This window comes from Phascolarctos cinereus, unplaced genomic scaffold, assembly GCF_003287225.1.
Source record: "Phascolarctos cinereus isolate Bilbo 61053 unplaced genomic scaffold, phaCin_HiC Scaffold_1;HRSCAF=81, whole genome shotgun sequence".
Taxonomy (NCBI): Eukaryota; Metazoa; Chordata; class Mammalia; order Diprotodontia; family Phascolarctidae; genus Phascolarctos; species Phascolarctos cinereus.
Window position 1 is genome coordinate 130,001,427 of NW_027555514.1, and position 72,089 is coordinate 130,073,515.

General features: G+C 37.9%; 1 protein-coding gene across 2 annotated transcripts; it reads right to left on the minus strand.

Annotated features, from left to right (window-relative positions):
- Nucleotides 1-6,607: 6,607 nt before the first annotated feature.
- Nucleotides 6,608-53,842, minus strand: CAV1 (caveolin 1). Of its 2 annotated transcripts, none has more exons than XM_020979314.2 (3): nucleotides 53,709-53,842; nucleotides 51,807-51,971; nucleotides 6,608-8,922 (listed from the first exon to the last, which is right to left on the minus strand). In XM_020979314.2, the coding sequence occupies exons 1-3, from the start codon at nucleotides 53,736-53,738 to the stop codon at nucleotides 8,581-8,583; spliced, it is 537 nt and encodes a 178-aa protein (XP_020834973.1). In that variant the 5' UTR covers nucleotides 53,739-53,842; the 3' UTR covers nucleotides 6,608-8,580. The 2 variants fall into 2 exon arrangements, with proteins under 2 accessions (XP_020834973.1, XP_020834974.1); XM_020979315.2 differs by lacking the exon at nucleotides 53,709-53,842 and adding an exon at nucleotides 53,477-53,560.
- Between the last annotated feature and the right edge of the window lie 18,247 nt (nucleotides 53,843-72,089).

Genomic DNA, 72,089 nt, shown 5'->3' on the forward strand with positions numbered 1-72,089 from the left:
GAGCCCTTTCTAGACAGTTTTATATGCTGAACCAAGGATTTGTCTGCATTTTGTCAAAGAAACATACTGAAGATTTTTTTAGTAGGAAAGTTCTGTGATTGAATCTGCGTTTTAGAAGTTTCAACTTGACTCCTTTTTGGAAGATAGATTTTGGGGAGGAGGTGGAATTTAGAAAGAGGCTATTATAATAATTCAAGTGAGAAGCTCTGAGTTCCTTAACTAAGGTAGGGACCATATGGGTCTGTGAGTGGAAAGAATGGGACAAAGTTGTGGAGGTAGAATTGAACAGTCTTGGCAGTTATTTGAAGAGTCGGAGTTGATCCTGAAGTTTTGAAGCTCTCTAACTGGATAGATCGTGGTACTCTTGACAGAAGAGGGGAAGAAGAGTGGAAGGATCAGTTTTTTTGTGGGAGGGAGTAATATAATGTTTTATTTTGGACATGTTGAATTTGAGATGCCTATGGGATATTTAGGTGGGGATATACTGCAGTATTGGCAATATAGGAGATCTATTAGAGTCACACAGATAGATTTGGAAGGCATATACACAGAAACATAATAAAACCCATGGGAGCTGACAATATCATGTAGGGAGAGTGCAGAAAAGGGCCCAGGTTGGAATCTTGGGGGACACCCACAGTTAGCATGATTTGCAAAGATAAAAATCCAACAAAAGAGTCTGAGGAGTGGTCAGATAGGTAGGAGGAGATCTAGAAGAGAATTATTGTCATGAAAACCTAGAGAAGAGAGATTATACAAGAGGAATAGATAATCAATGGTGCCAAATATTTCAGAGAGTTCAAGAAGGATGTAGAATGATAAAAAGTCATTGGATTTGTCAGGTAAATTATAAACACTAGAGAAATCTATTCTTTTATTTTAGAGAGATTGAGTTGGAAGCCAGGTTACAAGGAATATAGAAGAGATTAAAGGAATGGAGGGTAGATGACTGTTTTTAGGAGTTCTGCTAAAAAAGTGAAAAGAGAATTATATATTTGCACTGTTACTGCCTAACACAGTGCGGTAGAAGCTAAACAAAAGGTTGTCAAATTAAGTTGACCGAAAGTGAATTAAAAAATACATTGCAGGGGGCAGTTAAGTGGTGCAGTGGATAGAGCACCGGCCCTGGATTCAGGAGGACCTGAGTTCAAATCTAGCCATAGACACATAACACTAGCTGTGTGACCCTGGGCAAGTCACTTAACCCCATTGCCTAGCCAAAAAGAAAAAAAAAACACATTGCAAAGTAAAATATAAATCATTTTGGCTTATCTGTGGCAGTACTCCACTCTGTGGTTATAGATGAATAAGAATCAACTGAACCTTTTTTAAGATTCTACTATGTTTCATAATAGTGACTCTAGAACCCATTAAGATTTTGAGATCCCAGGATCATAGTGATGAATTGGGAGGTTCTAAATTAGTAGGAAAAAGTATTTAAACTTTAGATTCCAATAGCCATTTCTTGCACAATCCAGAAAGAGACATATTTGTATAATATAAGGTGAGCAAAGTTGTTGGTGACAGTAATTTCATAACTAAAATAGATCTTCATGTTAAAATGAAGGTTAATTGTTGATAATATAATTTTTAATATGATTGACATAGTATTTATTTAAGAATTAAATTATTAATTAATAATCAAATATCCAAAGACTTTAATTTCTTTCCCTATGATTTAAGATTTGCACTGTTAACAGAGGGCCAGTTCTAGGGGTAAGTGTGGTAAGCCTAAAGGATATTCATGAGGGAAAATTTTCAATATTACTTTTGATATTACTTTTAATATAGTTTACATATCTTTAATGCTAGAAAATTCTATTCCCTATGATGCCTAGGTATTATCTTACTAAGTCAAGTTGCAAGTGTAGCAAAGAAGTTTTAAAGCTTCTGCTAGATTGTCATATAGCTTTATGAGGATTTGATGAAAGAAAAACAAGTCTAGGTTAATCAGTTAACAAATATTTATAAAGCGCTTAGCATGAACCAGACACTTGCTATGTGCTGATGGTATAAAACAGGTTAAAAAAAATAACAGTCCCTGTCCTCACAGAGCATACATTCTAACGGAGAATTTATTGAGAATTCTATCTGTTACCTAATATAAATGAGGACATACAAGCTGATTTGTAAATTATATACCCATTGCAAGAAAAGGGGAAAATGAACAGGATAGAGTAAACAAGGGAAGTCTAGGGGGAAAAGAAGTGGTCAGAATGGGAAGAGAGACCCTGGAATATGACAAGCTGGGATCAAATATTTGTGTGCTCTAGGCAAGCTTTGAAAACTGTGTCTCATCACAATGTGGAGATGCATTTTGACATGGAAAGAAAAAAGAATTATAGAGGTAAGGGGAATATAATGAGTACAAACAGTATAATCATTGAATGTGATGCTGCAAAGTATGCTGATTTTTATGATGTAATTTATGTTTTTTTAGTCATTAAAAGAAGAATGGTTGTACTGTAATCATAATTAAATTTGCAATAGTAATTATATGGAAGCAGCTATGATCTTCTTGTTTTGTGGTTGTCATTTCCCTACTTGGAAGTAAATTGTTCTTTTAAGAAACAAAATTCCCTTTATACTTTCCCTGGATAGGGAAATGAGTACAATTTTCAAATCTTACCTAGAGAAAATGAAAGACGTGGCTTGAATCTCTTGTCCTGGTGTATCTCTTCCCTATATGGCTACTTCCCTATACCTCTCTTTCTTACTCTGTTCTAATCATTTTCTCCTTTTCTTGAGTACTGGGGACCAGTGCATTCAGCTGATGCAATTCCCTCATGAACTTTGGAGCATGTGCAGACATTCTGTAACTGGTTCTGGTGAGCTACCCACATGGCAAAGAGGAGACTGAGAGATACAGTAATGCTTAAGTGAGAAGCACAAGAATGTAAAGAGGCAAGGGGCAAGTGAATATGAGCCCCTGTTTTCTTTTCTTTTCTTTTCTTTTCTTTTCTTTTTTTTTTTTTTGCTTCTCTGCATTTGTTCTTTCCAGTTTTAGGTGAAGGAGTTTTGGAGACAAGTATTATCTTGTATACTGCAATAGGTCAGAATGATGAGCCACCAGGGGTTCAGGAGCTGTGTGTGGTCCATGATGGGTTTTGTGGCTAGCCACGCCTCATCCTGTAGGAATAACCTTCAGGACTTTGTCAAAAAGCAAAGCCCTGAGGAGTGACTTTAAGATGTAGCCCAAAAGTAGTTGAGAGAACTTCATGCTGAATTTGGAGTAAACTAGATGGGATCAAAGCTATTTAAAACTACTGTGAGTGTGATCCCTCTTTTCCCAGGGACTGAAATGGCATAAAGGAGATGTGTCACCCACTGGTGTTGGGGAAAATGTTTATAACTCTGTCCTTGATGTGTGTGTGTGTGTGTGTATATATATATATATATATATATATATATATATATATATATATATATATACACAACACACACATACACATATATATACACATATACATATATATACATATATATCACACACACACATATATACATATATGTATGTGTATATATATCACACACACACATATATATATATATATATATGTATGTATATATCCCTTCATAAAAGTTCACTGATGTTATTTGGTTAAATGGAACTGGAATGCTAATCACTAGTAGCTAACACTGGGGGGAACACATCAGAATGGAGGCCATAGCTCTTAGTATTAGAAAAAGATACCCAAGCCCGTGAAGGGATCCCTAATTGGAAGATTCAGCCAACCTAGCTTTTTCAAGGGGTGTGAGTGGGTAAGAGTGCTAGACTTGTTGACCCCTGTGATTTCTCCCAGTTTTAAACATGTATGGTTCTATATAGTTTTTTTTAAACTAACAAGTTTTGCATATCTGGATTGCCATTTTGGTATAATTTTCACAACTTCTTTCAGATAAGGATATCTAGTAATTAGGTTCAATGATAACAATAAAAACAGTAATAATAACATCTTTTCATGGAGTCTTACGAAATCGTTCATACATCTAGTATTTTCAGTTAGGCAGTTTTCATGATATTTTATTTTAGGAAAATTTTTTTAAACCTGATTACAATTCCATGTCTAATATTGGAATGCAAACTATGGAAGATAACATCCTTTTCTGAGATCCCAGATTCAGATTATTTTAAAAAGTCTGTATAATAGATTTGTGGATAGAAAAGTCATAACCTTATTCATATTTATCATGGAATCTAGGCCAGAGTTCAAGTAATAAACCCCAAGGAGAGAACATTACTGCTTAATACCATTTCATCTCTTCTAATAGAGTATGTGATGTCATTTCTATAAGATTCTCTCACACTCCGAACTCTTCTCAGTTGTATCCTAATGACATATGCTAATAATGACTTAAAAAATAACCTAAACATGACCCAATCATAGGACTACCTGCTGCCTAAGCAGCCTCATGAATTTTTATAGGGCCAATAAAGGAGAGAAATCCCTAGAGTCAACAGTAAAATTGTTTCTAGGAGAGATAGGCAGGAAGGAATTCCTCTTTGCAAAATAGTAGAAAGACTAAGATGTGACTTACATTCAACTATGAGTTATAATGGAAAGAACTGGCTTTGAATTCAGAGGATATACATTCAAATTCTTCCTCTCATGATTACTACCTTCATGACCTTGGGAGAGTCACTTAACCTCAAAGGACCTTGAGTTTTTAGATACCTTCTAAGGTCCCTCCCAGCTCTAAAACTCATAATCCTGTCAATGTGAAAAGCTTCTTCACTGAACTCCTATTTCAATACTTCTTATGTATAGATGACCTGGGTCTTTGAAGGTAGTGTCAGAAGTCTGACACATTCAACCAAGTTGTAAAGGGTTGAGTATGGGTCAAGAATTGGACCCAGAGCTGTAACTAGTCATCTCTATAGCTGGCAAACATTATAGACTGCACCTGAAGCAAGCCACAAATACAGAACCCTTATTTCATATATAGGGGAAGAGAGAAGGGGAGGGCTGGACATTGCCTGCAAAGAGGGACAGAGACCCCAGAACACCAGGAGGCAACCTGTAGGGAAAGCTCTCCACCCTACCCCAAGTGGGCCATATTGGTAGCTTCCTACTTTAATTAATCATTCTTGATAACTAGCTGTTAAGGCCAAAAGGGAAGAAACAACTGATATCAAAACCTGATTGGAGGTGGGATGGGGTGGGAATAAGAGTTTGATCTTCACTGTAACTTCCACTCCCTCTACCCTTCAGGTATTTTCCCCCCAGGCTATCACCATAGAAATGACTGCACTTTTCTCCCCTACTTATCTTGAGTTCTAGGTGAATCCAAGTAGATTTTACACTCTCCTTTACCCTCCTATTTCCAGTCTCTTCAACTTTTTACTGCTCACACTTTGCCAAATCCTGACCCCAGATTATGACTGCTTTATAGCCTTTACTCTTATTCATATGCTGCTGAATGGAGATAGAGGAAATCATGAAAATGAAGCCCTGGAGTCTCCTTGGATTATTTTATCTAGTCTCAGTTGGCCTGTAGCAAGGCAATCTTTCTGTTCTTTTCTGATCAATTCACAGTTACACTCTACAGTGGAAGTTGTAGGCCATCTCATCTCTGTTGAAACCTCCCCTGGTACACTACTCTGCTAAGGCCCATACTTCATAATTTATTGAAAAACTGAGACTATGCAGTGGAAGGCTGTTTCCCCTCTTTCTCTTCCTCATTTCATATTACTCAGACGTGTTCCCCCATTATCTCCTCTTTTTTTTGGCCTTCATGAAGAAACGATGCTTCTGTTTGTCAAGGCAAAGGCAGCTAGGTGGTGCAGTGGATTGAGGACTGGGCCTAGATTCAGAAAAAACCTATACAATAACAAATATAAGGGATTCTATCATCATCAAAAAATCTTTAAAGGAATTAATAATATTGATAATATTAATGCTAATTATATATCTACTGTCTTGAGTCCAAAATTCTCCAAAAATTTAATATATTTGATATATAATAGTTGATATGTGTATATGTGTGTCTATACATATGTGTGTGTGTGTGTGTGTGTGTGTGTAAATATATACAAAATTTTATTTTTCAACAACTATGGATTGTACTAGTGGGTACATACTCTTCTCTAGCCTATTCCACCCCTGCCTTCTCTGCTTGGAGTACCACTTCTCCAGTAGTAATCTGGACTCTGAACCCTGGTATCTTGGCTCTAATAGAGCTTTGGTCTTATCTTTCCAGGAGAAGGTTGCCATGACCAGCTCCAGCTGATGGTAACCAGTGCATATCTCCACCCCATTCTGGCTCTCCTTCTTCTTTTCCCATTACATCATCTCCCTGATATAAGGTCAGACACAACAACCTTTTCCATTAGGATGGCAAGTTCCTTGAAGGCAGGGCAGGGACAATCTTGCTTGTATTTGCTTCCCCAGAACTTAGCGCAGTGCCTGTCCTAAAGTAAACACTTTACAAATGCTCTCTCGTGAATTACTTTTTGCACACAGTAAACTAATAAACTATCATAGTATAATCATAAAACTTTAGAGCTAGGAGACTTAAGGCATACTTAAAGAATATGACTTCTTTCTTCATGAAATGGGAAGGTTTTAGGGGGAAGGAGAAAATAATGCAGAATATTGTCCTGTAATCACTGTTAAACATTTTTATTGTGCAGAATTGTAGCCTTTTACAGTACATGCAGGATAAAAAAGTGTAAAATATATCAGTAAGCATATAGTATTGTAAATGTCTTGGATCAGCAGTCCATTTTTTATTCGGGACTACAGATCTATGTGAAACAGACATCTCTTAGGATAAACAGTTTATACATTGAATCAACAAGGCTATTTCCAAAGTGATTTTCATCATACGAAGATAAAATATTTTATGTTTACATTCTTGACATGATGTGTTCTTATACTGCAAAATATCTAAAATAGTACACTTTCAGTTATGTACATAGTAAAAAAGTAAAACTCTATCCATGCCAGTGTCTGTTTTAAATGTTAAAAAAAAAAGTTAATAGGTTGGTAATTTATGTGCCAGAAAAAAAAAATGGAAGCTGCATTTGGTCAAGCAGATTTCCAATGTATATATGGGGGAAAAACTCAACCAGTATAAGTACAAATAACTCAAAAGGCAAAAGCATGCTATTAGCACTAGGAACAAAGCTTTCCACGGTACCAGGCAGCTTTCCGTACAATTCAGATTAATGGTGAGATTCCTCAGTTTGAGTTCAGAAGGAGCTGAACTTATTCCAGCAAAATTACCTTGATGTCTTGTTCCCCCTTTCCCCCTCCCCACCCTCTGCCAAAGCTTTTTGTCAGCCTTTAAGAGGCTTGTCTCTAAACACAGTAATGTTTGGATATGGGCAAAAGCTCCTGGGGTGGGGGTGAGTTGGGGTATCACAGCATAACAACGTGTTGCACATGCTTTATTTTGAAGGGGTCACATTTTGCAACACTTGACAGTCTCACATAATAGATTCCATTAAGACATCACTTCCTGATGCCTATGGATCAGCTAAAAGAGCAGAGGACAATGTCGACCTGCTAAACCACCCTTGTGATGAATTAGTTTGGACTCAGCAAAGCGTGAATATTCCTGAAAATAAACTGTGAGCTAAACAGCATGCTGACCTTGCTTGGCTGGTAAGAGACTCTAAAAGCTGGCTTCAGCCACTGACAGCTCAGAGTGGACCTGGTCTCAGTCGTCCACTTTGATTCTCTTCCTAGGACTGACCCTGACTTGACTTGATAGGAACAACTGGAGAGAAACTGCAGGATAACAGCACAGACATTACCTTAGGCAGACACTGTAGCTCAGAGTCAGAAACAGGCTAGGAGAACAACGTAATGTGATTTTCTCACTTTGATCTTCACTGAAGCTGCTGACCTTCTAATAAAAGCTGACAAATAGGCAGCATTCAAGAGGGAGATTATGAAGAAAAAAAAAAACAGGAAGGCACTTCATATGTCTCTTTCATGAGGATAATAAAATTAAGGCACAGGAAATACATAGGTCAAAATTTCAAAATCAGTATGGCAACAGTTGGGTAGCATGAATGTAGGAGATTAGCCAATTCTTGTCAACTCCATCTCTGTCTGTTGGTAGACAAAATCAGACCATTTAAGTGAACAGCTGCAGTCCACTGACAGACAGTGGACAATGGAAAAAAAGAACATTTATTAAAGACCTGCCAACATACCCTGTATATTCTGCAGTAGTAGCTTAAAACTGCCCACAATATAATGATCAACATTCTAGAGTGGGAAAGCACTTTATTTTTTATTTTGAAGTTCTTCATTATATTAATGTCAATTTCTCTTACAAGAATGAACACTCCTATCTATTTGTTTCTTAGTGGAATGATAATGCATGCATAAGGAATGAGAAAGGTTTAGGAGTTAGGGTTGGTTTAAGAAATGCAGATTGCTAAGAAGTACAAAACAGTTTCCAAGAGGGATAAATGGTAAGAATGAAAACTGAGCAAGTGATTTTTTTGTTCTGGGTCAAGATACTGATAACTTGCCATTGTACAAGCAGCTGGAAACTTGAAATTGGCACCAAGAAAATAAGAACAAAAAAGAATCAGGTGGACTTTTCTCCTTGAAATGTTATTTATATTTCCTTCTGTACGGTGATCCGGATCTTGCTGAATAGCTTGCCCACAGCCTCAAAGAGCGGGTCACAGAAGGTGTGGATGCAGATTGAATAGATCCGGCCAATACACTGGATCTCAATCAGGTAGCTCTTGATGCATGGCACAACTGCCCAGATGTGCAAGAAGGAAAGAATGGCAAAGTAAATGCCCCAGATGAGTGCCATTGGTATGCCGAAGAGTGCAGTGAGCAAGCGGTAAAACCAGTATTTTGTCACAGTGAAGGTGGTAAAGCTTGCCTTCCAGATCCCATCAAAGCTGTGTGTCCCTTCTGGTTCTGCTATCACATCTTCAAAATCAATCTAAAAAGAAGGAAGAAGTTAGTAAGTTAGATGAAAAGCCAAAAAGGAAAAGACCCCTAACACTTATAATATGTTATTCCATCAACAAATATTCAGTGCTTAGTATGCATATGGCACCACAGCTTTGGGTACTAACTTTGAGTGATAAGAAGAGTGAAAATATCATCCTTGCTCCCAAGGGCAAGGATCTAGGTAGGGGAGATGTGTTAAATAGCAATTCAAAAATATAAAACATGGTTTAAAGCAGAACTTTCTTTTTTAAAAAATTAACTTATTTTGATTTATCAACAATCACTTCCATAAGCTTTTGAGTTTTAAATTTTTCTCCCCCTCCCTCCCTACCTCCCTCCCCAAGATGGCATGCAATCTGATATAGGCTATACATATACATTCCTATTAAACATATTTTCACATTAGTGATGTTGTAAGAATTAGAACTAATAGGAGGAGCCACCAGAAAGAGGAAACAAAACAGAAGAAAAAAATAACAAATAATATGCTTCGATCTGCATTCAAACTCCATAGTTCTTTCTTTGGATGTGGATAGCATTTTCCATTATGAGGCCTTTGGAGATGTCTTAGATCCTTGTATTGCTGAGAAGGGCTAAGTCTATCAATATTAGTCATCGCACAATGTGGCTGTTACTGTGTACAACGTTCTCCAGGTTCAAAGCAGAACTTTCTTAATTGCCAAATGCATAACGATTCACTATGTGCCATAAGGGCAAAGGAAGGAGAGATCACAGAGGATGGGAATGGTGGGGACATCTGTATTGAGGTGGTAGAACTCCAGCTAGGCCTTGATGATTGAGGAGAATTTGCATAGACAAAGCCAAAGGAAAGGTCAACATGAACAGAAGCACAGAGGCAGACCTAGGACACTTGGGTTTGGGTGTAGGGTGAAGAGCGTTAATAAATAAGCAACATGGCTGGAGAGTAAAGAGAGTAATAGGAAGTTAGTCTAGAATGGCAAGTTGAAGCCAGGTTTTGAATGACAGAGAGAGACACACGCAAGTTAAACAGTTTGAAGTAGTAGGAACTGTAAGTAGCACCATGACCATAGGAATGGACAAAAGAGACTGAGAATTACAAAGGAAGACCCAACAAGACTTATTGAAAGGAGTATTGAGAGTGAAGAGTCATAAGCAACTCAAGTTTTAAGCCAGGGTGATGGAAAGATATGAAGAAGAGTCCACTTAAAATTGATATTGGTGAGGTTATGACATGCATTTATTTGTTAAACAAATATTTACTAAACTCATTATATGAAGAGCATGTATGAGAGATATAGATAGGATGTTGGATAAATGCTTACTATATGACAGACAATGATAAATCTGAGTTTCTTCTTTGAAGAGTCTTACAACCAAATAATCTGAGACTCATAAAAAGGTCCACAAATTTATATAGAACAGTAAGTCAACATCTGAGGAATACTCTTGAAATATAAATTAGACTTTCAGTAGTCTCATATATATGGGTTGGCGCATTGTAAATGCTTAATAAATGTTATTAATTTGTCATATAGATGCTTAAAGTTTTTAACAAATTGAGCTGTATTTTTTTAAAAATCACACATTTTGACTTAGTTTAATCCCTGAGAAAAAGATAGGCCAGGGGAAGCCTAAGTAGTTGGCAAAGGAAGTTATATTTAGGGGGTCCAACACTCTGCCAAGACATGGAAGCATGCTTCTCTATCTTATTTTAGGAGTTCTTAACTTCAAGTCTGGGGATAGATTTCAAGGGTTCCATGGTCTTGAATGGGAAAATTACAGCTTTATTTCAATACGCTTGGTTTCCTTTATAATCGTACACATTTTGTTTTATTCATTTGAAAGCACTTAAGGTCAACTAAAATGATCTCTCTCAAATCTATTCCTCCATACTTCAAATATCCTTTATATCTTCCTCCATTTCTTTTCCTCTCTTTAATGTCTCAGAAGAAAATATGGACTTCCTCTTTTGGAGGCTAAATTCTGTCATCTCTTTCTATGGTTTCATCTTTTCCCAACTCCTTCAAGGCCTTTTCCCCAACAATCATCCCCCCCCTTTCTTCTGAATTTCAGTTTCTCCCTCTCCTTCTTAAAAGAGGTCCATAGACTCCACCAGACTGCCAAAGTAGGGCATGACACAAAAATTTTTAAGAATGCTTGGCCTCATAAGTTGCTGCCTCCTCAGTTTCTGATGCACCTCAGTCCAAGAATGGTGAGGTTGGAAGCCTACAATGACCCCTCCCTCTTTTTTTAATGAAAAAAAGTTTGTCAGTGAAAAACTAGGACCCAGTACCCTCTCCTAGGACCTCAGAGAGGACAGTGGATTTGGGGAAAGAACCAAGAAGTCACTACAAAGCCATCTCTGAAAAGTAGTATTCTTTTAAATTTGAAAAAAAAAGATGTCACTTCTCAAATTTCCAAGTTATGTTTCCATTGCATGCTGTTATTTACTCTTTTCCTAGATGCTGAAAATTCAATTTATAAGATAAAAATGTTTATTACATGAATTGACTGAAATGGATTAATTGTAGTTTGATTTTAAAGGAGGCATTTATGTAGACCCAGACTTAGTTGTATTTATTAACACATGGCTGTTTTACAATTTCCTTAATGGACTGAGCACTGGATTTGGCATCAGACCTTCAAATCCATAAAGACTTGATACTTTCAGTCTATGCCATAATGGATAAGTAACTTAACCTTTCTGACCTTAGTTTCCTCATATATAAAATAAGAGATGGTTTGATTGTGTGACCTCTAAGCCTATTTTTATACCTAAATTACCATGAACCTGTAAATGAGCTAAATTAAATTTGATAAACATTCATTAAGCACTTATTAATTGCAAGATGCTATCCAAGATAGTGGAAATATGAAGGTGAAATATAATGGTAATTTCCTCCCTCAAAGAGTTTATAATCTAGTGAAGAAGATTAAGAAATAGACACATTTAACAATAATATAACAGCAAAAGGAAGACTGCCTTATACTTGAGGAGGCAGAGATTACTTCTAGTAGTAGGGATGAGGGAAGCTTTCATAGGAAAGGAAGCATTTAAATTGGGCTCTCAAGGAAGTACTGGAATGGAATCCACTCCAGGAAAAATCAGCAAGGTAAACAAATCAATCAATCAACCAATTGATAAACATGTATTAAGCACATACTATGTGCCAGAGCGTATGTTTGGCGCTGGCGATACAAAAAGAGGCAAAAGACAATCTCAACCCTCAAAGAACTTACGATTCTAATGGCCAAGAGTGGCAGGAAAACTGTTGGTGGGGAGGTGGGGGCCTTGGGGAGGTTGTAAACTAGTGAGTGATTTAGTTTAATTGCAACATATAGTATGTAAAAAAGAAATCAGGAGTGAGCTAGAACTAGAAAGGATAGAGAGTGGAGGGCCTTGAATGCCAGAATAAGAAATTTATACTTTATTTGGTAAGCAGTGGGGAGCCATGGAAGATTTTTTTGTTTTTTTAACAAAGAATCAACGTATAAAGGCAATGGATTAGGGCATTTGAGTAGCAGAGGAGATCTTTAAACAAAGTCTCTAAGGAGAAATTGTGCTTCAGGTAAGGGTTAGAGTAGATGACTTCTGAGATCCCTTCCAACTCAAAGATGTTACTATTTTAGACACTGGGAAAGATGAATAAAGCATAGTCCCCACACTCAGAAGAAAACAGATTAACCTATTTTTAAGAAGCTTTTTTCTTTTTTAGAACAATGGAAAGAATGCTGAGTTTTGAGTCAGAGGATAAGGGTACAGATCCTAGCTCTGCCACTTATTACCCTTGTGATCAGACTTCATAAAGTCCCTGTCATCTTACTTCACATTTTGGGAATCAGTTTTCTCTTCTGTAAAGCAGGTGAATTGAATAAGCTGAGCTCTGAATCCCCTTCAGCTCTATTATCCTATGAACTGTTTTGTGGTTTCCAATAGCCAAAGAATTCATCACCTTGTAAGCAAACTTTAGGTGATATGCCTCTTTGTACTTAATCATACTAATTCTTGGGTGGGAGACACTGAATGGTATTCAAAGCCCTTCTGAGTTTGATCTAATCTGTTAGAGCTGTCATAACATTAGGGTAGCACTTTTCTGGAGCTATAATCTTAGTGGGTCACTTAAAGTGACTCCACATAATTCAGGTAGTCAGAAAGAAAATATAATTTTTTTTGGTAAACAATCAACAAGTTTTAGTAAGCTCTCACTAGGTGCCAGGGATATAGAAGAAGGCAAAAATACTGTCCTTGACCTGAAGGCACTTAAAATGCTAATGGAGAAGACAATATGCTAATTACTGTGTATGCTATGTCATGGATCAAGTCTCTGAAGCAGTAGATGTCAATAGGGATATGAGAAGTGAAAATAAAGCAATGTAGCTGGTCTCTTTAAATATATGTACCAGAACTTATGCAACCAAATTAGTGTTTTACTTCCATTATAGAAGGCTATATACTTCTTCCAATAATAGTTCCATTAGTTTAAGGATTTAGTGAACTCCCCTTTCGAAAAAGCTGGACAAACCAATCAGACCAAGTCAATCTGACTTCTTTGTCAGACCTCACATTTGCCCAAAAAAGAGTATGACCCACAGGAGAACACTGTACACAGTAACAGCCACATTGTGTGATGACTAACTTGGATAGACTTAGCTCTTCTCAGCAATACAAGGATCTAAGACTTATGATGGAAAATGCTGTCCACATCCAGAGAATGAACTATGGAGTCTGAATGCAGATCAAAGCATACTATTTGCGCTCTCTCTCTCTCTCTCTCTTTTCTGTCTTGTTTCTTCTTTCTTGTGGTTCCTCCCATTGTTCTAACTCTTCTTTACAAAATGACTAATGTGAAAATATGTGTAGTAAGAATGTATATGTAGAGCCTATATCAGATTGCATGCTGTCTTGGAGAGGGGCAAGGGGAGGGAGGCAGAGAAAATTTAAAACTCAAAAACTTATGGAAGTGGATGTGGAAAACTAAAAATAAATTAATTAATTTAAAAAAAGAGTATGACCCAGCTTGGTCACCCACTGGTACATTGGATCTAAATGATGACTGAACTGAACACAAAAACCAACTTCACCCATAAAAGGTGAATAGTTTTCACCCTTGAGAATATTACTAATAATGTGCTGTCTCTGAAAGAAACTGCTTTCCACCCCCCCAAAAAAAAAGATCAAACAATGTCTTGAGCGATGGAAGCATCTTTGGGAATAAGTGTTTAGATTCCCAAGGGGATTATGAAGTATAATATTCATGCAGATGTTTAAATTCTCCTTTAAGGTCAACTAAAATGATCTCTCTCAACTCTATTCCTCTGAACTTCAAATATTCGTTATGTTTTCCTCCATCTCTTTTCCTTTCTCTAATGTCTCAGAGGAAATTATAGCCTTTCTCCTTGCTGAAGCTAATTCTATCGCCTGTCTTTGATTTCATCTTTTTCCATCTCTTTATAGGCCTTTTTCTTCTAACAATCTCCCCCCACCCTTTCTCCTGAATTTCAGTTTCTCCCTCTTCTTAAAAGTATGTTCAAATCTCCCATCCTAAGGGAAAAAAAAATAAATCTACAAATCCTCCCAAACCTTGCCTTACCCAGCTTATATCTTTCTTCATGCAAGTCTCCTAAAGACTTCTGAGATAGTTCTGCATGAGGCTATTAAATATGATTTCTCCATCTTATGAACATGTTACCTATGTACAGCTAGAATTATGAAAACCTAAGAAAGGTACACGCTGAAAGATATTCAGGCAGTATGTGCCTTATCTTGCACACTTCCATTAGAAGCAATTCTCATCAAGGACAGCTGTCTAATTTAGCAGTAATCCAGGCACAGGATTCATGCTTCAACACTATGGTTAAAGAACAGCGCAGCCAGTCTTGAATCTTGGTGTATTATCTATATACCAGGATCTAGGGTTAGCCTTAAGAGAAACTGGCTTTGGATTCCTTCACTTTCTTTAAGCAATCCAATATTTCATCAATGATATATTTTTATATCGTCCCTTGGCTTCCAAAGTTCCATTTCCTGTGATATCTTATTCAGGCATGCTCTTATTATCTAACATCATCTAGACTTATTTTATCCCCTTCACTTTCATACAAACAATTTATCCTGTATCCCTTGGAGCTCCCACTCCTCATTATCAGATGGCTAGCTAATGTAATTAACTGAACTATGATCATATTTAGAGATGGGGAAAAATTCGAATTCACCCAAGCATATGTCTATGAGCATAGCTAAAGGCCAAATTGGGCCCATACCTGTAATTTCCTCAGCATAGGGATAGTGAACTCCCAATTTGGGAACTTTCATCAACAGATACAAGCAGGCCAATTATTTGTACCTTATAGTCTCAGAGAGTTGCTTGTGACACTGAATAATCACATGGTTTATCTATGGTCACACAGCTAGTATGTGTTAAAGATGAGAATTGGATCCAGGTGTTCCTTCCTCAAAACCTTGCCCTCTATTCACCACCCCAAAATGTCCTCTGCCTCTTTAAGATATCACACTTATTTAACAGGGAACTTTCCAATAAAATACCTTAACTCAAAGGAGCTATCAAAATGGTGGCAATTTTGACTAGACTAATGGAGGACATATTTGGGGCAGGCAGGGAAGATTTTCTAGCACCCCTTTTGGGTATAGATGGCCTTGCTGGAAACAGTTGCTTTGCTCATCTGTATGAAAAAAGGGCATCTCTTTATTGTTTGCTAAGAGACTGACCATTACACATGCCACTTAGTAACTTGGCCTAGGAACAGCTACGTAGGAGGTTATGCTGCCCTTTAGTGGAATGCCTTCTTTTTCAGTACTATAATTTATAGAACACACTACCCCACTGGCAAGAATCAGTCTACAATCCTATGAGATCAAAGGGATGAATGTGCTGTGATGATACTTCTTTGTCTTTAGAGTTGCTTTATAAGGAATCAACAGTTTATACTTCTGGTCTTTATAAATGCCATCAAATATCTTTGTGCAACATACTGGCTCATGATACTACAATTCAGACGCACATATTACCAAAACCTGGGAGTGGACGTCAAGGAAAGTAATCTATCTTGGTATGTTTTGATAATATTTGGCCAATGTGGCCAATCTCGGAAGATTGCATCCTGTTAACAAATACATCTGAAGGCAATATTTTTAAAAATGGTTTATATGTGAACATGAATGAAAAACAGTATCAGCCCATTTTTCATTGTCTCAGAACCTGGATATTTCATTTCTGAATAAGAAATGTTCAGGAAAGAAACTTTAAGTACAGTTGGAGTTTCACTGGCGACTTAGACCTGCACATTCCACCTCTATGGGAAAAGATTCCTTTCCAAACATAGATGGTAAAATGTGACTGTAGAAGAGACATAAGACATATACCAACCACTTCTAATTCTACCTATCTAGACAGAGAACATCTCTGCCAGCTGCTACAGTAGGTGTGCCTCTCGCCATCTGGGAATTTCATGTGGATTGTCTCTGTCAAATTTTTAATCTCAGGGAGCTTCTCCCTCCTATGTAGTATGCTGCTGGGTCACCTCCCGCCACCCCCACCCCAACTACTGTTTAATCAGTATATTCAGGGAATATAAATTAATGTAAATATTATAGTCAACATAACCTGTTAGGAAGCTAAACCTGCTGCAAAATAAATCATTTACTATGTTGAGGACCTAAATAGAAATTATTTTATTATCCATTATCTTGGACTATCTGTGATATTCTCTTTTAAACATTGAGTCAGTTTTTCTATCCATGAAAAAAAGAGTATGAGTATGCAAATGACTAATATGTAACTCAATGATTATATACTGGCATTTGTGATTCTACAATAGCTCATTTTCTACTCATGTCCTTTACTTCCCCTGTAGTACCAGAAATAGTATAGATTTATATTATTATTGTTTATGACAGAAACACTCTAAAGGCACTGTTTCATAGTGGGTAGAATACTGAGCTTGGAGGCAGGACTCGGTTCAAATCCTAACTCCAATACTTTATAATCCTGGGTATTTCATTTAGCTTGTGTGTGAATAGCTTATTTACTAAGTAATAAATAGGTTGCAATGTGTGTTGATGGAAAGAATTCTGTGGGAGCTCTCACCCTAGGAAATCAGATAGTTTGAAACGTTTATTTTTAGATATTCTAATCACAGAATAAGCTAACCTTTAATAACATAACTGTAACCTGTAATGTAAAAAAGGCCTAAAAAGTTCACATATACACTTGTCTTATTACAGTATTTCAAGGCCGATCATAAGAAGAACATTTGATCCAATTATAATCTTCCTCCTTTATTTGCCAGGCATCTTTTCAACATGTGAAATTCTCTTTGAAGTCACTGTGATGCATGTTTATCGTATGTGTGAGAAATAAGGAAAGACAAAGACAGCATAGCACAAATAAATAAAGGAGGGAGGGAGGGAAGGGAAGAGAGAAAGGAGAGGAGAGGAGAGGAGAGAGGGGTACCTCTTCCTGTTTTCCCAGTTAATATATAGGCCAGTCATTCACCGGCCCTATATGGGGTTTTCTTGGCAAAAATACTGAAGTGGTTTGCCATTTCCTTCAGTAGGTTAAGGCAAATAGAGGTTATGTGACTTGCCCAGGGTCACACAGCTAATGAAGTCTGAAGCCAGATTTGAACTCGGGTCTTCTCTAGTACAGACTCAGTGCTTTATCCACTGAACCATCTAGCTGCCTCTAATACATAACTTAGACTGCTCCAATTATAGAACTGTATGTGGAAGAAGGTTGGGGTTGTTTCCCAAGCTTCAGTTTGGTAGCTACTGCTGATAAAGCACTTAGCAGCGCCTGGCACATAGTAGGCACTTAATAAATGGTTAATGATTGATTTATACTCCCACTAAGACACTATTATCAGGGCCAGCCTACAGCAAAATTAATATGTGACATATGCCTTTAGCACAGCCACTCTCTGTATGACGTCCCTCTTTGCTGGCCTCATTCCCCGTATACTTTAGTAGTTAACGTCAGCTGCCCAGGCCCTTTCGCTATACTAGTCCATCCAGGTCTCTTCTTCCTAGAAGTGTCTCATGTACCGGATCTCTATCTTCTTATTCTTCATGATCAAACTTCACCTTTCCTATGCGTGTCACCTAAAAACTGTGCATGAGTGCTAGATATTAATTAATCTGATAAACTAATGGAAGTTAATCTGATACACTAACTTAAAGTAATTTGGGCAGTAAGAAGAAGAACTTCACCCTCAAGTCCCAATTTATACTTTACAGGGTTGCTGCAAGGGGACAGAATGGTCTGATGGCTAGTGTGCTTGGCTTAGAGTCAAGGAGTCCCAGCTTCAAATCCTTCCCTTGACTCTTACAACCCATGTAACTAAAGGTCATTGAACCTTTCTATGACTCAGTGTTCTCGTCACTAAATAAGGGGCTTCCCCTTATCACCTCTAAGGTCACTTACAGCCTTAAATCTATGGTCCTATAAAAAAATCTTTATAAATCTCCAAGAGCTATATGAATGAGAATGATTATTATTGTTATTCTTATTGCTTTCAAAGTGTTGCTTTCCTATATAAATGGGAATGATTATTATTATTGCTTTCAGTGTTTTACTTTCCTATATAAATGAGAATGATTATTATTGTTATTATTATTGCTATCTATGTGCTGCTCTCCTAAACAATTACAATCTCTCCTCACTCTATACACATATACACAGGTGTGTGTCTATATATACACACAAACATTTACACATATACATCTACATGTATGTTTACATGAACATATGTGTAGATATATGGTCTCACATTTTAAAAGGAGTTTTCTGTACCTCTGTTTTTAACTCACAGGAATAACCAATAAGAATTTCTGGCTCTTTGACAGGGAGACCTTTTGGTACCCTTCAAACTACACTATGTGTATGACTACCTACTCTGTTTACTAATGAGGTTGAATATGGACTCTGGGAAGCAGAATTAGCTCATTGCTGGCAAGCAGAACAGCATTAGACCTCATCACCATTGTGCACACAATGGCCAAATATACAAAAGCTACTGAAGCCCCAATGGCCGTATGTCATTATTGGATCATGCATCATAGCAGTGACCCCAAGTGAAAGCGACTCTTGGTGATTGTTTTCTAGGTTTTAAAGGCAATCACCCTAGTTCTCAGATTTTGATTCTCTTGCTACAAAATGAGTGGAAAAATGAATTACTACAGGATACTTCGCACCTTTAATATTTAAATCATATTTATCTTCTTAGGATAGCCACGATCCTCATTCTCAGATTTCAGGCCTTTTTCAAAGTCCTCAAAACTATTCTCAATAATATGGCTATTTGGCTTCCTGACCATTTTTATTTCTCAGGGCCTAGGGCAGATAACACTGTTTTGCATTTTTTTTAAAAGGTAGTCAAGGGCTATAAACACCAGGACTAGTTAGTTCTAGGCCACAAGATAGCAAGCCTCTTTATAAACCTAAAGAGTGTAGTTTATCTTGTGCCAATGTGCTTATTATAAAAAGCATTTATTGAGTAGCTCATTGGGCTTGGCTATGTACAAAGCCTTCTACTTATCTTTTGTCTCTGCCCTCCCTCCCTTCTCTTAGGCATCTGGTGTCAATTGGGTGACACTTAATGTTGGTGAGTGTCATCAAATTGATAAGAAGAAACAAAGAGTGGCCAACAGTATAAAAATAGGATAGGTGGAGGTCAGATTTTCTATAATGGGCCAGTGGAGAGAAAATAGTAGGAGGACACTAAGAGTGAAGAAGCCAGCCTGGAAACTGAGTTGGACAGGCAGGGCACAACCTAGTCTAATTGTTCAGGTCCACAAATATTTGTGTGCATGTGTACACATTTGCTCATGCACACGCATATATATGTAATAACCATTTTATGCATGTGCATAGAATAACTCCAGACCTTCAAAAAACTGAAAAATACTCAGGGATGAATTTCATTTGCATCATTTTTATCTGTCTAAAGTTTGTTTTCTACAAAGTGTCGGCATTCCTGTAAGGTCTGGCTGAAGCCAGAGACCTCTTTCACTATAGTCTGTGTTTACGCTAGGGAATTTGTTATTCTGTAACCTGCTGGGTGTGTCATGAAACAGATATGAATGATTATAATGCTAATGCAAATAAAAGCTCTTTCATTTCTAACAAGGACACAAGAAAAGGAAATGTCTTCACTGTTTCAAGGGTAGAGGTTGTTTAGCATACTCATTTGTTTGGCCCAAAGCTTTTAAACACTCCCGACTTCTGTTTGCTGTCTACAATGCACTTCCTGACTGCAAAGGGTCTTTGTTTCCTACCATTCAGTTCAGTAAAGATAGAGTTATTAAGAGTTTCAGTCTTACTTCATTGCATGAATATGTTCCCCTCCTTTGCTTTGGGTCTGTTTATTAAACAAATATTAAATGAATGAAATAAATCTCTGCAGGTTTGAACACAGCTTGGCATGTGAGGGAAATGATACTTAGCACTTACATTCTTGTGAGGTCTGTAGAAAGATAACTGCTACTTTTGAAACATAACTAAGGCAGAAAGAGCATGATGCTGCTTGATACTTTTAAAAAATTACCAGATCCTCAAATAAGATTTTTTTTTTTTTGCCTATGGAAAGCATTGTAATGTGTGTCCTGAGCAAAAGGCATCCTCTAGTGTGTGTGTGTGTGTGTGTGTGTGTGTGTGTGTGTGTGTGTGTGTGTATGATGAGACTTCTCTCTGTCAGGCACACACAGACCAGAGGACACAGGCTCAAGGGCATTATTGGGTAGGAGCAGAGTTATACAAGGGAGATAACAAGCGAACTGAAAAATTTGTTAAGTATTGCTAGCATCCTCTAAATTTTGACTCACCCTTAGTTGCAGCTGTGATCATTACTCAAAAGACAGAATCTATGTGCTCTAGTTTGTTAGATTAGCATAGAATAGCATATCCAACTCAAATGTAATAGATGTAGATATTTTTCCAATTATAAAATTATACATTTTATATTTATAAAATTATAAAGCTAGAGGTTCAGACACATTTGCAAGCTGGAATAAAGTTTCACTAATTGGATTATCTGGGTAGTACCTTCCTTTTCATTCAAATAGTATTAAGAGAAGATGGAAAAGGTGAAATGAGGGAATAGTAAAGGAGAAATAGAGGGTTAGTGATGGGAGAGTTGTTGCTGAGAGTGGGCAAGGGATATAGAGGAAAAGAAACAAATCAATACCAACTGTGCTTTAGAATCATTATTAGAAAAGGATAAACATGTCATTAAACTTCTTTGCTTATGTGCGAAAAGAGGGAAATAATTTGAGTAACTTAATGCAGCTGTTGGAATTTGAATCAGTTTTCCTCTATATCTAATTGCTCAATTAAGCCTATCATCCTCAACAACTTCTTACTGGGGAATTCTCTCATTTGGGTATCAACTGAATTGTGCTTTTCCATATTCTGCTATTTTGAATCAATGGAATCATTTTTTACCAAAACTACATTTTTGGTCCACATAAATTCAGACTGTCATGACACTCTTCCCAAATACAGGTTCAAAACACGCCAATGTCATACTTCTGTGTTTCTAATTTATACTCCATTACCCCAAGTATATCCACTTGGGAGCAGAGAGATGGTTGGGAGAACTCATAGGGATCACAGGAATTCATCTGATCACAGATTATAATATTATTTCATGGAATTCATTCATATCAAATGAATTTGATATTCATTTCTTTGCATGTACTTGACTAATCTAGGGAAGCAGTGAGTTGATTTTATTTTTTACTTTGCTTCAAAAACTTAGGCAATATCCTCAATAAAATGATGTTCCTGAGAACAGTAAGATGGTGGGGGAATGAAATAGCATTTATTCCAACTATAACTTAGCTATTTCATTTACTTCCAGAATCATGTGTGCAGATTTAGTGGTAAGACGTAAAAAACATAGAGGGTCCTGAATGCCAGACTTTGTAAAGACCAGAAAGAAGCAGGCTCCTGAGCACAGGAAGAGGGAAAAATCTGACTCAAAGTAACCCTGATGAAAAAGTAGAGGGTGCATCAGTGCTGCTTATTAACTGCAACTCTGAGTCATCTGATCCTATTGCTTACAGATGGGCTGTAAAATGTAGAAAGGCCATACTGGTTGGATGTCTTTGACAACTGTCAGTATTCAGAGGATTCTGAGCATGTGGTCTTTAGAGACTTTTAAAGAAGATCATTGTTTTAAGTGAAGCCCTGAGATTGCCCACTTCAGCTTTGAAGGAACAAGGTCTTTCACTTTGGTTATAAAGAAATGGAATAGAAATGTTGGAACCAAATTTGGAACAGAAACTCTGCTCCATCTTAAAGAGCAAACAGCCAGTTTGGAGGCAAGAGCAATAAAAAGGAAAACCACATAACTTTGAACTCAGATTTGGGCAAAAGATCAAGAGGGGAAATGAACTTCAATTATTTACTCTTGTACAGTACCAAGTGTTTATTCACAGTATATTTGCAGTTTTAAAGTCAGCATATAATCTATTAATGGCTAGAGGTCTTGACTGATAATTTCATGAAATCTAACAGTTTGAACATGAAAAGTCTGTCTCTGAGGGCATTGTCATTTATTGGCAGGATTCTAAGCATGCATAATGACTGTGATAATATCAACAACAATAAAAATAAATGTTAAAGACAATTCTCTATGCCACTGCCCCAGATGATTATGCAGTTACCATAGCCTTGAATATTTCCTGGAGTCCAATATAAATAGGATAATGGAATCTTAAAACTGGAAAGAACTGTAGTGGTCATTCATTCTAAGCTCCTAGTTTTAGAGATAAGGAAATTGAGCCCCAAAGAAGTTTAATGATTGGCCCAAGGCCACAGAGCTATTAAGTGGCAGATCTAGGACTAAAACCCAAGAGACCTCCCTGTCCAATAATCTTTTCACTGTGATACATCACCTTTTGGTACACTATTTGCTTCACTGACAACTCAAATTAAGTGTGACTAAAACAAAGCAGCTCATCCTCCCCTTTGATTTCTTTCCTATACCCCAACTATTCTGAAGACAGGGAAATATAGTCATATCACAGACCCTCCCAAGCAAGACACCTGGAAATCATTTTCAATTTTTCCCAGTCCTTTACTCCAAATAGACAGTCTTTACCAAATCAACTAATTCATCAAGTAATCTACAAGTACTTGTTGAGGGTCTCCTACATGCCAAAATTGTTATAGCATCTTTGTTTTTATCATCTTCCAAATACGTCTCTGTACTCTTCATCATTTACTACAATGACGTCAGTCTAGCTCTTACTTATCACCTAGACTACTGCAGCCAATTAGTCAATAGATTCTCTATAGGACTCACTTCCTGCTAATCTGCAGTTACCAACAACATGCCTTGGAGAAGCTCTCTTTTCTTTTTCCTTCTAAGTTTTCTCCATTTCTTCCAGGTAAACTCATTTTGACATTGTCTTTATCTAATCATCACTTTCCTACTTCTGACTCCATTGCCTGAAGTTGTAACTTAAACTTGGAATACCACCCTCGAATTCATGGCCTTCACAGCTCTGGTGATTCAGGAAATTTGCTCCAATAGAGGCTGCTGCACAATTAAGACACTACCCAATTATGTGTATTGCTCATTCCATCCTGGCCAGGCTTTTTAAATCCAAGTACAAAGGGTAGGAAAGGAGATTCTAATTTGCAAAAAACAAAACAAAACAAAAATCCCCCAAAACAAAACCTTGCAGAGGACATGTCTTCTGGGGTTTCTAACAGCTTATTCATCTTCCTTTTAGGGAGGCAGGGGAAAAAGATACACAAAATGGAAAGGTGGCAGAATCAGGCTGAATGGATATTATAGGATATTTTAGGATATTCTTTAAAAAAATACCTTGGCCTCAAAATTCAGCAAAATCCAAGGAATATTTTTGTCATATTTAGAATACAAGTCACAAATGCCATTCTTTAGTGAATGATATTCCCAATACCCTTAGCCAGTTAAAAAAAAATAATTTTTGAACCAGATCATGCCTCCATCCCCAACCAAATCATGGATATGTAGGTTAAGTTTTACTTATGGGTCTAAAAATCACAAAATAAACACTCTATTCCTAAGCCATGTGATATTACAATGGGGGTTTATGAAAGCTGCAAGGCTGGGTGAATTTGTAATGTGTAGGAGGGAGTAGATGGTGAGGCTTGCCATCATAACATTTCATGCTGACCTTTTGGGTACTTACAATATGTGCATTTTGCACAGAATTCAACTTCTCCATGTTTGCTATTTACACTCTCAACCCCTGCTCAGCAGAGATTTTTTTTTCATCAACTATCTTCTATCTCAAGAACCCAAACTCAAGAACCAGCCCAAAGAATGAATGTGATCAGCTATCCCACCACAAAGACAGTGTCATTTTACTTTACAGGGATGTTTGTTAAAATAGAATTCATTCAATGTTTTGTTGTGAGGTACTAAAGAAGTTGGATAGAGACAGAGGCTTCCTTACAGAGATTTCAACTGACAGATAATCTAGGACTTCCCTTGGTAAACTGTTTCTGAGTTTAATCACACACTGCTGGAAAGTTCTAATTTATGCCTAATCCTCATGGTCAGGGATTTTGCTCTGCAGTGCAAAAGACCTGGGTTGAAATCTTGCCTCAGACACTTAATTGCTATGTGACTCTGAGCAAGTCACTTAACATGCTTGTGTCTCAGTTTCCTCATTGATGAGGGAGTCAGACTAGATGGCCTCTAATGTCCAATTCAATTCCAAATTTACAATGTGATTATCCCTCAGTTTGTTTTCTGTGGAGATGGATTACACCTAGGCAGTTCCATCTTCCGAATTCTCATAAGAACCCCTTAGTAATAACTGAAGTCACAGAATCATAGGATTATAATTTTAGAGCTGGGTAGGACCCTAGAATTAATCTTGTCCAGACTGTTTCCTTTATAGATGAGGACCCTGAGAGCCTGAGGGGTCAAGTGAATGGCTCCCAAATCACACAAGTAACAAGGAGCAGTCTAGCCTCCACAAAGTGCTTCCATGGCTCTAATCTTTCTTATAAATCCCTTGGAATTTTCCACAGGCTTGTCACATTAACTGTCAAGCATAAACAGTGCACACTTGTCAAATGAATATCAGCTCATAAACATAATTATAGACAAGTCCAACATGAGTATAAATAAGACCTGTATATATTTATGTACATACATATATACAAATAGTTATTTCACATAATCTAAAACCAAATCAATTCTCTATACTACACTACTCTCTATTCATTTGCCATTATCTTTATGTCCTTGGAGAGGCAGCTTGACAGTTGATAGAGTTGCCCTGGGAGCCAGAAACTGGCTTGGGTTCAAATGACACATACTGTCTGTGTAACCCTGGGCAAGTCACTTAAGTTTTCAGAGTTCTAAGAAATCTTCTATGACTCTTGCAGAGAACGTGCAGATCAACATTGATGGGGAAGCTTCCTTCATCGCTTTTTGGTTCCTCTTCTTTGGAATGTTCATAATGTATTTACATTCATCATGAAATGCAGAAAGCCAGAACAGCAAACAGTTGCTCCAGTGAGACCCAATCAAGACCAAGTAAAGCAAATCCTGAACAAGATTTAAAACATCTTGAGTTTTAAAACATTTAAAAACATCTTTAAAATATTTGAGTCACACTTTGCTTTTTAAAGTAGCAGCATTGGTTTCTGAAGGAACAATTGCCAAGCTACTATCAGTGATATTCGAAAGATCATTGAAAATAGCAGAGGAACTGCAGGACCAGAGAAGAGCAAATGCCCCGAAAGAGAACAGAATAAGCAAATGATAGGTCAATGACCTTTACTTCAATTCCTGGGAAAATTTTAGAACAGATCATTTATACATTTATATAGCACTTTCTGTGTGTCTAGCACTGTGCTAAGCACTTTACACAATTATCTCATTTGATCTTCGCAACAACTCTAGGAGGTAGGTGCTATTATTGTCAACTCCATTTTACACATAAATGACTTGCACAGGGTCACACAACTAATAAGTGTCTGAGGCTGGATTTGAACTCAAGTCTTCCTGGCTCCAGGCTCTCTACACACTGCACCACCTAGCTGATCCACTAAAGGAATTGTCAGTGAATAACTAGAAAAGGAAGTGGGAATTACAGCATGGCTTCATTAAGAATAGGTCATATCAGACAGGTTAACTTTGTTTCATTTTTTGATAGGGTTAATGAACTGATAGCTAAGGGAACTATGGATATAGTTTACCTAGGTTTCAGTCAAACATCTGATAAAATGTACAAAATTATTCTTGTGGAAAAGATTGTTGTTGCTCAGTTGTTTAGTTACATCTGACTCGTTGTGATCCTAAAGACCATAGCACACCAGACCTTTCCATCCTCCACTATATCTCAAAGTCTGTCCAAGTTCATATTCATTGTTTCCATGACACTATCTATCCATCTAATCCTCTGATATCCGCTTTTCCTTTTGCCTTCCATCTTTCCCATCACCAGGATCTCTTCTCATGAGTCCTATCTTCTCATTATGTGTTAAAGGATTTAAGTTTCAGTTTTAGTATTTGACTTTCCAGTGAATAGTCTGAATTAATTTCTTTAAGTATTAACTGATTTTCTCTCCTTGCTGTCCAAGGGGCTTTCAAAAGTCCTCTCCAGCACCACAATCTAATAGCATTGAAAAGCTCAGCTTTTCTTATAGTCCAGTTCTCACAGTCATACACAGGAGAAACTAATAATAAGACAGTTATATGGATTTGCAATTGGTTGAATGACCAGACTCAGAGTAATTGTTAATGTTTCAATGTCAACTTGCCTGGGTAGACTTTAGTAGCAATATAGTTATCACATTTCAAAAGGGAAAGAATACAACTGATTCTACACTACCAAGTAGGCTAAATCCTAGTGAACTGAAACCTGGGTGAGGCCAAAGTGAGCATGAAGGGTCCTGAGGAGACCTGTCATTCAGGATAGGTACAATCAGGGGGATATCTCAGTGATCTGCACTTGGTCCAGTGCCATTTATCCTTTTTATCAATGACTTGGAGAAAGGCACAGATGTCATGCTCATCAAATTGTACAGAAGACACAAAGGTGGAAGAGATTCTTAAAACACCATGTTAGAATCAGGACCTAAAAAGATCTCAATGGACTTAAATATTGGACTGAATCTGATGAGATGAAATCCAACTTAAATTTGGGCTCAAGAAATCAACTTCATACATAGAGGATTTGGAGGTGGTGGTAGAAAATAGTTAGACAGTAGTTAGTCCAAAGAGGATTTAGGAATTTTAAGGAGTTGTAAGCTCAGTGTGAATCAGCTGTGTGTTACAGCAGCCAAAAAAAGCGAATGTAATCATGAGCTGCATTCAGAGGCATAGTTCCCAAGAATAAGGATAGTCCTTCTGTATTCTGCCCTGGTCAGACCATATCTGAAGTATACTAAAGTTGAGGAAGGATATTGATAATCTGGAGATTATCCAGAGGAACCCAAGATGGCAAATAGCCTTGAGTCCATGTTATTTGAAGGTCAGCTGATGGGATTAGAAATGTTTAGACTGGAGAAGGAAACATACTGAGAGAATATAAATACTATCTTTATTTTTGAAGGGTTGTAGTGTGGAAGAGGATCATTGAAGCATAAATATAGAACTGGAAATGACACAAGAGGACATTGAATCCAACCCCATCATTCTGTGGATGAGGGAATCCAAGGCACACAGATTATAAGTGTCTGAGATAGGAATATAAATTCAGGTCTTCCTGACTCCAAGGCCAAAGCTCTCTCATCAATATTCCATGTTAAACTTGTTTAACCAGGAACAATGGGTAGAGGTTACAAAGGGATACATTTTGGCTTGATTTCCGGAAAAGAACTTAGTAATAATTAGAGCTGTTTAAAAGTGGAATGGGTGCCTCAACTGCTGGTGGGTTTCCCTGTAGTTATGGGTTAAATTAGGTAGATGTTGAAGTCCCTTGTAATTTTCAGTTCTCTGTGATTCTCCAATTGTGGATTTCTTATGATCAACCCCTAGTAAATAAAATTTTAGCTTTATTTTCAATACCTACAGGTGGTAAAAATTGATGAAGGGAAGAGAAGCAGATCTGATAGAATGAAATGTTTTTGTGAACTTTCAGGGTGAAATTATGATGTCTCATGATAATCTTTGGCTATCATAGACTTTATTAGCAATATGATGATTACATTTCCAAATGGAAGGAGTACAACTGATTTTAAATTACCCAGTAGACTAAATATAGGGAACTTAAACCTGGATAAGGGCAAAGTGAGCATGAAGGTCCTGGTTACCATTACCAAAGGTTATCATTCAGGGTAGGTGGATCAAGAATTTGGGATCGGTAATCCAAACTTCTTTTAACTCCAAATACATATAAATTAACTTTTAAACTTTAAACAAAACTTTCCTATACTAATTTTGATTTGAACATAAGGAGGAGGGATATGAGCTAGGAAAATTAAAAAGAGTGAATGTGAGAACAGACATATCTTGAATAATGGTAGCATGGTTTGAGGGTAAATAATTAAGGACTAGAATACAGTGTAGGGCATTGAGATGAATACTAGTTACTATATTACTAATTAATAATAATGAACATCCTAACGAATTCAACCAAATTGTACTGGAAGTAGGCCATTATAATAAACTGAAATGTTGACCACAACCACCCATAGATAACGGTGACCCAGAAAAATTTAACAGCATTTAGATAGATATTCTAACACTCAATGTTCATAATCTCCAAACCACATATAACAAAAAGGTTTGAATATATAGAGATCTAACAGAGGAGATCAAAGTCATGTAGGAACAAGATAAGTGTATATCATCCCAGTTATCCTTTCTGCCATTGGTGCTGTGGTCTCACTGAACCTACAAAAGATGAACTTACATCCTAATGCTTTTATTCAACTACCAAAAATTATTTTGTACACTTATCTATTGAACATTACGTATAAAAGGAGACTTGTTTCAGGATTATTTTGCTCTGAGCCTAATTGAAAAGGACATGAATAACATAGTAATAACTAACATTTACATGGTAATTTAGGGTTGTCAAAATTCTGTCTCTGCAATCTCAGTTTATCCTCACCAACATGGTTAGGGCTATTATTAACTCCATTTTCTAGATAAGGAAAGAGACTCAGAGACTTAAGTGATGAGCCAAGGATCACACATGCTCTGGGGGGACAGAAGAGAACACATTCTCTCTTCAGGAAAGATCTGGGAATAATCTGTGTCTCCTTAAGAAGTCATTCACAGACTGTACAACCAGAGTAAGACCATGTTTTAATACCACTCCAAAGAATGTCTTTGCTACAAATCTCATAAATGCTAAAGTATGTTAGAGAAAAATCACTGGAAAAAGGGGCAATACTTAGTATCGGGAGAGAGGATGAGAGGCTCTGTCCATCCTACTCTTGGTTGGTCATTTGCCTGCTTTTGCTTGCTTATTCATTTAGTTGTGTCTCACTCTTTGTGACCCCATTTGGGGTTTTCTTGGCAAAGATATTGGAATGGTTTGCCATTTCCTCCTCTAGCTCATCTTACAGATGAAGAACTGAGGTAAATAGGCTTAAGTGACTGGACCAGGGTCACACAGCTAGTAAGTGTCTGAGACAAGATTTGAACTCAGGAAGATCAGTCTTTCTCACTCTAGGACCGGAACTCTATCCACTGCACCACCTAGTTGCCCTTTGCCTGCTCATATGTGGAATAAATAACGTACTATAACTTCTGTACATTTAAAGCAGCAGGCAGAGAGTAACTGCTCTGACCCTCTAGAAACTGTTTGACAATAATGGCATCATTGGAATTTCTGCTGTCTGCTTGGTGGTCAGACTCTGCTGGTCATATTTTCTGGAAAGGCCAATATTATACCACTGTATTCTAGCCTTAGACTAGGCTTTGGGGCCTCCTTGTGCCATCTTGAACTTGAAAAAAATGAATTCATTAAAATAAAATTTATTTTCTCCATATAAATATGAAGGTTTGTTTTAACTTTATTTTGTTTAGAGGGCTGGATTTATTTTTTTTCTCTCTTACTACTTACAATTAAAAAAATGTTGCCATTATGAAGGAACCCAACAATACCATCTTAGAGCATTAAAAAGTAAACCCTTCCTCACAAAAAAATCTTTAATTATTAAAAATTATTTCATTGTCAGGTAAAGATCAGAACACATATGATTATTCTTTTTTCATTGTAGTATCTGAGAAACAAAGTCTAGTAAAGTTAGTCATCAGGATTCCTAGCTTTTTTAGCTAAATAAATTTGTTCCCTAATGGAGGAGAGATCTGATATCCTAAAACATGAGTGAATTTCAGCCAAAGCAATTCATTTCCATGACATTTTCATATGTACATGTCCTGTTGCATACTATTACTCATAAGGTAGAAAAAGAAAACAATGATCTATGATTTACAGAACACTGTAGTTCTTTTGAAAGATTAATGATAGTTTTCAGATTGTGCTGTTGTGTTTGTTCATTACTTTTGGCATTTGTGCTTGAGAACATGCACAATTCCTGGGGATCAAATGCCAGAGAAACAACTCTTAGAATTAACATGGAATTTTCCCCCCTAGAATTAAAAACAAGACTTTGTTTGGTCAGTTTCCTGTGTAGGGAAAGAAAATGGAAAGAATATAAGGAGTGCAATTGCCAGTCGTCTCTAGAGAGGAAATGTGTAAATATTCAGGACCCTGAAAGACGTTAGTGACGCATAATGAATATGTGCATATGTGAATACACAAAAGTGCATAAAGTAAATATGATAGGTTGGCAAAGTAAGGGGGCAGAGAGACCAGAAACTCTCCCTAGGAAAGAGCACTGGACCAATGGCATTGACCAAATGAGATGGTCCTGGGATCTAAACATTGTGCTATCCCTGCATGTTGCAAAAACACTACATCCTTGCTATCTTAGAGAAGTGAGAGGAAGAATAGAGGCAGTATGCTGATCTAAATGAAATCAAATTTACACTAATTTTTTTCCATTTTTAGTAAGATTTACTTTTTAAAAAAACTCCTCAGGATGTGAAATGTGACATTTTTGCCAGAGTTTATCTTCCATGAGAAAAATTGGCTAATTTTCTCCTTCCCAATTATGCCGAACACCTGTGACTATTCAGTTTCCCAAACTTAATGGTGTATGGCAGGAGTGGGGAATCTGCAGCCTCCAGGCCACATGTGGCCCTCTAGGTCCTCAAGCATGGCCTTTTGACTGAATCAGGGCCACACTGGAGGACCTAAAGCAGGGTCTCTAGGTCCTTGGGTGTGGCCTTTTGACTGAGTCCAAGTTTTATAGAACAAATCCTCTTATTAAGGGGATTTGTTTTGCGAAGTTTTGATTGAGTCAAAGGGCTGCACTTGAGGACCTAGAGGGCCACATGTGGCCTTGAGGCTGCAGGTTCCCCATCCATAGATATGGTCTGCAACTGCCTTGTGAAATTTCTAGAGGTCTCTAGATCTTTTTTTTACATAGACTTTCACTGAGATAGTTTAGATTTCAACATTTTTACTCCATTTCTTAAAAAAATAAATAAAATTGCTTGATGTGCACTGAAACATTTTTGTCAGTTCACCTTCAATTTCTAGTTAAATGCATGTTATCACAATAAAAGACATTTTAGTTGCTCCCAATATGATAAATGCCCTTCTTTTAGGTAACATACAACTACAGGGATAAGAGGGAAGCTGACACTGCCCTTTTAAGAACATATATTTCCTTTCTTGTTAAATAATTAGCAATGGAGCACATTTTTTTCTAGGTACAATAGTGAAAGCAAGAGGCATGTCACGTCCTAAACGTTGATATAGTTCCTGTGGGAGACAGGAAATATGTGTTCTACGCAGGTGCAAATTTGTTCTACCAGCTAATTCCCTAGGTATTTTCATAGAACACAAATCATGCAGATTTCCTTTAAGACAAAATTAAAAACATTTCCCCCACCCTAAACAATGGTTTGTGTAAAACCATGCCATTTTATGTTTCCTGAACTAACTGAATAATAGTTAAAATTGCTTTCATATCTTTTAGTCTTTTACTAACTGAAAGACAAACTATCTTAGAGAAATGACATATTGATGAATATAGACTGCCCATTCAAATAACATCTTTTTCAGAGAAAAAAAATACACTGAAAAACAAATAATAAAAAAAAATTACCACATAAACTACTTTACTGAGAGAATATTTTGGACATTTATTTCAATTCAAATACAAAATTTTATTCATTTTTATCATTACTGCTTTCTTCATCTTAATAACTTTTTTGTTGCTCCTTTACAAAGAGTGTAATGAAAGGCCACACCCTGGTTGAGGTTTGAGGGAAAAATAGAGCTATATCCTAATAATTGTGGTATGCATCTGTGTTGTTAGCCCCATTTTACAATAAAAGGAATTGAGACCCCAAGACTAGGGGAAAGTTGAAACATAAGAGCTCCCACATCAACTTCTATAGGTCTTCATAACACCTAAAGAAAGGATAGAAAAAAGCTGGGAGGTAATAAAGGGGAAATGGCGGGGGGGGGTCTTGGAGCTAAGTAATTTATTTACCCTAAGAAGAACCAATCAGAGGAGATCTGATTATTGGTGGATCTTCAAGCTCAGGCCAAAGTATATCCTGGAGTATATCTTAACTTAGTGTAAACTCTCTTCTTTATAATCTGTTTATGGAATATTCCTGCCACTTGGTTCTAAACAAATTAAAAATAGATAACTATTTTACTAAATTCCAAAGTTAGTTTCCATGGTCAATAATGAAGAATCTTCCGCCCTATAGCCCATTATAATCCACTTAGTATAATATTATAAATGGTACTAGGTATTATCTTTTTTCATATCAGGGTCATTCATATGGCAGGTGGCTAGTGGATCAAGAGCTGACCGTGGAAAGCCAGGAAGTCCTGGGTTCAAGTGTAACGTTAGACTCATAATGATGCTGATTATGTGACCCTAGGCAAGTAAATCACTTACCCTGTAGGTACTATTCTAGCAGCTCTTTAAGACTATAAGTTGACAAGACGGTGCCAATCTGCTTTGGTAGAGGATGTTGCCTATACCAAAGACATCGCAGCCAAGTCCCTATCCCTTTATTCTTTTCATCTGTGAAGTCCTCTAGACCTGGAGAATAAAGAACAAGATATTTTACCTTGAAATAAGGCTCATCATTTTTACTTTTTTAAATGGAAAGAGCCCTGGAATTGAAGTAAAAAGATCCAATTCATATCCAGGATTCTGACACTTTAATAACTGTGTGACCTATGCCAAATCTTTCCCATTTCTGAGCCTGAGTTTTGCAAATGTGAAATATGACAAAAATGTCTGCTCTGATTTCCTCATGAGATTATGGTGAAAAACATACTTCATAAATCTTGAAATATTGTATAAATGTGAGCTATTACAATTAGAAAGGGAAGGAACTACTCTCCCTAGATAGGACAGTCCAGCTCCTGCCTCTGCATAAATGTCCCCTGTGTCTGTTATGCAGACCCTTCTTGAATCTAGCTTCCTTCAGGAGTGTATGGGGTGTTCAAGGAGGACTAGCACCTCTGCTGTGAAGGCTGCCAAGCCCTTTTCAGGGCTCTCATCAGGTGTCCACCTGATTCACCCAACTCCCACCCATAGTGCCATAAAGCTATAGCATACACAGCAGCCACACACCCCAGTAAAACCATCTTGGCAGATGGACTAAACCAGGTTGAAGGTAACTGACTGTCCTCAAACCCATAAATGAGTCAGGGGAATGTCTAGTGAAGTCATGTGAAGACTTTCCCTGGTGGAGTGAACGGACAAGAACAATTTGTTCCAATGGCTATGAAGGTGACTGAAGCAGGTACTGTGGAGCTTAGAGCTTGGTCAGGGGTCAAAGATGCCAAGGTCATCCGCTGCACCCCGGGGCCATCACCAGTCATCTTGACTTTTTGTCCTGCCATTGTGTTGAGGGCCAGCACTGACAAGTCAGAGGATTCAGGCCATGCCAGGTATTACCTGTAGCCTGTCCTCTAGCCGATGGTTGCCTAAGTCAGATACATGGGCTCTCCAACCCCCCCCCCACTCTGTCTCTCCTGAGAACAGAAGGACCTTGAAGACTACAGGAGGTGAGGAAATGGTTCAAGGGGTAACTGCCCCTGGTTACTGTTTCCATGAGAAAAATAATTGTTCTTCAAAAACAAAGGATGAACAGGAATAACAACAGCTTCCTTCAAGACTCAGCTCAAGCACTAATTCCTATATAAGACTTATTTTATCAGCTGCTAGTGCCATCCTTTCCCATTCAAATTACCTTTCACCAACTCTGTATACATTTTATATTCACTTTCATTCATAGGGACTTTAGAGGTCATCTTTCAACCTAACTGAATAATGATTAAAATTGTTTTTCAACTACCATAGTTCAACTACCTCATTTTACAGATGATAAGATGAGGGTCAGAGGCTCAAAGTCCCAAAGGCAACAAGTTCCATGGCTTGGATTTGAACCATGGTCTTCCAGTTCCACATCTAGCTCTCATTCTGCTGTACCACACTTTTCTCTACATATGTTATTTCCTTCAAATAGAATACAATCTCCTTGAGGGTGGGGATTGTTTTGGTTTTTATCTTTGAATTCCCAGTGCTTGGCAGAGTACCTGACTAAGGGTAGATACTTAAAAAATATTTATTGAATGAGTTAAAGACTTTCAATTGGGGAAAAAATAGGGGCATAGGGAGTTTATTACTTTGCAATCAATCAATCAATAAGCATTTACTCAGCACTTACTATGTGCCAGGTACTGTGCAACTATCTGTTGAACAAGTCAAATTGTTTGAAAAATCTATCTTAAATTTATTATCTATGTAAATTTTCCTCAAAATTGAATATCAAGCAAGTCTTTATGAAATAAAAAATTAAACAAATTGAGGTCTTATCAATTTTTAGATTAGTTGGGAACTGAATATGGAGTTCTGCCTCCTTAATAGGCTGATCATCTAAATACATCTTCTTATCTTTCAGAAGTCATACTGCAGAAGAAAGTAATTAAAATACATTAGCAGTAAAACTAGATTACCCAGAAAGATTTGGTAGATTACTAGCATAGTAAAACAGCATGGACTAAATTATAGCAACTAAGAGTCAACACATATTTTTTAAAACTATTTTTAGCATTTCTGATGTTTGTTCAGGGTAAAAGGCTATCTGCATCAATGCTAATAATAATAATAGCATAATATGGTGCTTTAAGGTTTTTAAAACACTTTTACAAATATGATATCATTTGATCCTCACAACAACTTTGGAGGTAGGTGTTACTACTATCTCAATTTTTGCAGATGAAACTGGGGCAGACAGAGGTTAAATGACTTGCCCAGGGTCATTCAGCTAGCAAATATCTGACGCTATATGTGAACTCAAGTCTCCCAGACTCCAGGTTCATCACTCTATCCACTTGCCACCTAGGCACCAGTCATTTTTACTTTTAACCCATTCCCCTCCAAACAAAAACCCACAAAAAGTTTGACCCTTAAGAGATTTGTGGAAAATACATTCAAATTAATCTGTGACTTCCCTGGTGTGGGTATTCCCTTCAATGATGCAGCTCCCAATCTATCTACGTCAAGCACTATGGATGGATGGGACAAGAGAGTCCATTGAGACTCTCTTGTCCCATCCCATCCTTCCATAGTGCTAGAAGTCATGCTCAAGTTCTCTCTACCTCCAGATGGTCAGTTAGCCTTCACTCTCACTACATTACCAGACCATCTTGAAATTGGAGGGCTATGGTATTCCATTCCCTTAGCTGAGCTCATAAAAGTTTTCAAAGATGGAATGCATACTACAGTCAAGTTTCTGATTTTACATTAAAGGAATCAGTTATCATAAGTCCCTCTCAAATGATGGACATTGGAAAGTAACAAATTTCTCATCTGTAAAATGAGGGGGTCTGAAGAGATGAGCTCTTTCAGCTCCATGATTCCTATGACGTACTACATCAATTACGATCACTACATTTTGAAGCTCTACCTTGATATCTTGTTCGTGGGGGCTCCCTGGTAGTAGACTGTCTATACCAACCAAACATAGTACAAGTTATTGGTATTCTATGTGCAGGTATAGGTTACATCAATAATGAAAAAATGAGAACTATACCAGGGAAATGCCAGTCAGTTTGAACTGGCTTTGGAAAGCTGATTGTTAAATTTTCAGCATTTATTTAAGTGTTTATACCTCACGAATCAACCAAAACTACAAATTAGGGCTTGATTTGTTGTTTTGTAGATTATCTAGATACAAGAAAGCAATAGATGAAATGTGAATAATGCTCATCAAACTTAATGTGTCAGGCCTAATTTTTTTTTCAGAAAGCCAGTTGTTAAATGGTATTATAACACCACTGGAGCTATGCATACAAGGTAGGGATGGAAATTATTCTAATATGGGTTAATTTGTTTGGCTTCCTTGTTTTCTTTCAAGTCCCAGATAAAGTCTCATCTCCTGCAAAAAGCTTTTTCCATTCTCCTTAATACTAGTGCCTTTTCTCAGATTATACTTTTTATCCTGTATATGTATACTTCTACACAAAACTGTCTACTTATTGTCTCCTCCATTAGACTGTGAGCTCCCTGAGAGCATGGTCTGTTTTTTGCCTTTCTTTATGTCTGTAGCACTTAGTATGGTACCTGGTGCCGAGCAGATGGTGGTGTCCAATTCTCTGTGACCCATTTGGGGTTTTCCTTTGCAAAGATACTGAGTAGTTTGTCATTTCCTCCTCTAGCTTATTTTATGGATGAGGAAATTGAGGCAAACAAGGTTAAGTGACTTTCCCAGGGTCACACAGCTAGGAAGTGTTTGAGGCTGATTTTGAACTCAGAAAGAGGCCCAACACTCTATTCACTGCACCACCTAGCCACTCTTCTAGGTGTGTAATACCAGTAAGTGCTTAATAAATGCTTGTTGACTTGTTAATTATATACGTGTATTATGTATAGATACATAGAAATTGAGTTCTTTTTTTTATAACCTGTTAAACCATTAGTAAATTTATACTGTCAGAAAGAACACTAATATTCTCATGTTAACATCCTTATAGTAAAGATGCAACAGACAGCGTGGTATAGAGGGTCAGAAAGCTGACCTTGAAGTCATAAAGATTAGTTTTTCAATCCCACCTGTGACCTATCCTGCCTCAGGACCCTAGGCAAGTTTTTTAAGACTTAATAACTGATCTGTATTGGTACAGGGAGTTTCCTTATCAGGAATTCCCTATAGGAGGAGGGGAAAAGGAAGAAGAATAAGCATTTATATAGTGCCTGCTATGTGCTAGGCATTGTCCTTGGAGACAGAAAAACAGAGGTTAAGTGACTTGGGAGGTAGATGCTATTATTTCCTCCATTTTATAGATGATGAAACTGAAGGAAACTGAGGTTAAGTGACCTGCCTAGAGTCACACAACTTATTAGAGTCTGAGGTTGGATTGGAACTACAAGCTCAGTGATCTATCCACTGAACCACCTAGCTCCCTATGCCAAAGAAATCACAGGTTTAGAACAAAGAAAACATCCAGAACTGTCAGGATTAGGAATAATTTATTTGTTTGAATAGGGTGGAAATATACTTAAGTGTTTCTTCTCTTTTCTTTCCTTTTTTTTTTTTTACACAGAGTTTAGGTTATATCTGTGTGATAGAAACTTAGTGCAAAATGTATTTTTCTCACACACTCCATAGCCTAGTTAAGAGTTTTTGTTGTTGCTTTTCAGTCATGTCCAACTCTTCATGATCCCATTTGGAGTTTTCTTGGCAGAGATACTGGAGTGGTTTTCCATTTCCTTCACCAGCTCATTTTATAGATGAGGAAACTGAGGCAAATAGGGTTAAGTGACTTGCCCAGGGTCACACAGCTAGTAAGTGTCTGAGGCCAGATTTGAACTCAGAAAGATGAATCTTCCTGACTTCAAGTTGGGCAGTCTAACCACTATACCACCTAGCTACCCCCCCCCAGTTAAGAGTATTATAAAGTAAAACTAATATTGTAGTTATCCTGATAGCTTTTTCATGTCTAACATCACCCCCAATTATACCTCTGTCACGGTCTTCTTATTTTAGGAGCAACAGAACATGCTAGTTCTATTACTGTCCTTTCATGGAGGCTTCACACAATGAAGTGATAAGTCACCTTGGGACCATATCCAAAAATGTAATAAACTTAAGATAAACTCTTTGCAACTATAAACCTACACAGGAGGTCTATGCAGGGTCAGTTTCAAAAAAGGGTAGCCTCAGATAGCAGATAATGTCTATCAACCAGGCAGAACCAGGACTAGATATTTCAGTCAAGATTTGGAATCTACCCCCACCCCTCACCTCTCCCTGCTGTTCTCCTTTGCAGCATCTAATTTTAGAAAAGTAGAAAAAGATTAAAAAATATATACAATAGCTTCTTAAGTCAGGGTTTAGGATGAAGAACTAGATAGGACCTTAAAAATCATCTAGTCATCCATTGATTTTACAAGTAAAGAAACTCAGAGAGATTGATTAACTTGTCTAAGCTCATGAAGGTAAGAAGCAAAAGAAATAGGATTCAAGCTCCTTTCCTCTTACTCCAAATCCAAAGTTAGCTCTTTCTACCAGCCAATACTGGTACATGGCTTTGAAAAAGATGATTTCTTCTTTATTTCATTCTTTTCTTAGAGGATTGTCTTGAAAAGGGGACCAGTAGAAACTTGGCAGTTAATGAATAAGAAAGTACAACAGATTCCTTCCATTTGGTGAAGCACTAGGAGAAGTAGCTCATAGAAAAATGATGGATCTTGTGCAGATTTCTTTGTTAAAATCGAACATCCCATTATTGAATGCCGTTGATTCTTCTTCTATGGTAATGTTTTTCTCCAACTCTTCCTTTCAAAAATAAATGTGTATGTTATTTCTCTTTATCAATCAGTCAGCAAATATTTATTGACTTTCAGAATTGGAAAAGACTTAAGGAAAGCAGCTGGTCCAGTTCCCAGCCTTCAGGTAGGTAAGGGCATAAGCTGTTTCCACTTTTTGCCACAAGACATTTCAGGAAACCACATCATAAAGTGGATTATGAAGTAGACTGTCTTTTCTTATAGGGCTGATGTTGTAATTGGGAGTGATCCCTGATCAAGGACCTTGAATCTAATAAATCTTAGATATAATCAAAGATATATAATAGCTAGGATTTATATAGTACTTTAAGATTTGGAAAGCTCTTACAAATATTATCTCAATTTATCCTCACAACAATCCTTGATAGCAAATGCTATAAATTACTCCTATTTTAGAGATGAAGAAATTGAGGCAGAGGTTAAATGACTCACATATAGCCAATAAATTTCTGAGGCTGAATTTGAACTCAGGTTTTCCTGACATCCGGTTCAATGCTCTATTCACAGTGCCATTTAGTTGCCTATATTACCATGTTGCAAATTATGTACGTACTCTCTTTCTCTCTCTCTCTCTCTCTCTCTCTCTCTCTCTCTCTCTCTCTCTCACACACACACACACACACACACACACACACACACATACACACAGATTTGCACACACAACTATCATTCACTATAATAATTTAAAATAGTACATTTGTATCCCAAACCCTATTAAAACAGGGACAAATATACTATATAGAAGGAACCATTATGTACTATCATGTATTTTTTTTTTGGAGTGAACATGTGATTTTTTTGGAGTAGACCTGGTCATTATAGAAAGCTTCTGGTGAGGAACTTCTTCTACCAATGCAGACTAGTACCTATTTTGCAATTTATATTGTTAGAGAGTTGTGGGGCAGGTACGTGGCACAGTGGATAGAGCACTGGTCCTGGAGTCAGGAGGACCCGAGTTCAAATCCAGCCTCAGACACATGATACTCACTAACTCTGTGACTCTGGGCAAGTCACTTAATCCCAACTGCCTTGCCAAAAAAAAAAATTGCAGAGAAAGAGTTGTCTAGAAGCCAAAGGAAGATATGAACTCTTGTCTCTGTGACTCTTAGGCCAGCACTCTCTATCCATTAATCCAGAGTCCATATAGCCCAGAAATACAATACAATAAAATTGTATAAAATTTTATAAAAGGAGGAGGCTATTTCTAAGGACCCTTTGAACTTTACTAGTCTATGAATCTATTGAATATATTACATCGCCTAAAACTAGTAAATGAAATACAACAAATGACTTGTCAAAACATCTCACTGATGATATTTCATTTGCTTTCTTCGAGTTTGGTAAAATGGCAGCCCATTAGTCGTTACCATCAGTTCTGTTACTATACTCGCTGCTGTGCCCTCCACTACCCCTAATACTGCAATCTGACCTGTTGGAACAACCTAAGACTCCTCAGCTTTTCTACCCACCCTGTAACTGAACTCTTCTACATATTACTGTCTTCATAAAATTGACCTTGAGAGCAGGCACGGTCTCACTCTTCTATCCCATATGTATGGTACTTGGTACCTAGTAGGGGGGGATAAGGGAAGGGAGTAAGCATTTATATAGCACCTATTATGTGCCAGGCACTGTGCTAAGCACTTTATAAATATCATCTCATTTGATCCTCACAACAACGTTGCAAGATAGTGGAAACAAAAGAAAACAGAGGTTAAGTAACTTGCCCAGGGTCACACAGCTAGTAAGTGTCTGTAGCTGAATCTGAATTTAGGTCTTCCAAACTCCAGGGTCATTGCTCTATCCATTATGCCACTTTTGTTGTTGTTTAGTCAGTTTTCAGTCATATCTGACTTTATTTGGGGTTTTCTTGATAAAGATATTGGAGTGGTTTGCCATTTCTTTCTCCAGCCCATTTTACAGATGAGGAAACTGAGGCAAACAGGGTTAAGTGACTTGTCTAGAATCACACAGCTGATAAGTGTCAGAGGCCAGATTTAAATTTCAGGTCCAGTGCTATTTCACCTTCACCTCCTAGCAGCCCCATTTACATAAACACTTAAATGCTTTTTCATTCAATCATTCATTCATTCAAGTAGCTTTTCTTGGCAATCTGATTTGCCCAGATCTCTTCTTCAGTGATGTTACCCCCAAAAACTCTGTATATTTAGAAGGCTTATTTTTTTTCTCTTGAAAAATTTCTGTTTAGCAAGTGGAATAACTCAAAACCATTCTATTGACTTTAGGAACTGATGATATACTGTCCATGAGGTAGTACTTAATAAACCAGTCAGTGGGTCAGTCAGTCTCACTGTCTTTCTCCCCCCCCGCTCCCACTTTCACCTCATTTTATTCAGTTACTAGTGCAACATTTCCACCTAAGAGCAAACAAATGCCGCATAAACAAAAAGTACTGGTCATCAGACTTTCAAACTCCTATGCACAATGCTCAGGGATTAGGGCCGTTTGATACTTTGATTATAATTAAGTCCTTCACGTTAAACTGGAAAACCTTAAGAATAGTTATTGGGCCATTAGCACTACTTTATAGAGAGGAATTAAACAAGTCCTTCCATAGAACTGCCTATGTAAGTTTCTAAGAATATATATTTGAAGTTGCCTGTAACAGTTTCTAGAGAAAAAGGCAGCAAGGACTGAAGTAGGAGGTAATGTCACCCAAGTATGAAAGTGATAAGAGGTAGGGACTGCATGTAATTTGATGTCCGTTTTACAGATGAGACCCAGAAAGATTAGACAATACGTAGACACTCAGCAGATAATGCAAAAGAACTAAAGTTCAGGCCTTCTGCCTCCCCGCTCCTCTTGAAGCAGTATACTTTTTCTACTAGACCAGAAATTCTTAGCCTCAGGCCTGTGAATTTTTCATATATACATATATGTAGTTTTTGTGTGTGCATGCATATTATATCTATATAGTTCATATAAAAGCTTTCAAGTATATTACCTACGTAGAGAGATAATATATGTATTTATAGAGATCTATATACTTATATCTATTTGCATATAGATAATATATATACTTGAAAACTATATGAACTGTATACAATATATGTATAGATATACATATATAGATTATATGTACTTGAGAACTCGATATACTATTTGAGAACTATAAATACATAGATTTTATCTATTTAAGAACTATATTCTAATACAATTGATTTTGCTTTGTAATCCTAAGAATTTTATTTTATACATTTAAAAACATTTTCTGAGATTTTCCATAGGCTTCAACAGACTGCCAAAGAGGACCAGGACTAGTCTATAAAGCTTCTAAGTGAGCCCCTACTATAAGCAAAACACTGTATTAGGTATTGTGGAAGATAGAACATTCTCTCTCTTCAAAGAGTTTACAATTTAGTTGTGAAGTCAAGTTCCAAAAGTTTAAAAGATTTTCATGTGTGAATTGCAAAACAAATTTGTTGATTTTAGCAGCTCCTCACTACAAATAAAAAGACAACCAATAATAAAAGGCAGTATATGATAAGCCATTCCAAATCGCTACTCAAATGGAAGACCCCAGAAGAATTCACAAGGCTTTTGACAACAATAAAACCCAATAGAATTTCTCAAAGCAACAGCCAATTACCATTTTTTATAGAAATAGCATCCTTAAAAATAAAAAACCCTGAAATTCATACCAAGCAACCTGATGCTGAGAAATAACATATCAGTCTAATAAACCAGACATTCTATATTAGGGTACCCTTATCCTGCACTCTTGGGAAGCATCCATCCTTTGACATTTTCTCACGAAGGTCCCCATGTACAAAAAAAGCTGGACTGAACTGAAAAATAATGTTTCTCAATAGTGATGCATTTTTTGTTGAATGAGTTAGAATCTAAGGGGTATAAAAGCAGGTAGTCTGTGATCCAACAGCCAGGATGTCTGTAGCTGCTGGGAAACACTGCAGCTGTTCATAGTCTAAATTCCCCCTTGTCTTTCTAGAACTATGTGTTTAAGGGGACAAACTTGTGACCTTGGAATGACACTTGTCATTGTATGTAAAAAAAACCACCATTCTTTAGCAGAGGGTCCATTACAGTGGAATGGGCAGCCATGGCTATGCTAGTCCTTCATTAAGAATTTATTAAGCACCTATTATGGAGTTCTTAATACAAAATAATTCCTGTGTTCCAGAAATTTAGTCTACTATTGTGAGCAGTTGCTAGTACTGGCAATCCTTGCAAGTGGATGTTTCTGAAAATCAACATAATCCAGGAAAAATGGGAAAAAACAGGTCTATATGATGCAAAGAGACATAGCTGGCTTAAAGAATAAGATGGACAAGAAATGGTGATAAAAGTACAAAAACAAATATTCCCATGAAAGAATAACCAAAGGTAAGAAAAATCTCTGCCTAAAGCTAAAATGGAAGGGTGATAGTTAAGGAGGGGGAAGATTAATGAAATGTTTTCAAAATTCAATAAGATGATTTTGGAATAAGTGGTTTTAAATTTTAATGAAAAATAAAAGATGAAACTTTTGTTCTGCCAGAACAAGTTTGATCAGTCATGTTAATTCAGGACTAATTCCATATTAATTGCTCAGTAATTTCAGACTACAAAAATGAGTTGGAAGCAAAGTACGGCTTTCTTAATACCTAGCCTATATATAGTGTTTTAAGGTTTGCAAAGCCTCTCCCTACTATTATCAAATTTTTTAATAATCAACCAGATCATGTATCAGTTCAAGCCAAAAGTATTTCAAATGCTGTTTAACAGGTGGTTAAAAATCTACGTTTCTAAAGACACAGTCAAAAGAAATCTAGTCCAACTTACTTTTGTGCATAGATGAGAAAACTGAAGCATAACAGATGGAATGATTTGTCTAAGATCATGGAGCTAAGCTGGGACTCAAACCCAGGTCTTCAGTCTATTAAGTCCAGGACTATTTTCGTTATGCCATGACACTTCTACTAACTATCTTTGTATAGTCACTAAAGGGTAGGTTTATGCCACTACCAAACGCAACATGATTTTGGAACCTAGGGACTTTTCTTTTCACGCATGGTTCCATGTTTGACAGTTAATACCATCCATGATCTCTTATAACTAGCCTTAAAAATCAAAACTCAAGTACAACCACAAAAAAAAACAACACAGACACAGTACTTGGGGCCAATCCTTCATGCTGACTGCTTTCTGGTTTTAAGAAAGTCTCTTAACTTTCTGCTTTGGTTTCCACAGATACAAAATGGTCTTGGGGCAGCTAGGTGGCGCAGTGGTTAGAGCACTGGCCCTGAAGTCAGGAGGACCTGAGTTCAATCCAGCCTCAGACCAAACATTTGACACTTACTAGCTGTGTGACTCTAGGCAAGTCACTTAACCCCAATTGCCTCAAAAAAATGGTCTTTATCTTTTAAAAATGTTGATTGTGTAGGTATTAATTAGCAGCTACCATCAATGCTTCAAAGATGAAAGAAGCCACATAGGTATTACCCCATTAAGATGTAATCAAAATAATGAGGTTACTCTGTATATTTATTTTTCTCTTGACCATTGAAAGCAAATGTAATGTTTGTACATTAAAAGTTACTTTTGTGTTAACAAAGAAGAAAATAATATGTAACTCATTTTTGAAAAATTTCATACAGATGGAGAACCTCAAAATCTTTGATTTGTCTCCCTCATCCCCCCAGCAAATCCATCACTAAATCTTGTTGCTTCTCACTTCCAAATATATCTCAAATCTATCCCATCCTGCCATTCATTAGCTCCATGGCCTTAGGGAAATCACAAAACCTTTCTGGGTCTCAAGTTTCATCACTTTCAAAAATGAGTGGTTTGGACCAGATCCCAAGTATTCAACTTTAGACTCTTGAAATAAATGTCTGGGGATTCAGCATGGTTGAGCTTTTTAGTGAAAAAAAAAAGTATTTTCTATTTATCTAACATACATTAAGTAGTGGGCCTGATCATCCTACTAGTGGGATGATTAGCAGGGTCTAATCATCAACCTGCCACTATTATTACATAATGAATTGCTAGTGGGTTTCATGTCAAATGACCTGGATCAATGAATAACTGCAATTTAAGCTATTATAATAAATCATATGATTAAATTCATTCCACTCACACAGTTCTGATCATGTAGCTTTCTGATCATTTGGCCTATTAATGAAAAATGTGGATACTCCTGTACCAGATGATTTTTGTCCCCACTAATTTTAAGCTCTATGATTCTCTAATTCCATTCCCACTGCAATTATTCTAATCAGAGTCACCTCACACCTTGATTATTACTAGTCTTCTAGCTCATCTACCTGATTTAGGCCTCCATTACCTCTAATCCATTTTGCAGTGTTAGCAAATTAATCTCCTGAAAAACACTACTTTCATTATTTCCCTTCTATATTAAAAAACCTTCCATAGCTAACCACCATCTACAGGAAAAGTACAAACTTCTAAACTTGACATTCAAAAATCCCCGAAATATGGCTCCAACATGCAAGAAGACTAGAAACTATCCCATATGAGCATCAGTTTAAGAACTGTGGTTGTTTATTCTGGAGATTAGACTCAGGGAGGATGTGATAACTCTCTTCAACTATTTGAAGGCTTGTATCATGTAGAAGGCTTAGCTGTGTGCGGCTTTGTTCCAGAAGATAGGACTAGAAGCAATGACTGGATATTGCAGAGAGACAGAAACAGCAAGAATACGAAACTTCCTAACAACTTGTGCTCCCAAAGTAGAATGGACTTCCTCCAGACAGTTTGGCCTGCCCAGTGTTATACTGGTACATGTTTAATAACTGCTTCTTGGGGGTGGGAGGGAATGTATGTATGATGCACTTTTAAGTTTAATCTGTATTATTAACATTTTCTCTGTCACTTTCTTAAGTCTACATAATCAACAAAAGAATAAATATAGCCTTGATTGTTGCATTTTTCCAATTTCTCAGGTGAAAAATGTTCACACTGAAAATTTAACAAGAGGCTCTCAGAAGCTAGGTAGAGCTGGTCCAGCATACACCTGGTTCCACCTCACCATAAAAAAAGGAAAGGCTAAAAATGATTATTTATTATGAATGTTGTACTTGGGTTTCCTATTTGGGGATAGGTTGGATTAGATGAGCCTGGGCATGGTGGCACAGTCCTGTAATCCTAGCTGTTGAAGAGACTGAGGTTCTTGGATCTCTTGAGCTCAGGAATTTTGAGTTCCATGGGTTATAACACTCCAGTGTTGGTAACTAAGTTTGGCATCAATATTAATGAACCAGGTACCAGGTTACCTAAGGAAGGGGAAAACGACTTGCGTCAGAAATAGTGGGTAGTGGGATTGGGCCCATGAATAGTCTCTGTACTTCTAAGCTTGAGTGAGATGGGAGACACAATGTTTGAAGGAAAGAAAAAAAGAAGGAAAGAAATAAGAAAATCTCTAATGTCTTTTCAAACACTGAAATTCTGTGACACATTTAAAAGCTAACCTTTCATTATCCCCCTCTATGAACCCTCCATTGGAATAGCAAGTAGCTGTGATATAAGGGAAAAAACCCCTAAATTTGTTATAAGAAGGCCTCCAAAGTCCCTTCCAACTGTAACAATTTGTGAACTAAGTTTGAATCCCTCCTCACCTGTGTCCAATACTGACAATGCATTTACCTAGTGCTAGATTTTAAAAAAAATTACATAAATATATATATATATGAACTTATGTGCCTATTACATATAATCTACAAAAAGCACATCATATAGAAAATGTAAAATTCAAAATTTTATGGAAGTGAATGTTGAAAACTAAAAATAAATAATTTTTTAAAAAGCACATCATAGACCTTAAAATGATGTATTAAATCTCCCATGCATTAAGTGCATGAATAGTCTATATGAGCTTTTTGCTGTCCTTTCATTATGTTAAAAATGTAGATACTAAAAATATAAGCAATGACATTTTTATCATGCAAGTGTGACTTGCATCTTCTCATATGGACAACTCAATAACTTATCTGAGTAGAAAATAAATATAGTGTTAGCTGCCTATCTCAGAAATAAAATTTAGAATAATTTTCCAGACTTGGATACAAATTGCTATAAGAAAAGGTAATGCAGGTTTTTCAAGAAAAACAGCAGTTACTGTTGCAGGGTCTCTTTAGGCAACTGACTGAATTCAATCATTTCTTGACTACATAGCGTAGAAACATAAAAACTTATTCCAATCACATTGTTGTAGCTGAACACTGTCACAAAATTTAAATTACTTAGACACTGCCACTCTAGAATCACTACTAACTGAGGAAGAACATGTATAATATAAAAAGCTGGAGTGTGCTGGTAAATATTTGACACCTGCCTGGGGGTGGGGAGAGGAGTACACATGGTACACTTTTATGTGTAATCTGCATTATTAATATTTTCTCCATCACTTTAAGTCTAGAAATCAATAAAACAATAAATCAAGCTTTGATTTGCAGCATTTACTCAGTTTCCAAGGTGTAAATGCTTGTTGAAAATGTAACCATCAACTCTCATGAGCTGGTATGAGCTGGCTCTAGAAAATTCCTGCCGAATCTAAAAAGGATCGAGCTTTTCAAGTAAGTTTCATTTAAAGTCATTTAGTAAATTGGCTACTGATATCTGAGGAACAACCATCTTTTGTGATTCATCTATGTCCATGGTAAAATTATTAATTCTTCTGCAGCTTAAGCATAGCAAATCACCTGGTAAGGGTAATAAGCCATCCTTGATCAATACCACATGTTTAGTAGTTAATTTTTCTGAACATTATGTACCTGGGTAAATTTCTCTTCCATTGGAGTCATTGTGCCCTACCAAATTAATAGAAACCTGGAAATAGACACACATTCAAAGGAATGCACTGAAACAAAAATTAATAGGTGAATAAATCCTGGCATATGATTATCCATGTTTCAAGTTTGGAGATGAGCCCTTCTACACACTCCATTGTTATTCCAGATAACAAATCTGAAACGTACTTTATTGCATAAGCAATTCACTCACAAGTCAAAGATGGTTTAAAAAAAGTCTGTGGAAAAACCCACAGCCTAAAGGATCTCTCTCTGAATTTTGATCTTCACTGATGGGTTGGACCTCTAACATCTCTGTGGTACAGCTGTGGAATGATCTCACTTTTCATTTACTGGCATGAGTATGGGCTGATTTTCTGCCTCCTGAAGGATGAATGTATTACACAAAGCTACCATGAGCTATAGTGAGGGGTTCATTTCACAGGCATTGCAGGATAGGCCACAGTCATTCTTTATGCTAAGTTGAAGGGAGGGATAAAGTGGTTTCTTGGTCAGCAACTACAGTTTCTATCTTTTAAAGTCAATTAGTTTCTTGTATAGCTCTATCATAATTGGCCCAGGTTTAATTTCATCCAGTTTCATCAAAGCAAAACCCTTGGTGCTGGTAAAGCTTTTCTTTGGTTTACAATATATTCGAATTCACAGAAAACAGCTACACTAGTGATTTCAAGCTTAACAATGTTGAGAAACACGTGCCTTGGCATTTGGGTGTGATTGGAATGCCTCACCGTTAGTTACCTTTTCAATATACTTCTGAAGTGCAATGTTCACATTAAAGTGAACATATGTATCCTTCTTTCTTTGCATGTTGGCTCCCACATTAGACAGTGAGTGTCTTGAGATGATGGTTTTTGTTTGTATCTTGTGTTTAGCCCAATGCCTGGTACATAGCAGGCACTTAATACATGCTTATTGACTATCTCTGGAAAAATCCATTCTATTTAATTATAAGAACTATTTCTTAAATACTAAGCAAACTTTTATAAATTGATGTCTTAAAAGAATATTTAAATAAAAGCACTTGCTAGAGTGGATAGAGGCTGAATTTGAAGGCAGGAAGACATGGGCTTCAAATCCTGCAAATCCTGTTTCTGACACTTATTAGCTGTTTGTTCCTGGGTATACTGATTAACCACTATGTACCTCAAGCAATGCCCTAGGACTTACTATAGAATCCTAGATAAGGGCTGTTGCTTAGGTGATCAAGAAGAGGAAGGCTCCCCACTACCATGAAATCACAGATCCATTCTGTTTTCTAGTACATATAGAAAATCTGGAGTCAGCTTGGGTGATCTAAGAGAAGGAGGTCTTTGGTACTCAGAATATCACAGATCCTTTCCACATCTGAGTGCATATAAAATATTTCAACCAGTCATGTGAAGGCTAGAAAAGTGTCACCTGCCAAAATTTCATATTGATTTACATCCCTTTAATTATCAGAAACGACATAGCAGTTTGATTTTCCTTTACTTTTGGGGATACTTCTGTCTGAAATTTCATGATTATAATATCTGATGAGCAAACACAATTGCTCAGTTATTGAAGGAAGTTAACAACACAGTTTCTATGATATTTTGTTTATGCTCATATATCCCTTGGACCCTGACCTTAGAATGGGATTAGAAAACTAATTTATTTTTTAAAAAAATACGTGGTTTTCTGTTTTTTCTTGTGCTTTCTATACAGCTTAGCTTTGGTGTTGAAAGAATATTCAGTACATATTCAGTAACTGTGTAACTTTTCACATTTTATATCAGGACTGCTTCCTCTGTTTCTCATCAGTCAGAATTATTTTTAAAATGTGATATGAGAATCTTCTGAATGTAGAGTTGCTTCCCTCTTCCCTGTTAAGTTATTTACCTTTCACAATAGATTTATTCGACCTGATTCCATCTGTTATCATTATTTGATCTGCTTCCATTCTACCTGTTTCTATTTGTAATATCATGTTTAATAGCACAATGATAACATGAACTTCTCAGATGTTATAAGGTTGGGAGATGAGGCATCTATTCTGATGTAAGAGAAACAAGTTCTAGTGTTAAGGAAACAGGAAAGAGAATTATTCCAGACTTTATAATCAAATTTAAATTCTTGGCCCCAAAAATTCTTAAAAGAGTCACTCTTTCTTGACTGTCGCTGGAGGCTTGACTACTTGTCAGAGTGCCGAAGAAGGAATTTGTGTTGTAGATAATTAGGTGACCTTAAATTCTCTTCTGTCTTTGACATTCTGAAAAAAAGACAGGTCCTGGATCAACTGTGACCAGGAGTTGCTTGGGAAGTATTTAAATTTCTAGATGCACACACTTAAGTTTGTATTTACCTCCCTGAAGTCACAGGGGATCTGGCAAATTTTTATGATAGTGGATTATTTGTTTACTTTGTTTTGCTCAGTTGCACCAGCAAGTGGGTGGGATTTAGCATCTTGAAGCTGTTGGGGCCACACATTAACACCTGCTTTTAATTTATTTGGTCTGAGGATCCCTAATAATTGCCCTTTGGAGTTCTGTTTTGTAAACTTCAATTTCCTCTAAGACCGTTATGTTTTTTTTTCCATCTATGTTAAGTCTCTTTTCCCAGTGGGATCTTTCTTTCTCTATTTAGTCATGCTGTGTGTGGAGACCCAAATTCCATACAGCCTGGGAGCTCTGACTCATCCTCAGAAAGTTTGGTTGCTCCAGGGACTCCTACTAACAGTGCAAATGAACAGAAAAAATAACCAATGAAGTATGGCCTTCCTGAATTCTGCAGTGCTAGTGCTCTACCTAGCAACTAACCTTCTTATCAAAAGCCAAATAAGGAAGGATAGCACTTTATCCTCCTCTTTAAAATAATTTGAGATAAATGTGTTTACCTTATCTTCAATTTATTCATAATTTAGCCCTTTTAATTTTCAGATTATTGTGAATTGCTTTTTTTTTTTTAAATATTCCATACTCTGCCCTACCAGGAAAATCTTTAAAAGCTTCCAATTACTATTTCCCTTTTTCCTTCATGCCAAGGAAATTAAGTCCAATATGCTCATTTTCCTCACATGTTCCCCTTTTAAAATATGCTATTCATAACCATGAAGAGTTACTTACTCCTCCCAACTCCTATCCTTGTGTAAGAGGCCCTGGATGGCTTGAAATGGTTTTATTCTAATCAGGTTTGCAGTCATAGGATTTTGCAGGATAGTGTCTTTAGATTCTAATATCCTGAGCCAAGAGGTCTCCCTGGCTTTCTTGGTCCCAGAAAGGTAAGCCTTTTGCCAAAGACTGGTAATAGTCATGATTTCTCGGTCCAAATGGGTCCCAACAATGCATTGCTCTGACCACATCTGCTTAAAATGGTTGAAGTTTGCAATAACAGTAATAAAAAAATGCTGACCATCAAGTCAGATAAGAGTTTTGACAGCTCACTGGTTTTAAAGTAATATTCTACATGTATATGCAGACGGATTCATTTTGGTCCATGTGATCCTGGAGCAGACTGACATAAGAAATCATAAAGGAAAATACAGATAGCAGTAAACTAGCTGACTCCCTAGTGCAACTGACTAAAGACTCCAGGCTGTGTAGATTTTTGCACACTTAAGTTTTTTGGACCCAGGAACCTCATTCGGTTTAATTAAAAACTCATTCAGAGTTTGACATTTCACTGGAATACTCACTCCCTCTTCTTGGTCCAAAGCACTTTCACCCGTTCTAATATTTTCAAGAGAAACTTAATTCAGGATCCTGTCAATTTTGTGTTTGTATTCCACATGCCTGTAGGTTTGCTTTACAAAGTGCTCTAAGAGTACCCCATGCTCAAGTTAGTATCATTCAGCAGAGCTCTTAAAGGCATCAGAGTGGGTGCAGACAGCATTGCCTTGGCTAGGAAGCAGTGTGCCTATCCGATTCTCCCTAGTTAGGAAGCCTGGGAATAAGTAACAGAGTTAGGGTTAGGCTGAAATCACCTGACTCAGAGAAACTTCATTTCCCAAGAGAAGGCAAAAATTTATTTTCTGCTTTTTCCTTGAGCTTTCAGCTATTCCCTAGCCCCTAAACCGAGTGAGGAGGTGGGAAAGTGATACCTGGGCCCTCAGCCGTCCATGCGATGCAGAGAGGGTCCTGCCAGCAGCTCATGGAGAGAGGTCCTCACCTCTTTAGGTCATCTTCCCTTCCTCCCTCCACTCTTGTCCCAAAGATTTTATCCTTGTCTTCCCCTCTGGCCTGGCCCATCCCATCCCTTACCTTGACCACATCGTCATTGAGATGCTTGGGGTCTCGGTTAACCAGGTCGATCTCCTTGGTGTGCGCATCGTATATTTGCTTCTCGTTCATTTCGTCGGCCATGGTCTTATTGTTGGGTTTGTAGATGTTTCCCTGTTCCCGGACCGGCGCCGAGTAGAGAAGCCCCTAGGGAGGGGGTGATGGTAGGAACAGGGAAGGGGGGTGGGAAGGAAATAAAAAAAAAAAACAGAACAAGCGGACAAAAGTCAACTTGAGGTTGGGAAAGATCTCAAACTTAAGGAAGAGAGAATTATTATTATTATTCTTTTTAAAGGCAGCAGCAGCTGCTGCAGCAAGGGCTGCGACTTGCTCAGAGCAAAGTAAACTTCACAGGGAGACTGGCTTTTTAAAAGGATAGAAAAGACGACACCACACCCCTCGGTACCGGGCAGAGAAGTCTGACTCCCACTCTCGCCGCCAGGGGTCATCTGCAAACACAGCCCAAATGTCCAGCTCCCTAATCTCTCCAACTGCCCCCCCCGCCCCATTTTACTCCCCCGCCTTCACCGAATTCAGCGCTCAGGGCTTGGCTCCAAGGACTCCAGCAGCCTTGGGCTCGGCCCTAGCTCTCCGATTTGGTCCCAGCCCCACTTTAGGGCGCCTCACCTTTCTTGAATGTCCTTACCTGCTTCTATCGCCTCCCCTTCTTCACCAGTCTATCACACCTGTAGCTTCCTAACCTAAACTTGGCTTTCTCCGATAGAGTAAAGAGTAACTAGTCATCTTTCCAAACCCCAGATCCCCATCAAACAATGCACCTGCGGCCCCGTCTCTAGGATCCCACCTTAGTGCTCTCTCTACTTCTGTCAGGAGTCCTAAAGTTTGGAGGTATCTTTCACGACCCTCCCCCTCCTACCCTATTGACCCTAATGGGTTCCTGTCACCCTCACCTCCTAAGAACTCACCGAATCTCGAGATCTAGCCCTACCTCAGGCTTCTCCTCCCTACATCTTACCTGTTTCCCCTAAATTCCAATCGCTTCTCCCCCATTTAGCACCAGCGTCCGTTCCCCCCCCCCCCCACACCCGGTCCCCTTCTCATAGGCTCTTACAGGCGCTGCAGCCACTGACTTTGGGAAAAAATTTGTTCTGCATAAATGCAAATCGGGGTTCTGGCGTGGGTGGATGGGGAGGGTGACCTTGGGGGGAATCTCCCCTTTGGAGACTCTATTCCAAAGGAGTTTTTGAGACGGATCAAGGACTCGGGGAAGAGCAAACGTAGCGTGCGCCAACGCTCCAGTTAAGCTTTTCCAGACGCCCAGGCTTGGGTATGTGCTTGCCCAGGGCTGTGGGATAAGGGAGTTACAGCCACCGCTGCCCCTCCCTGCCTACCACGTTCCCAGCATCTCCAGATACTCAAGCCTCCCGCCCCAGAGCGATCAGCTGGGCAGCTGGTTCGCTGTTTGCAGAGTAAAGGAGGGGGGCGTGAGAGAAAAAAAAAATCACCCAACCTCCAAGGAGGTGGATTTCTGTTCCGGCACACGCTAAGTCGGGGAACCTCCAAAGTTATCCTATCCACATTTCCCCCCCTGCCGCCCCCCATTCGCTCGGTGATTTCCCTAAGAAAGCAACCCTCTGCCCTCAAACAACAAGCGTAGCAAACACCCAGTTGCTGTCCTACTCCCTACCTACCCCCGATTCCTCCCCAGCGCTCCCCGGACGCCTGCTCCTTAGCAATGGCTGAGTGAGAAGAATGGTCAGAGGTCAAGAGGGAAATGGGTAAAGAAAAGAGGTTGGAGTGCTCCCAGGAGCTGGTGGAGATTGCCGAAGCAGGCGCTCCGAGGGAGGGAGATAGGGCAGGAGAGCACCTCGTGCCGGGGGTTTGGGGCTTTAAGAAACTCCCCGAAGGTGAAGCAAATCCTACCTCGGAGTCTATGTATTTGCCACTAGACATTCTGCCTTGGGTTTGACGGAGGTTCTGGTGGAGGTTCCCTGGGTTATAATTTAAGGGAGCTGAGGAAGGAAGATCCTGTATTGTGGGAAGAGAAAAAAAAAGGAAAGAAAAAAATCCCGGTAGGGCTAGGGGGTGGGGTAGGCTAGGGAGGGGAGGTAGCTGTGAGTGAGAGAGCTGGATGCAGGCCAGGGGTTTGTTCTGCCTGCTTTTGGCCAGAATGACAGTAGTGCTGTGTCTAGGCACATCCCCAAAGACTCTGGGAGCAGCGGCAAGGGCCCGAGAAGGGAGGGTGAGAAGGAGTGAGTGAGCTTTTTACCCACGTTCTACTGAGGCAGATATTTTAAACCTGGGGCAACATTTTCCCAGCCTTGTAGTCATCAGGGCAAACCAAGAGAGCCTGCTTCAAAAACAAGAATATTTTCCTGGTGCATCACACCAGCAGGAGGGTGTGAAGTGGAACAGTTTAGTGAGGGATTCCCAAGCGTGAAGAGCACCTCCGTCAGGAGTCAGAAGGCTTTAGTGTGTCCTTGACCACTTCTCAGGGTCAAGATGCAAGTTCCTACCCCAAGCCTCCCACGGTAGTCCTTTTCCCCCAGGAAAAGGCATTGTTCAGCGGCTTCACAGGGGAAAGGTGAGGAAGAATGGGTGGAAAATTTTAGTTACATCTCCTAAACTGAAGCAAAAGATTGGGGTGTTAGAGAGTTTGCGCGCTTTCGGTGACACTCGTTTACATATATTTAGCCTAGTTTGGAAACTTGGTAACTGTACTTTGTAGAGTGAACCTATCCCCGCTGGCTCATTTCAAAGTAATGCCAACGTTTAGCTGTTCTTTACTCTCATTGCTGATTTTCTCTAAAAGAAGGGAGAAACATGCCAACAGGTTATGCCATGTTTGCACAATATATTACAGTATTAGTCATCACTAAAATAGTGTTAAAATAAAATCTACAACTTTATTGCTGGCTAGGATTTGAGAAGAGGGATGGTTATGATTTAGGATAGGGAATGGACCCGTGATTTTACTGGTTTAGGAAACTTTCTGTTGAGAAAAGCAGCTTCATATCTGAACTGCAACTTATGGTCTAAGACAGTGACCTAGATCATTGAAAAGATAAGTGACTTGTCCAGGGGTGGTACAACTAGGAAGAGTTAGAGGCTATTCACTACTTATCAAATAAAATATATTTCCTGCCTGTCTATCTATCTATCTCCCCAATTTATTAAGACAAGGAAAATTACTTTGGTATTTTATAAGAAATGAAATAACGGTATTCCCCAAATTGGGCTATTTTTTTCTTAAGACTTTTAGAACCCTTAAGCAGCAAGCATCTGAAGGCTATATAACCAACCAAGAACTAAACTGCATAAACTAGAAATAAATGTGTGCTAAAGCATTTAAATCCCACTTAGGGAAAATAAAAGTGATATATTTAACTGAAAGAAAAAATTCCAATGGATAGTACCTAGAGAAAGGTACAATGCAATTCAGTTCAGTGCAATATTGTAAAATGACTTGAAAGTACCCGGAATGACCTAAATATATAGAATGCTGGATTTGGAGTCAAAAGACCTGAATTTAATGCTCCTAATGCTGTGTGACTCAGGGCAAGTTATTTAACCTTTCATTGACCAAAACAATTGTTTAGGACTTTTCTAAGTTTTAGATGGGTTATTACGGTGATTGTGCTACTCTGAAATCACAAGTTACTGAGAATGTGTGCTTAACATCCAAACTAGGTGCTATGGGAACTCACAAGAGAAATGCCACATATATATATTTGTAGTATATATAATACATAGTATATATGCTGCCCTCAGGTAGCTTATAATCTGTTTGGAATGATGGGGTTACTACTATACATGAAATAATGAGAAGATAATACAAGATGATATGGAATGCAAATAGTGAACCCTATGATAAAGTAATGTATGAGACAGGGGGACTGGCCAAACGGGGTCCATGCATCACTAGTCCCCTACATCAGGAAAACAAGAAGTCATTTCAGTCTAAATACTAGGAAAGGTTTCATGGAGAATGTTATTAGGAGGAGGTGTTACTTGAGCTAGGCTGCATTATCTCTTATATGATTTTAATTTCTCTAAATTCTGGGCTTTATGAATTTTATCCTTGTATCTTGTATCTTTTCGTGCATAGACAAATTGTATGTTTCTCACAAACATGTATAAATTGCTATAAAGGAATCATGTCTAGTTCATGTAAATGTTTCCTGTAACATTTAGCATAAACAACATAAATGTGTAGTTATCTATTTATTATAGCATTTCCTAAATTATTACCTGTACTAATAGTATCATTCCCTCAAACACATTTTTTGTAAAATAGTGTTATGTTCAATGGAAAAAATGTTGAAACCGTTTTCCATCTATTGTTCCCCAAACTTCAGCTGTGATGAGTAATCTTGGTTATAAAAAGTCAACAGGAACATGAAATGAGGCTGTTCCTGCATTCCAACAAAGGAACTCTGCTTTCTGGAAGGGCCTCTTGGTGAATGCTTAACTAATACAAAATTGAAGAATAATAATCTGGCTGGGGAAGCCCATGCAAAAGACTCATAAATAGCCAAGCCATGAAATCATAATAATGATCAGTGAAATGCTGTCAGTGCCAAATGAATTACAAATGAGCAGAAAAAAAATATATTAAACTCTGATTAGCAGGCCCCAACAAGAAATTGAAGGTGGGTCCAAATTGGAGAAGACAAACCCTACTTTCCTTATCATCAAAAACTTGGCTAAATAATTCCAACCTTTTAAGGGAAAAGAGACTGTAACAAAGAATGCTTATGACTGTAGAGCATGACCGTTTGATGAATTATTAAAGTTATAGAGACCGAATCATTCTTCTTCTTTAAAACCCACAAGGATAACTTTAGGCATCTTTTGATTACTGAATAATGAATAGATGGCAACTAATTTGTAAAGGAGATCCAACTTTGTTTTTAATAAACAGTAGCGATATAGATCATGGAGTATAGATCACTGGGTTTTAGAGTTGGAAGGTACTTTATGCATCACCTAATCCTACCCTCTCTTATAGATGAGAAAACTGAGGCCCTGAGGTTAATATCCCATCTTCTGTGAATGCAAATGGACACTTTCTTTGCAATTTATAATCTTAGAGAATTGTCTGAGGCTCCAAGAGGTTAAGGGACACAAGGTCACAACCATTGTCAGAGACAGAATTTGAACTCAGAGATTTCTGACTTTGAGGCCAACCCACTTTTGACTATGCCATGCTACCTCTATTATATATATATATATATATATATATATATATATATATATATATATATATATATATATATATATATATATATTTTAAAAAATGTACATCTATATATGACTATAAAAGGGGTGAGCAATTTTGAGTACATATGATAAATGCAGTTATGGAGATTATTTTTAAGTCATGGAGCCTGCTTGATTTAGGTGAAGTTGTTTGATAGCTCTATCTTTGGTCCCTTTTCAATTCCCCCAGCAACACTTTTATCCCCCTGACCTCTCTTATCCCCCTTCCCTCCCATCTTACCCTACATATTTGGTATTCCTTTCTTGTCCTTGGTTGGGATCAATTAAAGCTTGCCAAAATGCTAACCGAAAATGAAACAGCTGAGAGCTTAAAGCATGACTACTCCCAAAAATATCTGCATTTTAAAGGAGATAATAAATTGGGGAAGGGTTGCAGGGAAATCTGACTTGGGTCTACTACTTCACTGATCAAAAGTCAGAGGCTCAGAAAATATTTCCCCGAGGAATCCCCTTCTGTGGTACTGACAGGTGGCTTCTGCCGGATGGGGTTGGCTCCCACCATCTACATCCTTGGTTCACAAAGAAGAAATGCCAATCCTATCTTCCTCTCCCAATCTTGCCTCACATATTCTTAGCCAACTCTCTGAGAGAGTAGATACAAATTTGGAAATGAAAGTCTTGGCACACCACCTCTGAAAGTCTGTTGGATTACAAAATAATAACACATTTGCATAATGATTTAAGGTCTTCAAAACACTTTCTTCGCAACAGTAGATACTGAAAGTATCATTAACCTCATTTCACAGATGAAGAAACTGTAGCTCTGATAAGTTAGATGACTTGAGAAAGAGAAATTGGTGTAAGGAGATGGAGTATTGGTTTTGGAATTAGAAAAACTTGGGTTCAAATTCTGCCTCTGACACAAGTTTTATGAGCATGATGAAGTCATTTAAACTCTGTGATCCTTAGTTTTATCATCAGTAAAATAAAGGGGTAAGAATGGTTGGCCTCTTAAAGATCTTCTGGTCCTAAGCCTATGATCTTGTCTGTGATTGTATGAGTTAGCCACAGTCCAACACCTAGTGAATGAACATCTGAAAGGGCATCCAAACACCAGGTACTGAGACTTCAGATTTAGAACTCTCTCAACTCTGCTGTGCTGACTATTTGAAGACAAATAAAATCTATTTCTGAGATAAATTCCAGAACTACATCAGGATTAAATTGTCCTCTGACCTTCTTAAAGTGAAGACCATTCAAAATTGCTGTGTGTGAAATGGAACAGGCCAAGACACATAGGCTTGATGAGGGTAGGTGTTCGCAATAATCAAGATTCAGAATTCTCAATGTGAATAGACTAGTTGGAGTTGTCAGACAGGCTCCTCATGTCTCTTCTGTCTTCAAGAAATCAAATTTAGCTAATATATTCGTGTTGTTTAAAATTCAGCTTTCTGAAGTTTCTCATCTATTTCTATTGTTTCCAGTTTTCTTAACTAGTTTCTTCCATCCTTCTCATTCTGGTTTCTATTCCCAACACTTCACTAAAACTCTGACTGATCTCTGCCTTTGAGGCTTTTCTTCAGAGGTTCTTGTGGCACATTCCAGGGTCCTATTGAGTGTTTTGTCCTTTTCCATCAGTTCGTTCTTTCCTCTTTACCTGTCACATGTATGAAAATGAGTCATATATCAACCACCTTCCACACATCCTTCCAAATGGTTCTACTAGAATATCTGCTTCACTATTTTACCTGCCTCTCAATCTCAGGGCAACAATGACTAAGCTGATTACATGCTACCTGAAATCCTTCTGTTACACACTTCTGATTCCTAGGACAAGTAACCATAATCCCTCCAGCATGCAATTTCAGAGTCATTTCTTACAATTCACTAAACTGCCCTTTGCATTTTTAAGCAGGTGTCAAACCCTCCCAAGTCTTCTCATTAGGATCATTAAAATCTCTTTCTTCCTTTCTCAGACCTTACAACTAAGTCCTGCTTTTAAAATTCTGAACTTCTATTGGCATTTTCTCTTCAATGACTTTCTTGCCTTCAGTCTTTTATTCTTCTAATCATTCCAAAATGCCATTAGTGGAATGATCTTTCTCACTAGTATATTGGTAAGTATTAGTTTCTTTAAAAATTTCCAGTGGCTCCTTACTTTTTAGTGATCAAAACAGTGTTTTTTAGCTGAAGAGAAGAAGAGAGAGGGAAAGTAAATGACAATTTTTCTGGTCCTCAGTTTCCTTATCTGTATTTTCTTTTGAATTGACAACTTTTGCAATCCTTTCTTGCTTTAACTCCTGTGATATTATGATTCAATGAATGACTATATGATCAAGGTGTGTATGTCTAATTATTTCATTTTCTTTAAGTCAGGAGAAGACAAGATTAGATTGTAGGTTATCAGGAAAGATGTGTTTTTGAAATACTATTGGAAGCATGTCATAATAACTATCCAAAAAGTAAAAACAAAAACAAAATCAGTAAAACAATAGGCTGTTTAACTACCCAGGACTGCTTGACTAATAAATAGCCTGCTTGACTGTTTTTCTTTTCTTTATCAAGTTTATATGATTTAAAACAAAAGAAGAATTGATGGTCAGTTTTAGTTCTATGTAGAAAAAAGCAGTCTATATGTAACAGTGCTTAACATGGTACATGGCACATAGTAGGCACTTCATAGATGTTTATTGATTGATCGATTGATAAAACAGAAAGCGTTTATTGGATATTAGTGACTCTAGGATAGTAGAGCTTTTCAGTATTCCAAATTTTAACCCAGTTTCTAATACACTCCAGTTTACCTCCATCTTTACTCCATTTATAGTAATTTGTAATTTACTCTTAGTGGGCTTTTTCAACTCATTTGTAAAAAATTCTTCTAATAAATAGGTGGGTTGGCAAAAAAGCAAAACAAAACTTTGAGTGTATTGAAAATCTTCTCTATGTGAAAGACCATTATATAAGTTTTGAGACTATGGAGTCTTAGAATCCAGAGATTCTTGAAAGATCATTCCCTTGCCTTAATGCAAATCTGATCTAAATTATTTAAGACAGTAAACAACCTAATATGTTTCTAAAAGCCTTCAAGGGGAGTCACCATCTTCTCTCAGAAACAACCTTAGTCATCCAGAACTCTCAAGGTATAAGTCAGTTTGCATAAGCAAGGGTTAATCCTTTAAGAGTTATAACTTTAAATATTAAATGGCTTCTGATGGAATTCTCTTTAAAACCTGCTTGAAAATGATGTGATGCATGGCTGAATGTGATGTACACATACCTTCTTAGCTAGAATGAGCCCTGAATTTGGGGCCAAAAATCTGGGTTCTAGTCCCAAATATTATATTTACTAGCTATGTGAACTTGGGCTAGCTCAGGGGTGGGGAACCTGCAGCCTCGAGGCCACACGTGGCCTTCTAGGTCCTTAAGTGTGGCCCTTTGACAGAGTCCAAGCTTTACAGAATGAGGCTGCACATTCCCCACCCCTGGCCTAACGACTTAGCCCTTTGGGGTCTCAGTTTCCTTGGGTTTGGAAGTGACGTTTTACCAAAGGTATAAAAAGATAATAGAATCAGTCCAGGTGTGTGTGTGGGAACCTCCAACTTATTTGTACATGCATAAATTAGTTTTTCCTCTGAAAGCTATAAGTACACTTATGACAACCTGGAAAGTTCTAGGACTTTGAAATATTCCAACTATGAAATTTTATTTTTGGAAACCCTCAACAGAGGACTTCAGTCAGCCACTCAACCAGCACTTATTACGTGCCAAATGGCAACCTATCAGAACTGTGCTCAAAATTGGATTCATTGGTATCTGTAGATGCAGAGGTATCTGTATGTCACTAATTGCATCACGGTTATAAAACTATATACAGGATAGAATGTGTCCAATCTGAAAAAGACAAAAAGTAATTATCTAACATCATCAGTTGCGAGCTCTTTTTCTGAATTTATGTCTAGTCCTCTAATTCTGTGTCTCAGCCAACTGCATTGCTTCATAAAAGCATTTCACCTGTCCAAGAGCATTAGATCAGAGAGGTAAGAGCACTTTCAGATCTTGCCTCTGAGAACTACTCACACGGAACAGTCTAGGAGCTCTAATTTCAACAGGTGCTTTGTATGGGAATGCTTCAATAGCTAGAGATGACAGATTCTACAAAGAGTCTGGCTAGCCTTTGCTGAATCTGCCCCATATTGCCCACCTAGGAACTTCTAAAAGCACCCGATGTCACCTCTGTGACCTCCACCAATACTTTTCCTCTTCTTCTCTCCATTCTTTGTTTTACTTATCTCTTCTCTATTTTTATATTTATCCTACTGTTTTCTGCTTCTATATGGAAAGCCTGATCCTTCATAGATAGCCCAGCCAATTAAACCTTTTCTTTACTTTCATGTGGTGAATCAACGAGTCATAGCACAACAGGGCTGGTTCTTTGCTTCCAAAGAGTGTTTATTAATATCTTTTGGCTATTTCTCTATCTGGAGGCCTTAAGGTTCCAGAAACTGGAAATCTGGGTAGTCAAAGTTTTACCATGTTGAATAAAGAATTTAATAACTGGTGGTTCTCATAGTAGAAAAAAATTCTTCCTTAGAATTTTCTTTCTTAGACACTTGCTAGCTGTGTGACTCTGGGTAACTCACTTAACTGCTATCTGCCTCAGTTTCCTCAACTGTAAAATGGGGATAATAATAACACCCACCTCCCAAGTTGTGAAGATTAAATGAGATATTTTAAAAATGCTTTGCACAGTGTCTGGCACAGAGTATGCACTTGATACATAATTTTAAAAAATAGTTCTCATTACAAGGCCTTTCCAATACAGATGAGATATGGTACATGAATATACTCATTATAAAATGATTGGCATGACCCATGTATTTGGACCATCTTGATAGTTCACTGGATAAAATAAAAACTGCAACAAATCGATTGCTTGACTGACAGCCAACCAACCATCATAATGGTTGGAAACCACTTCTCCAATCATCTTTAAATCGCGGGAGGTATTGTTGTACACATTTGGAGTCAAAGTAATAACACATCCAAAGTATATAAGCATCCTCAAATCAGAGTGCGTTTGACGTGACCTCACACAGAATGATTTGGACAATAGCAGAAACAGAAATTATGTTCTTCTGCAAACATTCCAAGGATGGAATTATATAGCATACACCAGGGCATAGTAACACTGAAGAAAGGTCAAAAAGTGAAGCAGAATTTCGCATTACTTCAAGCTACAACAAGGAAAATGTTTTGGTAGGCTGGCAATGACTACGTTTCCTGGTTAGGCCTAATCAGAAGCACAGCAATTCTTCAGAAACGTGCCCTAGACCTTTCACAACTAAATCTCACCGAAACCAACGCTTAACCCCATAAAACTTTTAGCGAGGCATCAAAATGCAACGTTACATTCTTGTCTGACATGCTTATCGTGTTGTATATGTAATGGAGAGTCAGAATGGCATAATGGGGCAGCGTGTTGGGTTTTGAGTAAGAAAGATGGGTTTAAACCCCATCTCAAACTCTTATGGGTTTTGTGATACTGAACGTATCATTTAACCTTGATGGGCCTCAGGAAACTTCCTGGGACTTATTTGCTTAGGGTTTATCCCGGTTGCAATCTGCAACAATGGAGAGGAGTTCCCATTCTGGAAGGCCCCCATGGTGATGATAATAATAACTTTATTGTATAGAATATACATTATATGAGATTTTACATATATACGTTTATATAGTATATGCAAAGTGGTATTAAAATAGAATTCACATTTTGTTGGAGACATACTTTTATCTTTCTGTGCTTTCTCAAGCTGTACAATTTCTGTCCGTGTGTTTCCAGAAATCTTTCCTAATGTATGAAAGTTAGTAGTATAGGAATTGTTGTCCCAACTTTAGAAATGAGGAGACTGAGGCTCTGGGCATTGAGGTGAATTGCTCAAAGTCCGAGATAGTAAGTGGAAGAACCTAGGATATGAACTCCTAGTATGCTGCTATTTCACTACAAGATGCTTTAACAGTCAAATAAACTAGCCAAATATATTTTATTTTAAAGTAATTTTGAAAAACTTAATAAAGAATAAAAGAGAATCAAATTTCACTTGCAGAGAAGAGCCAAAGCAAAATCATTAGGAACATATTCAACTCCCAGATTTTCCTCATGTTAATACAGATGTTTGGGAGGAGTCGCTCCAGGAAAGGTGACCTTGTATTATAAACAACCCATCTTCCTTTAAGTCAGAGCTCAAATATTTAACAAAGAGAACTCTCTTTCCTCTGGCTCTTCCCCCTAAATGATAAACTGATTACCAGCGGACTTTAGCGGAAGGGAAATGGATTTCCACACAGTTCCCTTTAAGGTAATAAAACTCACCTATTTTAGTTAGCCACAAAATACCTTGCTTTTTTCCTTCTTACACATCAGATTTATTTTAATTTTATTAAGTATTTTCTGTAAATAATTTTGGCTTCTTCTTATCATTTTCTTTGCCAGGCTTTTCCTTTAATGTTAGAGCAGTGCACTACTTTCTATAAAAAGTGATAACATACTTTCTCTAGCGTTATAACAAGGAATTTTTATACTTGGAGCAGCACAAACCATATTTGAAACACTGAATATACCTTTTAAAAATTTATTATTTATTCATTTTAACATTCTTTCCTGTTTCAATTTTGAGTTCCAGATTCTTTCCCTCCCTTTTATCCCTCCCCCATCCACTTAGAAGGTGAACAATATTATATAAATTGAGAAGGCAAACAATATTATATAAACTATACATGCAAAATCACATAAAATATGTTTCCATATTAGCTATATGGCAAAAAAGCAAAAAAAAAAATGAAGAAACACAGAAAATTATACTTCAGTTTGTACTCAGAGTTCATCCGTTCTTTCTCTGGAGGTGGATGGCATTTTTTCATCATGAGTCCTTTGGAATTGTCTTGGATCATTGTATTGATCAGAGTAGCCAAGTCTTTCACAGTTGATCATCATTGCAACATCGCTGTTACTTATGCGCAATGATCTCTGGTTTTTCTCACTTCACATCTTGCGCTCTGCTCTTTATGCAGGAAGGGCTCTTGCTCCCCTTCAAGTATTAGTGCTCCTCTGTTAATCTCTTTCTGACCCTGTTATTGTCTCTGGGCTAAGAAACTCTGAACCTGATGCTGCTGCCACCACTGTTGCAGCCACATCCAAGGCCCACCATTGGTGCTCCTGCCAAACTCCAGGCCTGTGCCCACCTTGGTGTTACAGACCTCTCTGTGGACTTCCTAAATTGTCTTAGCCTGGAAAAATGTTTCCCTCTGACCTTTTGTTGACTGCTGCTCCAAAATTTGGTTTGAGCCATTATCTTAAAGTTTTTTGGATGGGAATTTGGGGAGAGTTCAACTGGGTTCCAGCCAGTACTCCACAATCGTCCTGAATGAACTTTTTACAGTTATAATTAAGATGATGGTACCAACTTGTGATGAGCATATTTCCTTTTCTTTTATCATCCACTTATCCCACACCAACCCCCAATGACCAATGAGGGTAAGATCATTCATGTATAAGGTGATTCCTTCTAATTTCTGGAGGTGGGTAAGGAGGATGAGCATGTATCAATTGGAGAGTGTGTCAGATTGTCCTGGGTTAGTTGCACTATCATAAATCACCTGATTAAAGCACCTTCACACTTCAGCAGAGGGGTCCAGTCCTTTGCTAGCATTTGCTTGGACTGACCAACCATCAGTGCAAAGAGAAATAGATGTATGAATGAAAAAAAACATATTTATTTAGCAAAGCACTACTAAACACTAATAATACAAGTTGAAACTTGTTCACAAGGAGTTCAGATTCTAATCGAGGATACAACATCTATGGAAGATTTAAACTTCAAGCCATATAGAAAGATCTTATGGCCTGTAGGGTACAATGGCAAAGCAACTAGTAATACCTGTTTGTTTGTTTTTTTTTTTTTAACACTATTGCCACTGATAAAATCATATCAGTTTCTGATGTTAAACTATTTAAGAGGGCCAAGTACTTTGGTGGTGAGTATTTTGCTTTCTGGGTCTTCAGTATCTGTAGTTATAGCACCTGCAGGAGCAGCTTCTGGTCTTCACATCCACAGGGATTGCTTCTTAGGATGATGGCTGTGGGTAATGGGCTAGAAACAGTGCTTGTTTTCTAATACTTTTGGGTTCAGAGTTCTGAGTTGTTTCCGCTGAGGTCTGAGAAGAGATGGTGGTCAAAGTATGATAGATGCGTTCCCAGGGTCACAAATATTCAACACTGGTGAAATGAAGGGGAATGATGGATGGGAAGGTGGATAAGGAAGAAAACCGGACCTTCTCCCTACATCTACCACACTTTAACTCCCCAGAGATCAGTGATTCCAAAACACCACGGCCTCACTAAACCAAGTGCTTAGCATACAACCTAGTCAGTCAGTAGTAAGCCCTTAATAAATTCCTATTTGTTCATTCATTCATTCATTCATTCATTCATTCATTCTTTGTATACCATGAGACCAATTCCACATGGGCATATGATATATGATTGTCCCTCATTTCTGTCTCTAATAAAGACTCTCAGACAATGGCAGACTGTGTAGGAGGTAGAGAAGGAAGGTAGGACGAAGGGGTGTAGCAGTTGTGGGTATAGAAGGTGTCCTAAGCTCTGTTGAAGCACTTCAAATCCTTACAGTGGACTTTGAATTCAGTACTCTGAAGCAAAGCCCCAGTTGCCCTTTCCTAGTTATGCTTCTACCTTTCCTTATATTCTTAAGTGACCCACAACTATTTTGGTAGTCCCATTAGTACAAATCGCTGCACACAGCCATGGTTTTAGAACAAAGAGTTTCCAGTCCTTAGAAGAAATATAGTATATCTTCATGTGACAAGTCTAATTCATTTCATGACTTGCCTCCCCACTGACTGCCTTCCTCTGTGTCCATCTGCACTTCTTTCTTAAGATAAATATCAAGAGGAAACTAAAAAATGGAGGCTTTTCCAAGGCATCTGGAAAAGTCAGAAGTGATGCCAACAAATACCATTCTCCTACATCAGAATCACAGAGGAAAAGAAATTAAACAAATGAAACACGAAAAGAGACTTTACATCATTGGAAGAACAGTAGCTCTTCAGTGGTGATGACCTACAGGGAAATCCCTACTCAACAAGGGGAAGCAACATACTATTAAAGAAATATTTCAAGCATACCAAAAAATGGAAGGAAGCTTCCTAAAGAGGGAATCCTGCATATAAAGCAGGCCAAGGAGCTTAAAGAGAACTGGCAGTTCTTTCCTTTTCTAAAGTCTGAAGGATTCTTGGAACATGGGCTGCAGAATTATAAAATGGCCAGCTGCCAGTATGAGTCTTGCTAAAGAGGGGCCAATGCTATATTAAACTCTTTCGATGACCACACCCAGAAGCCAGATAAGTTTCTTTGGGTATGTACCAGAAAGTAACTAAGATTAGTGATGAGTTGAAACATCTTGAACTGTATGCTTTGGATTGATCAGATTTCACTTGTGCACTTATAATTTTCTATAGTTGGGTAAAAGAGGCCATGGATATAGAATATAAAATAATAGGATCTTTCAGGAGGGATCTTAGAGATTAGCTAACCTAACTTCTTCATTTCCTAGGTGAGGAACCCAAAATGACTTTCCCTAGGTCCTAAGATTGGTAGGTAATGAGGCGCCTTGGGTTTACAAAGGCAATGTGGAAAGAGCATAGTCTCTGTACTCAGAAGACCTGGCATAAAACCCCACCTCTGATATGTGATAAATAATTAATTAGACCCCTGTTGGTAGTGAGTGTAAGTTCTGTATATTAGGTCCCAGAGGTGTGAACTACAGATTGTAAATTCACTTGCTTAATCACAGAAGCTAACTAGAGACCTCCACTCTTGTTTTTGCCTTTTATGGGGACCAAGCCCAGCATGGCGGAGGTGACTCAATGGCATGGAAAGTCCCCCAGCTATTTTTGTTGCCCTTCCATCCCTCATCATCCCAAAATGGGGATTGCCATGAGTATTTGGCTAATAAATGACCCTGTTTGCCAGTCTTTGGCCTGCATTTCTACCGACCCATCAGTCCATGTTTGGACATCTATTTATCAGTCCAGTCCATGGGGCTCCTTGTGGTAGGACCTCCTGAAAGGTCAAGATTGGTCTGTCAGGGTCTGCTCATCTGCTCATTGGTCAACCGATGGGATTCCGTATTTTACGTAGATCCTCATGGAAGGTCAAGATCAAGGTCTATCAACCAATGAGACTGTATTTTACTTTGCCTCATCTGTACCATCTGGGCATCAAGCACTATAAAACTAAGGCCCTGGAGAAAGGAGACATCTCAGATTGTGAGGAAGATATGAGGTCTTCTTCAATAGTAGGGACCATGGACCCTTTAATAAAGTGCTGTTGACTTGGAGCTCTGCCTCAATTTCTTTTATTATAGTTTGAACAGTTTGGGACCCTTTGACGCTTGCTATTAGTAAGACTTTGGGCAGATCACTTAATCTCCCTGGGCCTCAGTTTCTTTATTTATAAAATTAGAGGGTTGGACTATATGACCTCTGAGGCCTTTCTAGTTCTAAATCTATGATGTTATAATTAGAACTTGAGTCTCTTGATTCCTTAGTCAAGTATACCATATTTTCACGGCTATCCCTGAATATATTGAGAGTAATTAACATGGTATGTAGCAAATGGATCATTTAATCCATCATTCTCTCTATAGATTGGATTATTTTAAGTCACCTTGCTATATCTCTACCCATCTTATTCTTAAAAAAATCTTTGGAGCATCTAGGTGACACAGTAGATGGCATACCGACCCTGGAGTCAGGAGGACCTGAGTTCAAATCTGGCCTCAGACACATGATATTTACTAGTTGTGTGACCTTAAGCAAGTGGCTTAACCTGATTGCCTCACTAAAATAAAATCTTCAGAAAAGAAGGCTTAACTACCTACCCAGGTACCATGTTCTCGAACATCTTGACATATATAATCAGGAAGTGTTTTTTTCTCCTGACTATTGCTAACTAAAATTTCTCTGGAAGCTAGACAAAATTGATTTACTTTTGTTTTCCCTTCTACCTCTTACCTCTATATGTTTATATTGGCTGTCCACCATGAGTGGAATGAACTCTCTTTTTATCGCTGCCTCTTAGAATCCCTAGTTTCCTTCAAAGCTCTGCTCAACAGCCACTTTTTACATGAAGCCTTGCCTAATTCTTCTCATCTACTGCCTCCCCACTGAATTGATCTTCCGTCTACATTGAACATATCCGTTCATCCTCCAGCTAGACTGCAAACTCAAAATGGTGGAGACTGCTCTTATTTTGGCTCTTAACTTTTATCTTTGTATCCCCAACACCTAGCAAGGTATTTGATATATAGTTGGTAATTAATAAATGCTTATTGATCAAAAGTAAAAAATGATAGAAAACATTTGGATAAAAATTTTAAGTTAGCAAAGTGTTTTACGCATGTGCTCTTACATGATCCTCACAACCTTAGGAGGAAGGTATTATTATCATCCTTATTGTATAGATAAGGAAACAGGCTGACAGTGGTTAAGGGCCCATGGCAGTTATGTGACTGGCCCTGTAATAAGTAGCAAAGTCTGGATTTGAATCATGGTACAACGCTCCAACTCCATGTGGCTTATCATTTGCTGTATGATATCTTTTTTATGCCTGAATATTTTTGTATGTAACCTTCAGCCTTCTCAAAAAGTATCTTAGTGCCTGTAACATTTCCTAAAAGTCCGTCTCCAAAATTTTAATTTTTATTATTCTCCTCTAGCTAGATGTGTGTAAAAAATTAATTTCTTAAAGCAGTTGTTCAAAACACACACCACCAAAGAACTTTTGTTCTCTGCCTACCTACATCCCTCCACTGAACTAATGTTCTTGTTCCACCTTCTTCTTCCTTCTATTCCCCCAATTATTAGCTCACATTGAAAGTTCTTGCTTAAATTACTGAGTCCTATATAGAATGTGATATCTTTATGAAATTCTCATTAAGGCTGACTAGAAAGAAACATTTTAATATTACATGTCTTTTACACATGCTAATGTTATGATTATTTTTTAATAACTATACTATGTGATTAGCTGAATGTTTGAAACTAAAATCAATGGATGTGGTGGCACATGGGTGTAATCTCTGTTACTCAAGGAGGCTAAGATAGGTATATAATTTGATTTGGGGAGCTCAGAGCTGCAGGAGAGTTAAAGCCAATCAATCCTCTGAGCTAAGTCTGTTATCAGTATGGTAAACTCTGGAGGATGAGTGGGGGCAGTAAGGAGGGCTTAACTAGCACTTTACAGATATTTCATATGATAAGAAGGGAAGACAAATGAAAATATTATGTTTTTGTAAAGGCTAATTAAAAATAATATTCTGGATAACAATTCAAGAGGCTGAGGTTCTCATCTTGTCATGGTTCTCATCTCACCTTGGGCACTCAGACCGCTGTAGTGGAGTTACCTTGGGTTCTTGAATATTATGCCTGTGGAATTAAAGCTTTTTCTGGTTCTTCAGTTTGGGAAATGGTTTAAGGATGGCCCTAGTGACAAACTGTATGCTTAATCAGCAGTTGAATAAAGTTGGAGTTGATTACCGGTAGGCTGGTCACATGGCAATGAATTACCATGGGCTCCTGATAACCCATGAAACAAAGAATATACAAGTGGCCCACTTCTGACTCTGCAGTGACATCATTAGGGTGGCAGGAAGGATTATACCACTGTGTGCTAATGATTATACAATGGTGTAGTTTTTAGATGGTATATAAACTTTAACTTAACTCTTGGGAAACGTGAGTTCCTTATCCATTCCGAAAGGCAAGGGAAGAAATGAATCATGCCAGTATTACTATTCTCACTATAAATCTCTCTTTCATACTTCAATAACAATTCTGTCATTTGTTCTCTTCCTTTCCCACCTGGCTGCACTCCTCTGGAGTGCCCTAGAAACCTCGTCATGGGGTCAGATCACTGGAACTCACACCTCACTTAATATCCTCTGCCCCTGGGATCCCTCCCATTGATTATATAAAGGGTGGAGATAGAGAGCTTCTCTCAGAACATCCATTTAAAGACAGTGTTCAGGTCAACCATCTCTTCATTTCTTACCTAGCTTCACTCCTTTAGACTACCCATTATATCCCTGCTCCCCCTAACCCCCACATCCTTTACGGCTTCTTTTCGTGTGCTGTCTTCCCCTCATTAGATTATAAGCTCCTTGAAGGCAAAAACGCTCTTCTTCTTTTGTCTTTTTTTTGTCTTTTTTTGTTATGTACACACATACATATGTATGTATATATTTCCAGTGCTTAGCACACTGCCTGAAACATAGTAAGTGCTTAATAAATGTTTATTATCCCACTTGCCTCAGTGGGTTGTTATCATTAATTTTATTTCCTAATATCAGATATACACCATAGCTGTCAGCTAGAACCAGTTCAAAATCCAGCCCAAGAACTGGTATTACTTTTGCCCTTCTGCCCCCTTTGCTCACCAGCTAGCATACGATTAAACGTGACTCAAAGGAGATGAAAGAACATTCCCAAAAAAGACCTATTGCTCCTGTCTCTTCCTGATTCATTTCTGTTGGAGGGAAATATATGTCCTGGGCTACGTGCTGTTTTCCCATTCAGCTGTGTCTCTTCCTCTCTCTCATTACACCCCACCCCTACCTTTCTTAGAATAATGACAAAATGACTTCTACAGCTACACTACAAACTAAGTGATATAACATAAGGCCAAGAGCTGTGCAAAACACAGATAGGTGTCCCTAGGCTATTTTTAGAGAATCCTTTAAATGCAATCTGATTTTCCTCTGACTGCTGCATAGGCTTCTTTGTTTACCAAAGCCTGGTTGTAACAGTCAACACCACAGATAGTCACTTTGGTAACATGTACAGCGAAGCCAGACTGGCAGGCTGTAGTTTGGTTTGATACCTGGTCTTGCTTCTGTTGCTACCGTATCTTTAAATAGCATTTTTTTTTTGCCCTGTCATGCAAGTTGATCTCATCTGATCCTCACAACACTCTGGTTAGGTAGGCACTATTGTTATGAGGATTTCACAGCTGAGGAAACTAAGGCAAACAGAGGTTAAGTGACTTGCCTAGGGTCATACAGATAGTAGGTGTCTGAGGCTGGATTTAAACTTGGGTCTTCTTGACCCCAGGCCCAGTGCTCTATCTACCCTGCCACCAACTGCCTCTATGAGGAGGAGTGAGGTTACCCAGAATGTAGCTGCTGGGGAGAACTATGGCCTCTATCTTGAAGTTTCTAAACTAGTTGAAGGGGAAGGAGGTACCCCTAAGATCAGCATTCTACCACCCTTTTGCTTCTATAGGGATAGAACCAGGTAGGGGTGAAAGTATGCCTATGATCCAAATGGTGCTTTCAGCTCCCTCTAAATTTTCAACACCGTGACAAAGGTCCATGGCCCCACCCTAGCTACAGCAGTGGTTGCTACACACAATATACTTATTTCTTCACTTTCCACTCAAGAAGACTTAAACAATGTGCCCTTTTGAGTATAAAGGAGAGGTCAGCCTTCCTCCAGCTCCTTCCAATTTCTTCCACCTCTACTGTGTTTACATTTTTGTAAACTTTTTTTGGTAAAGATTATCTTTAGCAACTTTATTCAGGAAAAGCACTCATCTATAGAGCATAGTAAGTAATATCTACCCTGTCTCTCTACCTCACAGAATTGTTTTTCGAGATCAAATGGGATAACGTATGTGAAAGCACTGTGAAAAAGTACACAGTCCCTCATAGTTGCGATATAAAGCACTTTAAAAAGTATAAACTACTGTATAGATTTAAGCTATTGTGATATAGTTCTCCCTGCCTTCCCCCAACCTCACTGTTTTGTTAAAAAATAATGAAATTCTCAAAGTAGAATTTTATGCTATGGGAAGATTTGGGGTGATAGTGAGGGGAGCAGAGGTGGGTATCAGGGCTTTCTTGGGGCAATTAAAATTACATCCTATAGGCAACTGTCTAATCTATAGAGAGAAGGTAGTGTGGTATTGTGGATAGAGAGCTTGCTTCAAAGTTAGGGAGCCCT

Excerpts from the sequence above, each read along its gene's own strand:
- CAV1 (XM_020979314.2), bottom strand. The coding sequence starts at position 53,738 with ATGTCTAGTGGCAAATACATAGACTCCGAG. Across the intron at positions 51,972-53,708 it reads GCAAATACATAGACTCCGAG|GGGCTTCTCTACTCGGCGCC; the intron begins GTAGGATTTGCT and ends CCCCCTCCCTAG. Across the intron at positions 8,923-51,806 it reads TCAATGACGATGTGGTCAAG|ATTGATTTTGAAGATGTGAT; the intron begins GTAAGGGATGGG and ends CCTTCTTTTTAG.